Source organism: Ipomoea nil, unplaced genomic scaffold (genome assembly GCF_001879475.1).
Source record: "Ipomoea nil cultivar Tokyo-kokei standard unplaced genomic scaffold, Asagao_1.1 scaffold2928, whole genome shotgun sequence".
In the NCBI taxonomy this organism is placed as follows: domain Eukaryota; kingdom Viridiplantae; phylum Streptophyta; class Magnoliopsida; order Solanales; family Convolvulaceae; genus Ipomoea; species Ipomoea nil.
Genome location: NW_017619356.1, coordinates 2045721 through 2117809, shown reverse-complemented (window position 1 = coordinate 2117809; position 72089 = coordinate 2045721). Strand labels below are relative to the sequence as shown.

The 72089-nt window shown below is 37.4% G+C and overlaps 3 protein-coding genes and 2 long non-coding RNA genes across 12 annotated transcripts; 2 read left to right on the top strand and 3 right to left on the bottom strand.

The window, feature by feature from the left end:
- Positions 1 to 40533: 40533 nt before the first annotated feature.
- LOC109162235 lies at positions 40534 to 43336 on the bottom strand. Of its 5 annotated transcripts, none has more exons than XR_002051039.1 (8): positions 43027 to 43336; positions 42861 to 42911; positions 42509 to 42566; positions 42317 to 42408; positions 41299 to 41448; positions 41149 to 41208; positions 40735 to 41006; positions 40534 to 40621 (listed from the first exon to the last, which is right to left on the bottom strand). It is a non-coding gene; the product is annotated as an uncharacterized LOC109162235 (long non-coding RNA). The 5 variants fall into 5 exon arrangements; XR_002051042.1 differs by having other exon boundaries at positions 40809 to 41006; XR_002051043.1 differs by having other exon boundaries at positions 40815 to 41006.
- Positions 43337 to 47688: 4352 nt separating this feature from the next.
- On the top strand, positions 47689 to 49964 carry LOC109162234 (probable ubiquitin-conjugating enzyme E2 C). Of its 4 annotated transcripts, XM_019310956.1 has the most exons (7): positions 47689 to 47962; positions 48079 to 48106; positions 48497 to 48727; positions 48815 to 48878; positions 48954 to 48965; positions 49193 to 49231; positions 49596 to 49682. In XM_019310956.1, exons 1-6 carry the CDS (start codon positions 47841 to 47843, stop codon positions 49198 to 49200), a joined length of 465 nt encoding a protein of 154 aa, XP_019166501.1. In that variant the 5' UTR covers positions 47689 to 47840; the 3' UTR covers positions 49201 to 49231; positions 49596 to 49682. The 4 variants fall into 4 exon arrangements, with proteins under 4 accessions (XP_019166501.1, XP_019166500.1, XP_019166499.1 ...); XM_019310955.1 differs by having other exon boundaries at positions 49193 to 49964; XM_019310953.1 differs by lacking the exon at positions 49193 to 49231 and having other exon boundaries at positions 47694 to 47962; positions 48954 to 49013; positions 49596 to 49964.
- A 1874-nt stretch (positions 49965 to 51838) lies between these two features.
- On the bottom strand, positions 51839 to 54003 carry LOC109162232 (NAC transcription factor 29-like). The gene is made up of 3 exons (XM_019310952.1): positions 53748 to 54003; positions 53341 to 53627; positions 51839 to 52620 (listed from the first exon to the last, which is right to left on the bottom strand). The coding sequence occupies exons 1-3, from the start codon at positions 53920 to 53922 to the stop codon at positions 52108 to 52110; spliced, it is 975 nt and encodes a 324-aa protein (XP_019166497.1). The 5' UTR covers positions 53923 to 54003; the 3' UTR covers positions 51839 to 52107.
- LOC109162236 lies at positions 52525 to 58491 on the top strand. The gene is made up of 3 exons (XR_002051044.1): positions 52525 to 52966; positions 54187 to 54350; positions 58363 to 58491. It is a non-coding gene; the product is annotated as an uncharacterized LOC109162236 (long non-coding RNA).
- Positions 58492 to 59608: 1117 nt separating this feature from the next.
- On the bottom strand, positions 59609 to 61763 carry LOC109162281 (zinc finger BED domain-containing protein RICESLEEPER 2-like). The gene is made up of 3 exons (XM_019311004.1): positions 60614 to 61763; positions 59763 to 60529; positions 59609 to 59675 (listed from the first exon to the last, which is right to left on the bottom strand). Exons 1-3 carry the CDS (start codon positions 60939 to 60941, stop codon positions 59640 to 59642), a joined length of 1131 nt encoding a protein of 376 aa, XP_019166549.1. The 5' UTR covers positions 60942 to 61763; the 3' UTR covers positions 59609 to 59639.
- Between the last annotated feature and the right edge of the window lie 10326 nt (positions 61764 to 72089).

Genomic DNA, 72089 nt, shown 5'->3' with positions numbered 1-72089 from the left:
TACAACAGAAAACAATCCTAGAGAAAGGGTTAACTCAATATCAGTCAGTCTGGGAACAAAGAAAGAAGTTACCAACAAAAGGCCGGAAAAACCAGCTAAAGGCAAACAAGTTATTGAAGCCACTGACACAGAAGAAGCAAGGATGACTAGCCGACTGGTAACGCCTCGTTACCGAGCGCAAATTCCTTTTCTGCAAAGAACACTAAACATGGTGGAGTTGGAACAACGAGGTAAATTCAATGCTTTGTTAAGGAAATTACACCTCAATATGCCTTTTCTGCATACACTCAGAGAACTACCTAGATTGACATGTCACCTAAAGGAATTAGTCAAACATAAGAAAGAGATTCGTCGCGATTCTAAAGCCCACCTCAGCGTCGAGTGTTCGGAGGTTCTCGAGAAGGGATGCCCCGAAAAGAAGGGTGACCCTGGTGCATTCATCGTGCCTTACGCGATAAAGGACTTTTCTTTCAACAATGCACTAGCGGATCTAGGAGCGTTTGTGAATGTTATGCTTGCATGTTTTTTTGATAAGATGAATCTAGCTTTTTGCCTTAACTCCGACTAATATGACTATCCAGCTGGCCGATGGATCCACTCGGTATCCAAAAGGCATAGCGAAAGAAGTGTTAGTCACAATTAAGAATTTTGTTATACCTGTTGACTTTGTAATCTTAGATGTTGGAGCGGAAAGCAAAAATGTGCCTATAATCTTAGGAAGGCCATTTTTAGCCACTTGTCGAGCGATAATTGATGTAGGAACAGGGAAGCTAACCCTACGAATTGATGAAGAAGAGGTCAAGTTTGGAACCACAATCAAACAAAGTAACCAAAAGAAAGTGTCGAAATTGAAGAAAAACTCAAAGGACAGGATAAGTTACTCGGGGAAAACAGGAAAATTCGTTTGGAAGAAAAAGTGGGTGTGCATGTCATTATCTGATGGAGAAAACGATTGAAGGAACCAAAAGGGTATGTCGGGCTAAAGACGTTGAAAGTAGCGCTGCTTGGGTGGCAACCCAAGGTTTTACTTTATTTGTTATTTTATTTTAAGTCATTGCAAGTTTTAATTTTTGAATAATTTTGGCTCGAGAACTAACTTGATAGGAATCCATGAAATTATGTTGGGAAAATGAAAGCATGAATGGACGAGAAGACCAAGCCGAAGAAGACCCGTGGTCGCACGTAAGCCACACGACGTAAAAAACGAATTTATTCCCCATTTATGCACGGATTACGCCGTGACCACGATGTAAATCAGAAATAATAAGGGAGCATAGTTAAGCGAAGGAGCCTTAAGTCCCATTCACGCACCCTGTCACGCCGTGACAACTGCGTGAATAGGTTGGCGAATGCAAAACCCTACAAGTCTCAAGATCACTTTAGCTCATCTCCAAGAATTGAAGCCATGGACGGGAAGAACTTAGCAGGAGAATCCTCAAAATGGACTATGAGAGCATGTCAGGCAAACACTTTTAGTGACCCCACAAAGGATGCGCCCGGGGGAGTTATAATTGGTTGGTATAGTTTGGAGTTGGACGTAGTGGAACACTTTGACTGCAAACAGTCCGTAGGTAAACTAATGAGCCACCCGTAATGGTCGGAGGTATTCAGCTGGAGAGGCAATACCTATGGACCAATGATCTACGAGTTCTATCTCATCGCTTAAGTTCAAGGATAAGATCACAAATGATAACAGGATCTCTATAAGTTTCTCACTCTTTGGACATGACTACTACCTTTCGACAAACCAATTAGCTAGAAGCTTAGGACTATTCGACCAAGAGGGTTTGTTAGAGGATTCCCCCCGATCTAGAAGCGCAGACTTTCCTAAACATGCACAACAGATCAACTGAATTTCAGAGAGTGGACAACGCCTTTTGTCACCATCTTGCACGGAAGGACTTCAGAATTGTTCGGAGGTTGTTAGGCCACAACTTAAGAAAGTTGGATGCTGAGAGAGATAAGATCACACGAGAAGAATTGTTTTACTTGTGGAGCATGGATACGGGTATGAGAGTAAACATGGGAAGAATTTGCAAGCGTTGGCTTCAGAACAGCGGAGGCGGCAACTGGACGTCATCTTTGTAGGACCATTGCTGGCCAGGCTATGTTGGGGACTGGAGCTAGAAAAAGAACTCATTAAAGGAGAGATCCTAGGACGAATCAGCCCGATGCCTATAGCGGAGGTCGAAGCAATGGGTATACATCATGTGCCACAAACTGTTATAGTAGAGACACGAAGGGAACCTAGCCCGGTATGTCCCGGACCAGCTATATGCACTCGTCATGAGATGGAAGTTAGGAACCCTTACTTACCCATCGTGCTCTCCAGGTATCCACAAGTAACCGAATGGGTGTCCATGAGTGCGTTTCAATATCTGCTACACCTCGAGACAATGAATGTGTTACTCAACACTTTCGGGGCAAGTTCCGCACCACAAGGCAACCATCATGAGGATAATGAAGAAGATGGAAATAGCAGTCCGTTCTGACTGTTATACTTGATTCCCACTATCTTTGGACCTTTTGGATTTCTAGACTTTGGTTCTGGGGTTATGTTTTGAGAAACGTTAGGTACCCTATGCGTGGGGTGCCGACTTTATCGTTTCTTTACTTAAAACTGTTTAAACTGCTGATAAACGTTATTTTTATTGTATTTTAAATAATTTTTTTATAATTAATTTGTAATAATTGATTAATTTTTATCTAATTTTGTTTATTATTGCTATAAGTTATTTTTATTAATATTGTTAATTTTTGGGGTTGTTTTTGTTATTAAATTAAGTTTGTTATTAAAATCTATTAGTACAATAATTCTTTGAATCCTAATAAATATAATAATATTAATTTTAGTTTAGTAGTACGGTCAACATGAGTCTAATAATGTTAGATTATTAGTTATATATGGACTCTACTTTATTTGAGCTTTTAATTGTAATTATTTAATAAAAGATAAAGGGTTTAGACTGGTCTTGATCGATTTATGCGGCGTACAAAGTCCCAAATCCTCTGATCAACACCACCGCGAGAAAGGAGATCGTCCAGAGGCCATGGCGAGCATCTCAAGGCATTCAAACGGTTCTCTGATCTGAAGCTATAGAAATAGAAGATATTGCGGTGGAGGATATCATCAATTTTGACTCCGGACCAATTTCGGAGGCGACGACCAGATTCAATTTTAGTTAGCAGCTTTGTTTAGCACAGCAAGATCGTCCACGACGACGCGGAGAAGTGTTTTCGGTATCTTTGATTTCTCCACCTGACAGCAAGCAATTTCGCGGTGACAGCAGCCTTGTTCCCTGGTCACTCTAGTTTTTCCCCCTTTTTATTTTGCATTGCAATTGGTTCTGAGCATTTGTTATTAGCAATTATTAAATTCCAATTTGTAGTTTTGTGTTGCTACGTGGAGGTTGGATGGTAATTAAGTTTGGTTACAGAGCTTGCCTATTAGCATATGAAATATAGTCTTTAAATCTTTAATATTCTTTTGGAGAATGGAGTAATTTAAAGATACTATATTTCATATGCTGCTTGTTTAAAGACTATATTAAAGATTTAAAGACTATATTTCATATGCGGCTTTCATTATTGTCATCTTTCGCTACCCTTTCATTATTGTCATCTTCTTCATTTTAAATCTTGCATTTTATTTAAGTCATTTAAAAACTGCTTTATATTTGTTTTTGCTTTCGCTATTCTCTTTATTTAATTTTTCTCATTTCTTAAAACTGCTTGTTTCTTTAATGATATCTCTTTCTTATTATTTCGTTTGTTTTTCCTTTTTAAGCTTGCTCATTTATTTAATTCATTGGTCCATTCTATTTTCTGAAAATTATATTTTCATTCTCAATCACACAAAAAAACCAAAATTTGAAAAATTTTACATTTTACGGAGTAATATATACTCTTTTTTATCAAACCAAAATAATTCTTATAATGATGATTATGTACAGGCAAATTCAATTAATGTTTCTAATCAAAGGCCTGTGCATGACCCGTTTTATAATTCTTATAATTCGAGTTGGGAAAATCACTCGAATTTTTCTTGGAATAATCAAAATGATTTTCAGCCAAACTATCCTAATTTTTATTGGGGTAATAATCAAAATGATTTTCAATCAACTCCACCCCAACTTGAGAAACCATCTTTGGGGGACTCCTTGAATGATTATATACAGGCTTGCAATAGGCGTCAAGAAGCACTCGAGCAGCGTTTCCAAAAACAACAAGAAGCTTATGCATTCCAGATGCAACAAGAAGCAGATGAACAACGAGTGCAACAAAATGAGGCTTGCTTTAACAGATTGGAAGCACATTTAGAGAAAATTGCTAAATTTGTGCAAGGGCATGTGCTAGGTAAGTTACCTAGTCAACCTGACGAGGCTGAGGCTATGAGAAATGGTGAAATTTTTGAAAACAAGTTAGAAGATAATACTATTTCTAAACAAATTGAAACATTAAATAATGATGCTGGTGATATTGATGAGCCTAAATTGCATAAATCTGGAAATCCTTATGTGGCCACAATCTCTTTTGATGTACAAAATGACAAATTAACCAAAAATGTGCTTGATGAAACTGTTGAGTTTCCAATTGTTACATCTATGAATTTGTCCGGAAGATCTAACCAGTGTTTTGCAGTTAAGGGGTTGCATTTTGTAAAAGAAGGTACGTTGGAGTTCAATAAACTCCAAAGAGAAAATCTTTTGAATGACATTGATAAATCGATTTCTTCTTGTTATTCTAAAATTGCAGAGGATGACTTTCTTTGTCTTTTTTTTTTTCTTTCCTCTCACAACGTTGGGGACAATGTTGAAAATAAGTGTGGGGAAGGGGTTCTACCCACAAATCATAAAAAAATTGAAAAATTTCAAAATTTTTAATTTTCTTATGTTCATTTTCTTAAATCTTTTATTTTAAAATTCTAGCATTAGTTGAGCAAACCCTTATGAGTCTTTAAATATTCGTTGATAGAAATAATGCATGTTTTTGTCAACTCTTAGTGTTTATATTGCTTTTGACTAGTTGTTAATTTCTTTAATTTATATCTTTGTCAAAAAAAAAAAAAAAAAACCAAAAAAACCAAAAAAAAAATATCATAATTAGAATTTGTAAAATCACAATACCCTTATATGTTGTATGCATTTTCTTTAATGGTTTATATGCATCTTTCATTTTATATTACCTTTTTCAAATTCTTAAATAATTCTTGAGTGCTATAAATTGTGGTGTAGTGTGTTGGTTCAAGGATCATCTGTATGGCATAAGTGAGGTGAAAAGAAAAGATTATAAAAAGAATATTTTAAAAAAATTAAAACGAGTGTTTTATTTATTTTGTTTGCAATAAAATCAGAGATTCTACTCCGCTGAATCAGCCACCTACACATGTATCATAAATAAATAAGTGTCGTGGTCTGGTTTATGAGTACACAAAAAATTGAAAACCCAAACAAGTCTGGCGTAAAATGGCGAGGTTTTTGGGGAAGTTCTCTTTGAAAAAAAGTCAAAATAGAAAAATAATGAGTAAACTTTGGAAGAGACGAGCAATTGTATTTCAATTTTAATAAATGCCTTGATCCTGATTTCCTTCATGTTTTGCACATGCACTGTGATAGAATATTTCTGAATTTGATTTAGGTTGAATTTGGTGAAATTTTCATATTTTTATTGAGTTTTTATTATTATTTATATTTCATATAAGAAGTGTCCGCACACGAGCACACGTTTTATATTTATTTTAGTTGTTAAAGTTTTTAATTTCTAGTCAAATGTTTTATACATTCTTTGAGTTGACACTAACTTTGCATTGGTGGCAATAAATTTGAAAGTTTATTTGGGTAAAGCTCAGTTTAATGTTTGATTTTGTTTTTAATTTATTTTCTTTTCTTTTTAATAATGTTTTTGCTTTAGGACAAGCAAATAAATAAGTGTGGGAAATTTGATAAACGTTATTTTTATTGTATTTTAAATAATTTTTTTATAATTAATTTGTAATAATTGATTAATTTTTATCTAATTTTGTTTAATATTGCTATAAGTTATTTTTATTAATATTGTTAATTTTTGGGGTTGTTTTTGTTATTAAATTAAGTTTGTTATTAAAATCTATTAGTACAATAATTCTTTGATCCTAATAAATATAATAATATTAATTTTAGTTTAGTAGTACGGTCAACATGAGTCTAATAATGTTAGATTATTAGTTATATATGGACTCTACTTTATTTAAGCTTTTAATTGTATTTTATTTAATTTATTTAATAAAAGATAAAGGGTTTAGACTGGTCTTGATCGATTTATGGGGCGTACAAAGTCCCAGATCCTCCGGTCAACACCACCGCGAGAAAGGAGATCGTCCGGTGGCCATGGCGAGCGCATCTCAAGGCATTCAAACGGCACTCTGATCTGAAGCTATATAAATAGAAGATATTGTGGTGGAGGATATCATCAATTTTGACTCCGGACCAATTCTGGAGGCGACGGCCAGATTCAATTTTAGTTAGCAGCTTTGTTTAGCACAACAAGATCGTCCACGGCGACGCGGAGAAGTGTTTTCGGTATCTTTGATTTCTCCACCTGACAATAAGCAATTTCGCGGTGACAGCAGCCTTGTTCCCTGGTCACTCTAGTTTTTCCCCTTTTTATTTTGCATTGCAATTGGTTCTGAGCATTTGTTATTAGCAATTATTAAATTCCAATTTGTAGTTTTGTGTTGCTACGTGGAGGTTGGATGGTAATTAAGTTTGGTTACGGAGCTTGCCTATTAGCATATGAAATATAGTCTTTAAATCTTTAATATAGTCTTTAAACAAGCAGCATATGAAATTACTCCATTCTTAATTTTAAATTTACATTTACCCCCGTTTGTTTAAATCTACTTTCTAGACTATCTCTTAATGTTTTTGAATAAGTGTTGAAGTCTCTTCTATCTTTTAAACCTATCTATCTGCGTGCTAGTTTGCTGATGCTTAACAGGAACAGTAAGAATGCTGTGACATTCTTACTTCTCTTATTTAGTAGCTTGGAATCTTTGCCACTAATGGTTTCATTATTGCCTATCTGTTGTCCATAGAAAGGCTGGGGCAAAGAACCTTAACGTCGAGGTTGAAGAAATCTCTTGCAAAAGGGGGTTTTCTTTTCTTTGATCTAATCATTTATGTAACACCCCGTGTTACGGCCTTCAATCTCGGATTAATTATTTAATTAATCCCGTTAATAATAATTAAATATTATTTAATTATGTTAGGTTTACCTTTAATTAATTAGTAAGGTTCACCATGAACCGTGGACCCTTGCCCGAATAAGAGTCTTAAGCCTGTTAGGAATAAGGGAAGTAGGCCTTTTACTATTCAGATTACGATTAGGATCCTCTTAAATTAATATGGTCCACTATGGACCATGGACCCTTATCCCTAAAACAAGCCCTAGTCCTATAAATAGAATTAGTAAACCCATACCATTCAGGCCCTAACTAGGAGTCTTAAATATATAAATAGGGAACTTAGCAGGCACCTAGAATCCCCACCACAATAAACTCTCACCACCCAAAGAGTTCCAAGAATCCCCTTAGGAGAAATCAAGAAAGCTTAAAGAAAGATCCTTCATAGCCAAGGAATTAATTAAGGCTAAGAGGTAACCCATGTCTCAACAAAACCTATTTTCATAGCTATGACTCCCCCTTAGGTTCCCCCATATTATTGTGTATTGGCAAGATGTGATGGTTATTATTGATGTTTGATGTGATGATCCCATGAAGGATCTTGATAATCTTGATATTGGGAGATTCTTGATAATTATGGAGTTCTTGATGATTATATGGAGTTCTTGATGATTATGTGTTGTTCTTGATAATTGTGTGATGCTCTTGATGCTTATGTGTTATTCTTACCGAATCTTGCAATTAGAAGACGAATTGTATTCTTGTTGATATAAAAGTGATTAGAACCCTAGGTTGTATCGTATGATATTATTCTTGGATTATCGGGTGGGGGAAATCGCATGTTTGGGTGTTGATTATGTTTAGAAAAGCATGATAGGTTATGTGTCATTCGTTTCTCGTATTTGATCCGTTAATTGTCTACGTGTTGTCGTTAATTGCATTGTAAAGTGTCTAAGCATGGTTTCGGGTTCCACAACGGTTTCCGGGGCGTAAATTGTGTGAAAAGAGTCAGTGGGGGGTAGGTGGGGGGTAGGGGAGCTGCCACCTACCCACGGCCAAGAGAGCGCCTCCGGCAGCGGGCAGCCGGCGGGCAGCCAGCTGCCCGCCGGCGACCCGCTGCCCGGAACAGTACATTCCGGCGGGCAGCCGGCGGGTGGCTCCCCCACCCACCGGCTACCCGCTGGAAATTCTCCCACTTCGGGACCCCGGCTTCCCCGTTTGACGTTCCCTCGTTCCCCGTGGTGTCCCAACGGACTCCGTTTATCGTGCCTATGTCTAGTTTGATATTTCGGGTACCGTTCGTAGGTTTATGAGTCTATTATATTGCATGCTAGTTGAATTCGTACCCCGTTGACCTAGGTGGAAGAAGCATGAACCCCTTAGGACTATTCTTAGTATGTGATGGATCACGCATAGGTTTTGTTATACGTTTTATCCCCCCTCCCAATGTGTAATGTGGGTTGCATGTGCTTGCTATGTGTTATGTGTGTGTGTTACCCCAATTCGGTTGCGATCGGATTGGTTATCCTGAGCTGCGGTTCAGAAGCTGGCTGCGGTCAGATTGATACTCTTGGGCTGCGGTCCACCGTTTGGTTGCGATCAAACGTTTCTATATGAGCTGCGGTTCATCCTTTTTCCTGGCTGCGGTCAGATGACATTCTCTTGGGCTGCGGTCCACTGTTTGGTTGCGATCAAACACTATGATGAGCTGCGGTTCATCGGTCGGTTGCGATCGACCCCTCCGTGTTGCGATACGGGGCAGGGTGCTGCGGGGCCGTGTCAGAGCTATATGCGCTGACCCTCATGTATGGGCATGCGATTGGTCCTGTGGCGCCAACAAAGTGTGCTATGTGTTGCGATATGGATGAGTTGTGATTATGAGTGTCTTGGGGGATGTGACTATGGGATTCATGTTGAGGACTGTTTATATTGGGTTGTGATTATTGTTTATGCTCTGCCTTATCTGCCGTATCTGTTGTGAACTGCATATGCTTGTTATAACTGCTGTTTGTGCCTGGCCTTATCTGTCGAGTCATTCCCGGTTTTAAAGCTAGAGTTCGTAGGATATATCTTCATGCTCAAAATGGTTTTCGTATATGTATATATATCTCTATATGTATTGTATTTCAACGCGTTGGAGTGGGTTACCAGCATCTCTCGCTGAACAGATATATTTGGCTTTCAGGCACAGAAGATTAAGTCACTAGAGCGCGCTAGAACTTGGAGTGTAGAAGTAGATAGTTTCCCCTTCGGCCTGCGTGCCACGTTTATGTAATCACACTTTGATGATATTAGTTAGTTAGCCTGTGCACTTGGGTTCTCTAGCCCAAGTGTGGCATAGCACCCCGAACGCTTGTATTATATCTTGGGATTTAATAACATTCTACCTTGATTATAAGTTTTAAAAAGTCTTGAAAATCTGGGGTGTTATAGTTGGTATCAGAGCCTAAGTTTGACCCTAGGATAAGACTCTTAAGACCGGACTTTAGGACACTAGGCTTGAACTCTAGGTACTTAGGAACATAGGATTCAGGAATCTTAGGACGCGCAGTGAGATTGTGAAACCTACACATAACCTCCCCTCACTTCATCCCTCTCTAACTTAAAGGAACCTCCCCCTACGCTTACCACACCAGGTAAGGGTGCGAATAGATAAGTTTACTTCCACAACTGGGTAACGTACACTTACCCGATAAATCGCCTCGTCTTAACTCCCGTCAAAAGAATTGACAAGGACCATGACCAAAGAAAAGGAAGATTTGGATGACTACTAAGAAGAGGCGGTGAAAAGACGTTGCATCAAGACGTCAGGACTGCTAAAAGGGACGGACTGCAATACTCACCAACCCAGGGTTAACCACGATAACCCCCGATTCAGACAAATGGCATGCACCTTCCGACAAGTTGCTTTATCTCGGCAAACCCGGGTTGCGACTACAACAAACAGGAAGGAGAACTAGGACACCGATTAAAGTAGCGAATGAACGACACCATTAGTCGAATCCTTGGGTGCAAGGTAAGTATATCGCGACACCTTGCGACCCCACCACCCCAGTTTAAAATATCATCCGCCCTGAAACCCCAGCACCTTGATACCCCTATTTGTTGAAAACTCCCGCCCCGAATCCTTAATTACCTTAAGAGAAAATTCACAACCGTCATGACCTTGCTCACCCTTTGTTGCGCCTGACCCAAACCCTCGGAAACCCTAAATTGTTATGAGCATTGGAATCATCGCCCTTACTCTAAGTTCATATCCCCACCCCGTTTGGGAACCCTATTAAAAACCGTAGAGCAGCATAAAGCCCTTACCCTGCCCAGGGGCGTGAAGAACCGACATTCATTAAAATAAGTTGTTAGATAGGAATCGGCGAAGTAGGTGGAAGTTACGAATACGTATCATCCCACCCTTGCACGAAAACCGTGAAGGCTTTACGAGAAACCATAGCCGGTACGTACGCCACCGAAGAACGCCATGCGTTGACAAGAGCGGGCAAACAAATACGTTCAATGTGTCAGGGGCCCTCACTACAGAAAACATCGTCAAATAGGTGCAACAGGCCGAACCTCAAGGAGGACATAAAGCCTTGCTAAGAATTTCATCCACCAAGGAAGGGATGAAACGCAATAGAACAAGAAAGACTAAAGCGAAACCCCCTTGACCCTTAAGAACCCTCGGCAAGGATTAGGAGTCAAGACCTAGGGATTTGACCCACTAACCGACTGGGTCCAGACTTCTGGACATCCGAGGGGAACGTGCACGGAAACCATCACGAGAATTCCCCTGGAAGCCATAGAGGCGAAAGGGACTTCGACACAGGAAGAGAAGATCAAACGAAAATCTTAGAATCAAACGAAGCCAAGGAAAAGGGATCACCAGTTCGACTATACGCCACAACCAAGCCCTAAACAGGCATAGTCACTCGAAGCCAAAAGTCCTTAGCCCTTTCCCTCCCCTTGCCAATCAAGTACCATTTCGTTAAAGAATCCGTCCTATCACTCCAAACCTCGCTCTTGATCCCTCATTACAAACAAACCCGTACAAGGTAGCAACCTTCCTTCCTGTATTACGACCTTGGAGACATCGACCCTATCCGCCCCTCGACCTTGAAACCTAGCCCTTGCACTTCTTACACCCCTTTAACCCAGACCAAGAAAACATAGATATATATATATATATATATATATATATATATATATATATATATATATATATATGTATGTATGTATATCTACCTCTAGAACTCGTGCTTAAGGATCAATGAACATTGTACGATGGGTCATCCTATGTATCCAAGTCCCTTTATTGTGCACAAGGGCATGGGACTTGTCAGGACATGAATCTGTGCATTTTTGGGGTCTTTCCCGAAGGAATTGACTCTTCCTAGTCACTTTCCCGCGGGTCCCCAACGGGTCCTTGGCGGGACCTTGGCAGGAGCTTGGCAGGCGGACGACCGCCCACCTCGCGCCCACTAGTACAATGTGCTAAATTCTTAACCCCTCATTTTATTGATTTGTGGCGCACTTGTGTGCCTCGATTGATGAATGTGAGTCTTGGGTAAGGAACCATGGACCACCCAAACATAGTGTCCTACGTAAAAGACCTTGACGCACGAGACACCATCGGGAAATCACAATCAATTACATTGCACGAGTAATTAAAGTTGGATCCTACGATACAACCGACTAGGGATGTTTGGCGTAAAGGATTGCGCAAACTAAGGAGGCGTGTGGGGAACTCGTGCTAAGAACCCACGAAAACCTTAAAATTCAAAATGCTAAGGATAGACCAGGACTCCTCCAAACTATGGACATCATTCGAGCAAATCAGAGGACTCCTTACAAGCTGTATGGAATCAAGAACTACGTAGTCCATGGTGCTAAGCGAAAAGGGTGGAGAGCACATTCGCGCCAAGACTTCATGGGTCATTAAGGACCCACAAGGAAATGAGGTGACTCGTAAAGTCGCCGAGTCATCCCACAACGAGATTTGGTAACCGACTGCGCTTTAAAAAGAAAAAGGGCACGCAAGGACACCTTCATCATTAAAAATAACACAACAATGCCGAACCTCGGGTAAGACATGAAGTCTTACTAAGAATTTCATCCACTAAAGAGGAGATAAAATTCAATAAGAAGAGAAATTCAACCTAAAGTCCATCGACTCCCAAGAGACTTTGGGAAGAATTTGGGAAGTGCGCCCTAAGAGATTGGCTTGGTTGACCCAACTTGGTCAAGACCTTGGGCGCATTAAAGAAGTAAGTGTTGAATCACCACGGGAAATTCCCTCAAGAAAGAAGAGAAGGATGAAACCTTAGCCCGGGAAGCAAGGTCTAACAAAGGATCTTAAAGTCAAGCAAGTACCAACACTAAGGAAGGAGGATCATCGGCTCGTCAACGCATCGTGATCAAAGCATCTAACCAGATTATTCACTTGGGATCGAGAAACCTTAACCCATCCTAGCCGAATTCCTTTCCCTCCCTCGGAAAATCGGCCCCCTCCTTATTTCAAAACCCTTTCTACCCTTCAGACCCCATTCTTAATCCCATGTTTTAACGATTCCATACAAGTGGCAACCTCACAACCTAAGCTGCAACCTTGAAGACTTGATCCTAATTCCTGAATTCACCGTGTCCTCAAGTTTGAAACCCACTCTCTTAGCCCTGTAAACCTAATCGTTCCCAAAAACCCAACACGCATAGGCGTACAAGTATACAATTTCCCCGTGGAATACCTTCTCTATAGGAACACAGTTCTACTCTTGACTCGTTTAACCCTGCAATGATTTCCAAGCTTCGGGGACGAAGCTTCTCGTAAGGGGGGGAGAGTGTAACACCCCGTGTTACGGCATTCAATCCTGGATTAATTATTTAATTAATCCCGTTAATAATAATTAAATATTATTTAATTATGTTAGGTTTACCTTTAATTAATTAGTAAGGTTCACCATGAACCGTGGACCCTTGCCCGAATAAGAGTCTTAAGCCTGTTAGGAATAAGGGAAGTAGGCCTTTTACTATTCAGATTACGATTAAGATCCTCTTAAATTAATATGGTCCACTATGGACCATGGACCCTTATCCCTAAAACAAGCCCTAGCCCTATGAATAGAATTAGTAAACCCATACCATTCAGGCCCTAACTAGGAGTCTTAAATATATAAATAGGGAACTTAGCAGGCACCTAGAATCCCCACCACAATAAACTCTCACCACCCAAAGAGTTCCAAGAATCCCCTTAGGAGAAATCAAGAAATCAAGAAAGCTTAAAGAAAGATCCTTCATAGCCAAGGAATTAATTAATGCTAAGAGGTAACCCATGTCTCAACAAAACCTATTTTCATAGCAATGACTCCCCCTTAGGGTTTCCCCCATATTATTGTGCATTGGCAAGATGTGATGGTTATTATTGATGTTTGATGTGATGATCCCATGAGGGATCTTGATAATCTTGATATTGGGAGATTCTTGATAATTATGGAGTTCTTGATGATTATATGGAGTTCTTGATGATTATGTGTTGTTCTTGATAATTGTGTGATGCTCTTGATGTTTATGTGTTATTCTTACCTAATCTTGCAATTAGAAGACGAATCGTATTCTTGTGGATATAAAAGTGATTAGAACCCTAGGTTGTATCGTATGATATTATTCTTGGATTATCGGGTGGGGGAAATCGCATGTTTGGGTGTTGATTATGTTTAGAAAAGCATGATAGGTTATGTGCCGTTCGTTTCTCGTATTTGATCCGTTAATTGTCTACGTGTTGTCGTTAATTGCATTGTAAAGTGTCTAAGCATGGTTTCGGGTTCCACAACGGTTTCCGGGGCGTAAATTGTGTGAAAAGAGTCAGTGGGGGGTAGGGGAGCCGCCACCTACCCACGGCCAAGAGAGCGCCTCTGGCAGCGGGCAGCCGGCGGGCGGGCAGCTGCCCACCGGCGACCCGCTGCCCGGAACAGTAAATTCCGGCGGGCAGCCGGTGGCTGGCTCCCCCACCCACCGGCTACCCGCTGGAAATTCTCCCACTTCGGGACCCCGGCTTCCCCGTTTGATGTTTCCCCGTTCCCCGTGGTGTCCCAACGGACTCCGTTTATCGTGCCTATGTCTAGTTTGATATTTCGGGTACCGTTCGTAGGTTTATGAGTCTATTATATTGCATGCTAGTTGAATTCGTACCCCGTTGACCTAGGTGGAAGAAGCATGAACTCCTTAGGACTATTCTTAGTATGTGATGGATCACGCATAGGTTTTGTTATACGTTTTATCCCCCCTCCCAATGTGTAATGTGGGTTGCATGTGCTTGCTATGTGTTATGTGTGTGTGTTACCCCAATTCGGTTGCGATCGGATTGGTTATCCTGAGCTGCGGTTCAGAAGCTGGCTGCGGTCAGATTGATACTCTTGGGCTGCGGTCCACCGTTTGGTTGCGATCAAACGTTTCTATATGAGCTGCGGTTCATCCTTTTTCCTGGCTGCGGTCAGATGACATTCTCTTGGGCTGCGGTCCACTGTTTGGTTGCGATCAAACACTATGATGAGCTGCGGTTCATCGGTCGGTTGCGATCGACCCCTCCGTGTTGCGATACGGGGCAGGGTGCTGCGGGGCCGTGTCAGAGCTATATGCGCTAACCCTCATGTATGGGCATGCGATTGGTCCTGTGGCGCCAACAAAGTGTGCTATGTGTTGCGATATGGATGAGTTGTGATTGTGAGTGTCTTGGGGGATGTGACTATGGGATTCATGTTGAGGACTGTTTATGTTGGGTTTTGATTATTATTTATGCTCTGCCTTATCTGCCGTATCTATTGTGAACTGCATATGCTTGTTATAACTGCTGTTTGTGCCTAGCCTTATCTGTCGAGTCATTCCCGGTTTTAAAGCTAGAGTTCGTAGGATATATCTTCATGCTCAAAATGGTTTTCGTATATGTATTGTATTTCAACGCGTTGGAGTGGGTTACCAGCATCTCTCGCTGAACAGATATATTTGGCTTTCAGGCACAGAAGATTAAGTCACTGGAGCGCGCTAGAACTTGGAGTGTAGAAGTAGATAGTTTCCCCTTCGTCCTGCGTGCCACGTTTATGTAATCACACTTTGATGATATTAGTTAGTTAGCCTGTGCACTTGGGTTCTCTAGCCCAAGTGTGGCATAGCACCCCGAACGCTTGTATTATATCTTGGGATTTAATAAGATTCTACCTTTATTATAAGTTTTAAAAAGTCTTGAAAATCTGGGGTGTTACAATTTACCTTTTCCCCAGTTTGTGTTTTTAAAGTGTGGAAACGTACTTTCCTGTGCTAGTATCTAGACTTCTTCTTTTTTGCATGCTTTGTTGTCCCTTGAGTCCCATTGTCTATTCCTAAAGTGTGGAAAAGAGACAACCTCCTTAGGTAGTTTTTGGGTGTTGATTGAACAATCAGGGGCATCCCAAGCTAGACTTCTAAAGTGTGGAAAGGGAAACCTTGTTTCACTTTCTTGCTCTTGTTCACACCCATGCGTCCACAGTACGATGTTGTTCTAAAGTGTGGAAAGGGGCGCACTCTTGTGCTTTATTTTTCAAAAAATTTTGGCGTGCCAATTGTTGATCATTAGATAGTGCATATGACTAGAAAAGAGTAGAATTTGTTGCATGTTAGGAATAAAGTGTAATGGTTTTGATATGCCAAATATGTATTTGTAGATCCCCCAATTTTATTTCATAGGTCTAGTAGAGTCTTAGACCATGATCGGAAAATTATTTAAGTTGCAAAAGAGAAAAACAGAGGAAGATGCACGAAAATAGAAGAAGAGGATATCAAGCCTAAAATCTAAGAATTTGTCTGTAGAAAATGGCAAATTGAAGAAGAAGATGAATGATATAATATTCACGTCAATGCTACTCAAAAAGGAGTTCCCATGAGAATTTTCGTTTAAGAAAATTACGATTGGAAGATTGCATGTGATGGGTAAATACGTACAGAAGAATGATCCGTATAGCCGGTCCGTCAAGAAGTCATCCGACCGGTCCGTTACGGTAATAATCCCGACAGGACTAAATCACTTATGGTCAGCCATACCGTTCATACCGATAGGCCTCATGACAAGAGAAGATGCTCTCGGATCACCCTTGGAATCGCCCTGACGGAAAGCCACCCGACTGGTCTATCGTAGGGTGACCGGTCGGCCTGCAAGATGACGTAGCCTGCAGAGCCGAAAACATAACTTGCACGACAAGTCACAGGGTCCAACTTGCACTTGCAGAGCGGCGATGGACAGCTTGCAGGTGGGGCGGCACCGCCCCATCGATCAGTCAACTACCGACTGACTGAGCCAACGAGAAGATGCCACGTCGATCCACTTGCAGCGGGCGCATTAAATGCGTAGACCCCAGCTGGCAGGTGGGACGGCACCGCCCCACCGATCAGTCAACTACCGACTGACTAAGCTAACGAGAAGACGCCACGTCGATCCACTTGCAGCAGGCACATTAAATGCGTAGACCCCAGCTGGCAGGTGGGACGGCACCGCCCCATCGATTAGTCAACTACCGACTGACTGAGCCAACGAGAAGACGCCACGTCGATCCACTTGTAGCAGGCGCATTAAATGCGTAGACCAATTTAGACAGTATAAATAGGAGGATCTCCTACTCACATCTAACCTTGATCTCATTGTAACAACTACTACTCACTACTTTGTAACCCACTATTTACTACTTGCAATACTACCTAGTCTCAGACCGCTCAGTCGTCGCCCGGTAGTCCGACCGACCGACCGGCTGACCGTCGAGCGCTTCATTATACTCGTTCACAAACATACGTATTCGTAGTGTAACCGTAACCCCCAGTTCAATTCACACTATCATTGGCGCCGTCTGTGGGGACCGAACGAGTCACTCTCTGTCCCGTTACCATTTTTCCACATCTACCTCGCTTGATCGAGATGGCAAACAGCAGGAGGAGCCGGAATCAGATCCACGTGCAGATGGAAGGATCAACCCGTCAAGTTGGACATCACCCCGACAACACGGTTGGAACACTCCCTGAAGATGATCTACGAAGACAGCTGGACCGATCACGAGGACTGATGAACGAGCTCACCTCCAACCACGAAGGACAGGACACACAACCTACCCACCCGGTCGGTCAGAATCCCGACCAGCAGCCTGGACGCACGACCGTCCACCCGACCATCCCAGTACCTTGGAATGGCGCAATTAATCCCAATCTTACGATGTCGATAACATACACCATGCTACCCCCGACAGGTCAGATGTTGCCACCAACGCCAGGTGCACTTGGAGAAAACCTCATACAAGGAACACCGCAACATGGATTCACTCAAGTTTATCAACCGTGGTCTGGAACGCCGGGGTACTATGTTATGGCGCCAACCCCGCAAATGATGATGACCCCCCCAAATTCCAGTCGTGGAGAAGCATCAACCAGTGGCTCAACCACCCCAAGAGCACCAGTGCCCGCAACCCCCAGATCGTGACCCTGAAGAAATCCAGTCAGCAGATCGGTCGCGGAGATCTAACCGAGAAAAGTGCCAATGTAATCATCACCCCGACGCCCCTCACCGTGGGAGTGCTCTTGATCGTATACGGAAAAGTGTAAGGTCTCGGTTGGGACCCCAAGACGACCAATACCGCTCAAGACAAAAATCCCGAAGAATCGCGGAGACAGAAGGAAGCAGCACCGGAAGCGCGTTGCGATTCAAAGAAGGAGGCAGGACTGGCCGGCTAGCCGGTCGGGTCGGTGACCGACCGGTCAGAAGAGAAAGATACCCGAGCGGAGAAGATAGTCCTCGTCGTCAGCTAGCCAGGATGCAAGAGAGGATAGACCGTTTACAGCAAGAACTCCATGGAAAAAAACGGTGCAAGTAAAGAGCCACCCACTCGGAACATTTCTGACCTCACTCGGAACATTTCAAGTGGCTCCTTAAAAAAAAAAAAAAAAAAGGGCCGGTCGGCCAGCTTGTTTTCCCGGCCTTGTCGTTTGAGGTTTTGCCCGGTCGAGTTATCCCGGCCCTACCTGCACGACTTTGTCCGGTCGAGTTTGTGATTAAGTTCACTCGTTTTTCCCGGCCCTGTCATTTGAGGCTGTGCCCGGTCGAGTTATCCCGGCCCTGCCTGTACGATTTTGTCTGGTCGAGTTTGTGATTAAGTTCACTTGTTTTCCCGGCCTTGTCGTTTGAGGTTTTGCCCGGTCGAGTTATCCCGGCCCTACCTGCACGACTCTGTCCGGTCGAGTTTGTGATTAAGTTCACTCGTTTTTCCCGGCCCTGTCATTTGAGGTTGTGCCCGGTCGAGTTATCCCGGCCCTGCCTGCACGATTTTGTCTGGTCGAGTTTGTGATTAAGTTCACTCGTTTTCCCGGCCCTATTGTTTGAGGTTTTGCCCGGTCGAGTTATCCCGGCACTACCTGCACGATTTTGTTCGGTTGAGTTTGTGATGAAGTTCACTTGTTCTCCCGGCCCTGTCGTTTGAGGTTTTGCCCGAACACATCATCCCGGCCCTACCTGCACAACTGTGTCCGGTCGAATTTGTGATTAAGTTCACTCGTTTTTCCCGGCCCTGTCGTTTGAGGTTGTGCCCGGTTGAGAAATCCCGGCCCTACCTGCACGGTCTTGCCCGATCGAGTGTAACATCTATCCCGCTTCTTAGCGATGAGACCTCTTGTTGGTCGTTCAAAAAAAAAAAAAATCCTTATCGGTCCGTTTGAGGTTTTGTCCGGTTGAGAAATCCCGGCCCTACCTGCACGGTCTTGCCCGATCGAGTGTAGCATCTGTCCTGCTTCTAAGCGATGAGACCTCTTGTTGGTCGTCTAAAAAAAAAAAAAAAAAAAAAAAAAAAAAACTCCCTATCGGTCCGTTTGAGAAATCCCGATCCTACCTGCACGGCCTTCCCGATCGAGTGTAACATTTATCCCGCTTCTCAGCGATGAGACCTCTTGTTGGTCGTTTAAAAAGAAAAAAAAAAAAAAGAAAAAAGAAAAAAAAAGGAGCGGCGAGTTTTTTCTTGGACCATGAGCGCGACTAGTCGGCCTGCTAACATGGATAGTCAGTCGGAAGAAGACCAACAAACATGACCAATAACAAACAACAAGCAGCAACAAACAACATCAACATGCACAACTCAAATGGGAGACCGGTCGGTCAGCCCGTGTCGAAGGGCGATCGGTCGGAAAAAAATCAACAACAACGAAAGAACAAATTGCAGCAACAAAAATCAAGGCATTAATATTGTGCAAATGTTGGGGCGTCTAGCACAAATAAGATAAAGGCATGAGAGGGCGAGTGACAGTCGGCAGGTGGCTGGCTGGAGTGGAATGCAGCAATCAAGAACAACAAATGAAACAGTGGCATCAAGCATTATCAACACGCAGCAACTTCGAAAAAAAAAATTGAATGAAGGCATCTGATGGTCGGTCGGCGTGAATGGTTTGACTGGTCGGTCGGCTGGAAACAAATCAGCAACAATAATATTCTTCCATCAGCAATGTGCAAAATGCAAAAAAAAAAAAAGAAAAAAAAAGAAGAAAAAAAAAAAGAAAAAGAGGAAAACAAGTTACGAAGCAGACAAAGTAGATATAACATATATTTTAATTAACAAAAGAAAAGGAAAGAAGTGTGCATGGTGGCAGTGCTAAAAACAATACACACGCATGTACGCATATTTAAAGGAAGAAGAAAGAAGCATATGAATGGAAAAACGTACGTGAATTTTGGAGCAACCGACCGGTCAATCATCCGGGCCGTCGAACGGATGGCGAGGTAACCGGTCAATCAGTCGATCAGATGGTGATTAATTGTCAATTGACCTTCTAGGTAGCATCAACAAATGACAATAGCAAGGAAACAATTACAGCATTTGGCGCATGATCGATCGGTCTAGCAATTGATCGGTCGGTCTAACAATTGATCGGTCGGTCAGGCGATTAGACGGATGGGCTACAAAAAAAAATGCAATTGGATGATCGGTCTACAAAAAATTGCAATTGGAGGATCGGTCTACAAAAAATGCAATTGGACAATCGGACTACAAAGAATGCGATTGGACTGATGGTCTACAAAAAATTGCAATTGGACGATCGATCTACAAAAAATGCAATTGGACGATCGGACTACAAAGAATGCGATTGGACGATCGGTCTACAAAAAAATGCAATTGGATGATCGATTTACAAAAAAATGCAATTGGATGGTCGGTCTACACAAAAAATGCAATTGGACGATCGATCTACAAAAAATTGCAATTGGACGGTCGGTCTACAAAAATTACAATTGTAAAGTCGATCTACAAAAAATACGATTGGATGGTCGGTCTACACAAAAAATGCAATTGGATGGTCGGTCTACACAAAAAATGCAATTGGACGGTCGATCTACAAAAAAAAAAATGCAATTGGACGATCGATCTACAAAAAAAATGCAATTGGACGATCGATCTACAAAAAATTGCGATTGGACGGATGATCTACAAAAAAAATGCAATTGGATGATCGGTCTAAAAAAAAATTGCGATTGGACGGATGGTCTACAAAAATTGCAATTGAACGGTCGGTCTACAAAAAGTGCAATTGGACGATCGGTCTACAAAAAATGCAATTGGATGGTCGGTCTACACAAAAGTGCAATTGGACGTTCGGTCTACAAAAAGGTAGATTGCAATTGGCAACGGATCAACAACAACAAATAACGTTGGAATATGTTAGCCGGTAGGACGGTAAAAAATCAAACAACAACCAGCATTGATTTTGGAGATCCAAAAAAAAAAAAGAAAAAAAAAAGGCCGACCGACCGGCCCATGCTTTTGGCCGGCCGAAAAGTGAAACAAAGCAACAACAACAAATACTCATGCATTCATATATTTCTTCTTTGAAAATATGCTTACGCATACATGTATGGAAAAAGCAAAAGAAAGAGAAAAAGAATATGCATGGTGGCACTATGAAAGCAAGACACATAAACATATGTATAATTAAGCAAATAAAAAAAAAACAAAAAGAAGTAGCATGCCTTGTGGCATATGTAAGAATTAGACACATGTATTTTTTATGTTGACTTTAGCAAAGCAAAGGAATCATGCACGTAAAAGTTTGTAGAAGAAGGAAAGAAGAAGAAAGCATACCTGGAGGCTTGGGCGTGCGGTCGGCCGGTCGGCAAAAAGGAGCAGATGGTTGGTTGATGCAGTGCGACGGAGCAACGGGAAGAAAGAAGAAAATAATTTTTTTTTGGAAAAGTTGAGGGTTTCGGTCGGACAGCAGGGGAGAAGAAAAAATAAAAAGGAAGGAAAGGAAAAGAAGAAAGGAAAGAGAAGATTTTTACCTTGCAGGATGAAGAAAATCAGTTAGCCAGGAAAGTGAGAGTAAAAAAAAAAAAAAATAAAAAATTAAGGGGACTATTTATAGGTGGAAGATGGGCTTGGAAGTTTAAAGGTCGGCCCGATCACGCGGAAAGCTCAGATTGCGACACGTGTCAAAACATTGCGCATGCACCGTCCGATCAAGACTTGTAGGAATTTTTTTAAAAATTATCAAAAATTGTCTAATAAACCGGAAGGAGCACAGCTGGCGGTAGGACGACCGGCTGACACTTTGTTCGTGACAAGCTGACGGGGAGAGTTACGGAGGAAATATTTCTCACTTCTCGAACCCAATGATTCTCGTGGATTCAAGAAGTGGGGGACTCGTGATGGGTAAATATGTACAGAAGAATGATCCGTATAGCCGGTCCGTCAAGAAGTCATCCGACCGGTCTGTTACGGTAATAATCCCGACAGGACTAAATCACTTATGGTCAGCCGTACCGTTCGTACCGATAGGCCTCATGACAAGAGAAGATGCTCTCGGATCACCCTTGGAATCGCCCTGACGGAAAGCCACCCGACCGGTCTACCGTAGGGTGACCGGTCGGCCTGCAAGATGACGTAGCCTGCAGAGCCGAAAACATAACTTGCACGACAAGTCACAGGGTCCAACTTGCACTTGCAGAGCGGCGATGGACAGCTTGCAGGTGGGGTGGCACCGCCCCATCGATCAGGTGGGGCGGCACCGCCCCATCGATCAGTCAACTACCGACTGACTGAGCCAACGAGAAGATGCCACGTCGATCCACTTCCAGCGGGCGCATTAAATGCGTAGACCCAGCTGGCAGGTGGGATGGCACCGCCCACCGATCAGTCAACTACCGACTGACTAAGCCAACGAGAAGACGCCACGTCGATCCACTTGCTGCAGGCGCATTAAATGCATAGACCCCAGCTGGCAGGTGGGACGGCACCGCCCATCGATCAGTCAACTACCGACTGACTGAGCCAACGAGAAGACGCCACGTTGATCCACTTGCAGCAGGCGCATTAAATGCGTAGACAGATTTAGACAGTATAAATAGGAGGATCTCCTCCTCACATCTAACCTTGATCTCATTGTAACAACTACTACTCACTACTTTGTAACCCACTATTTACTACTTGCAATACTACCTAGCCTCGGACCGCTCAGTCGTCGCCTGGTAGTCCGACCGACCGACCGGCTGACTGTCGAGCGCTTCATTATACTCGTTCACAAACATACGTATTCGTAGTGTAACCGTAACCCCCGGTTCAATTCACGCTATCAACTTGAAATTAACTTGGAGATCAAGCATATATTGAAAGAAAGGAGTACACCAAAGAAGATTGGTGATTTAATCAATAGGCTGTACGAACGAAGTGGATAATGCTTGATATATTATGCGAAATGGCTCAAGTTCGAATCTCACCATTAACAATTTTACAAGGTAAAATTTGAGAAGCCAAATTAAATTAAATCTGATGGAGTTGGGAGCTGATTTCATAGAAATTGAAATTGGGAGCTAGTTCGAAGGAATTAAAAATTGGGAGCTAGTTCAAAGGAATTAAAAATTGGGAGCTAGTTCGAAGGAATTGAAATAAAAATTGGGAGCTAGTTTCAGAGAAATTGAAATTGGGAGCAAGTTTCACATGGGAATCAATTCAAGTTGGGAGCTAATGTAGAATTGAAATTGGGAGCTAGTTCGAAGGAATTAAAAATTGGGAGCTAGTTCGAAGGAATTGAAATTGGGAGCTTGAAATTGGGAGCAAGTTTCACATGGGAATCAATTCAAGTTGGGAGGTAATGTAGAATTGAAATTGGGAGCCAATTCAAGTTGTAGTATGGGATGCAATTCAAATTGGGGACCAATTAAAAGAAGACATTGAGGAGCAATTGAGGAGCAATTGAATTGAGATGAAATTCAATACCAGGAGAAGTCTGGGAGTCAAGGTCGAAGTCAAGGTCAATGCAATTCAAATTGAGAAGTAATTGAAGCACCAGGAGAAGTTGGGAGCCAATTGCAAGTCAAAGTCAATTGGGAGCCAATTACAAAGGATCAATTCAATTTGGGTGCCAATTACAAGCCAATTGAAATTGGGTGTCAATTACAAAGGAGAAATTCAAATTGGCAATTGAATTGAGATGAAATTCAATACCAGGAAAAGTCTGGGAGCCAATTTCGAAGTCAAGGTCGAAGTCAAGGTCAATGCAATTCAAATTGAGAAGTAATTGAAGCACCAGGAGAAGTTGGAAGCCAATTGCAAGTCAAAGTCAATTGGGAGCCAATTACAAAGGATCAATTCAATTTGGGTGCCAATTACAAGCTAATTGAAATTGGGTGTCAATTACAAAGGAGAAATTCAAATTGGGTGGAAGTTCAAAGCCAGTTTGAAGTCTGAGAACACCCAGACGTGAGAATGAAGAAGAACTTACAGTGAAAATATTCTCACAAGGAAAAATACTAGTCTAACTAGTATGGGATTAAATTAAAGAATATTTTTTATCCCAAAGATATAAGGACCACTTCAGAGCTGATCAGAGAAGCCATTCTACACCAAAACTGAGACCCATATATTCTCACTCAACGTTAAAACAGAGGAATATCAGATGAAGTTTGGGAGCTCATTTACATGGAGATGAAGATCCATCAACGACTAGCTTATCTCTTTCTGACATCTTTGCAGAAGATAAAATAAGATCTCTGACAAAAAGATACAGAATTCAAAAATGAGATCGTCTCTATCCAACGGGCAGATCCTCATTACCAGCTATAAAATGATGAAGATATGAAGACTTGAAGAATACAAGTAGAGCAGACAACGAACTCATCAAAGAGCAAAGAGCCAAAAAATTCAAAGAGCTAAAATCTTCAAGTGTGAGAAAAAGAACTCAGAGAGCTTCAAGAGAAAAATATTCTGAGAGTTCTTAAACAAAGCAAAACAGAGCATAAAAATCAAGTGCTTTACTTGATACATCCAAAGAGAGAAAACACTCAGAGCGTTCCAGAGAAATCTTTCAAGAGTGTTAATCTTCATCAAAGAGACCTGCGCATCATTGAAGATCAACTACAGAGTCTCAGAAGTTGGAAGTAAGACAACACTTGTTTTGGAGCAAAACAAGAGAAGGGAGGAAAGTAGCACGGAGCTGTGAAATCTTGGATTGTCACACGGAGCTGTGAGATCCGAAGCAGCAGTGTCGGAGGCACTGGGCGTGATTGGTGTGGGCTTGGTGATCAAAGCATCAGATCATGGATACGTTTCTACCGGAGTGTGGAAGACGGGGGGAAAGTAACTCGGAGTCATGAAATCCTGGGATAGTAGCGCGGCGACGTGAAACCCGAAGCAGCAGTGTGGTGTCACTGGGCGTGATTAGTGCGGGCTTTGTGATCAAAGCACTAGATCATGGAAATTCATTGTATCTTGGAACCAAGAAGTGGTTGATATAGTGAATTGCTCTTGGAGATAAGAGCAAGTGGAGTAGGAGGATTACACCACCTCGCGAACCACTATAATTGTCTTATGTTCTTTACTGCTTTCTTTACTTATCTGCTTCACACGAGATATACTGCTCACAATCTCACACACACTTTATCTTTATTTATTTCCACTGTGCACCATACTCTAACAATCTAGTTAAGAGTCTAGAGTTTTGCATTCGTTTTCATCTAAAAGTCTTGGTTTTTAGAGTAAAATATCCTAAAAGCACAGTTCGGTACGGAAATGCCTTCCTAATTGTATTCTACATGTTTTCAGGTAATTTTGGACGGAAAAGTGGTAAAAAGAGTTGAAAAGAGCAAGACCAAGAAAAGCGCACACAAGGATCACAAGTCACGCACATGAAGAAGAGAAGAAGGAGAATTATTTCCCATTTACTCATCTATTCACGGTGTGACACCAACGTAAGAGAGCTAAGGAGAAAATCTGGAATTATTCATCATTCATGGATGCCTCACGGCGTGATTACCAGCGTGAATGGGATTTAAAGAAGCAGGACGAAGCTCAGCACGGAAGGGAATTATTCCCTATTCACGCCGGCATCACGGCGTGACGCCGTTCGTGAATAGGATGCCGAATGGAAGCTGGCTATTTAAGGCTAAAATTTCTGATTTATTAGGGAGTTCCACAATTTTTTAGAAGTTACACATTTTTTTAGAGACACAATTTTTAGATTAGGGTTCTATAACTTTTTAGAGAGAGAATTTAGATCTAGTATAGATATATCTTCCCTTCACTAGATCTTAGCCAATTTTGCTTGAATTGTACAAGGTTTGGAGATTTAGAGTGGTTTGCAACTTGGAACTTCATTTTCTACTCACCATTAAAGGGATCTAGCTTGGATTTTGGGTGAAATCTATTCCCTTCTCTTTTATTGCTTATATCTTGTGTTTCACCTATTTTGCAATTGCTTGATCTTTCCTTTAATGATGCTTGGCTAAATTTCTGGGGACTAGGATTGTGGTGTAAATTGCTATTGTGATGTTTGGGTTGATTTGATTGTATAATTGTGGTGAATGTTTGATGATTGTTTCTTTGATCTTGTTGTTGGATGATGGTTTTTTGTGGCTTCTTTGGAGTTGGGCCCTACTCCTTGGAGGGTTTGGATATCTCGGTTTGGGCAAGAGATTGCTAGACCGAGGTAGGCCCCTTAATCCTCTACATTCCCCGCCCTAAATTCGATAGGATGGTGGTCCGGGAAGGAATGTAGGCAAGGTGTTTATAAGTTTTCCCCATTGGAACTACTGGCACCTGGGTGTCGTAATTCGCTACGGGAGGCGTTTGGACCGAAATTGGTGACACATTAGCAACATCCATCTTGATTCGTAACAAGTCACTCAACTCACCAAAACGTCTCAATTGTGGGAAAGACCCCTCTCACAATGCAATTGTAACACAATCCTAATCTGCTTTTCTCTCTCTTATTCTTCCTACTTTTCCATGCTTGTTATTGTTTCTTTTTCCTACTCAATCAATCAATTACACACTTCCTCTTGAATCGAGCTTTTCAAAGTTGAAACAACCTCACACAATCCATTACTCAACTTCCAAGTTGTCATTCCTTGAGTACGACACTCGGGGTGGTTCTCACTCCCCGTTTTATCATATCATCCATCTTTCCATACACGACCCATGCACATCTTAATCTTTTGACACCGCTTCTAAAGAGAGAATCGTAAGCTAAAAGCAAGAAGAGTTAGGGGTGGGGGGGTCCTTGGCTTCCTAACAATTCCTCTCGTTTTGTCCGAACCCCCTTGACAAGAAACACAAATTTCATCAAAGTGGCTGACTTGATCAATGAAACTAAGACTGACTGGAACATAATCCTACTGTTGGATAATTTAGTGCCTAAAGATGTGGACCTAACAAAAAGCATTCCCATACCCGAGTGTAAACTTGAAGATAAAATTGTGTGGATGGAAGATGAAAAATGGGACTACAATGTGAGAAGTTGCTATAAGAAGTTAACTGAAAATCTGCTGGCCCATTATGTTCCTTTCTGGACTAGATGCTGGAAGTTGAGGCTGCCTCCAAAAATTAAATCTTTCTTTTGGCAGGTATGTTCTGGATCTTTACCTACTGATGGGGAATATACCCCGAGTTCAGGGACGGAGCCAGGATTTGTTGGTGCGGGGAGCCAATATTAATTTGAAAGAGAATGACGATGAACTGAGAATAATTAACTCCATAACTTGATGGTAAAACTTATTAACCAACTTGCAAAAGTCATCAATTCTAAATGATATACGCATTTTAAAAAAAAAAATTACTTGTTAACCTGTTGATTACCTGTAAATAGGTCTAATTGTACAACTTTAAAGAGTTCGAGGGTGTAATTGAACATTTTTAATGTTTGAGGGCCTAATTGCTTTTTCATCAAAAGTTAAAGGGTCTATTTGACTCTTTCCCTTAAAAATATCAAATTTGTAATGATGCCCAATTGTTAATTCATCTTGTTGATGCCTAGACCTACTCTTCTTGCAATATATTGAGTATCAAAATTCGGCACAATTATGTTGACTGTTTCACAAAAAGACTTCACACTTGCAACTAATTCATCTCATCCACTATCTCTTAAATTTTGAATAAGCAACTTAGTAAATGACACAAGATGCATTGCAATCAATAGTAAAATTGTTCATTATTATAAATATATAGTTCAAAAATTATGAACATATAGTTGTGAACATAATTATGAACATATAATTTTGTAATTATGAATATATAGATTCAATAATTGTGAATATGAAGTTCAAAAATTATGAAATATAGCTTTATAATTATGAACATATAATTAAGTAATTATGAACATAGAGTTCTATAATTATAAATATAGAGTTCAATAATTATGAATATAAAGTTCTAAAATTATGAATATATAGCTTTATAATTATGAACATATAATTCAGTAATTATGAACATAGAACCGTGTTTACCTTGCAAGATGGACACAGTTCCAAAAAAAATACTTTGGTGAAGGATTAATACTTTAGTAAAGGGGGCCAAAAAAATAATAATATACTATTAATATTTTTTTGGGGAAGGGGGGCCAAGGGGCCAAGACGCCCAGTTAATAAATCCTCTAATCCTCCAAAGGCTTCACTCATATTTGTATTATTATTATTTTTTTTTTTTTGGGGGGGGGGGGGGGAAGGTCCCCTGTACTAACAATGTGCATCCGTCCCTGCCCGGGTTCAGGCTCCCCGTACGCTTTATACTCCTGTTTGGGTCAGAGTTAAATGGTTCGGGTCAAAGTCAAACCCGCCCACGCTTGGGCCTATAAAAGGGCATTGACCCTCCATTTTAAGGGGCTTTTTCTCTTCCCCTCTCCACTCTCCCTAAGTTGTAGAGCTCTCCTCTCTCTCTAGAATATGTGATATAGAACACAAGAACATCAATGAAGAAGAGGGTCCTTTGAGCTATTTTCTCTTGCCTACTCTATTGTTCATACACATTTTACATACATACCGTCTACATACAAGGGAATTTTCTACATCACCTACCTATGGCCAGCTAAGAGTTAGGGTGCAGGTTCCAAGCTTTTGTCAATTGCGTTGCATTGAGGGTGAGTATGTATTTCATGTCTTTCTGAGATGTTATTTAGCTAAGAGTTGCTGGGAATTGTTTAATCGAATTGTTCATCAAAACTATGGCTCCTTCTTAGAATGGCTTGAAGTTAATTTCAATTCCTTAGCTAACAGTGAATTATGCTTGATGATCTCTATTTGTTGGAAGATATGGGAAGCTAGAAATGATAAGGTCTGGAATAATTTGGTGTTATCTACTCATGATGTTGTTTCAGAAGCTCAAACCTTCCTCCTTGAGTGGCAGTCAGCAAATCAATGTGCAAATCAGTAGTCTCAAGTTGCTACACATGAAGATAATTGGATCAAACCGCTAGAGGGTTACTATAAACCTAATGTTGATGCAGCTTTGGACTTTAACAGTAGGAGGGCAGGGCTGGTGTTTGTTCTGCGCGATGCTAATGGTTCCTTTATAGCAGCCAAGGAAGTCCCCTGGAAGGGTTTATTCAAACCAATGGAGGCAGAGGCAATTGCAGTGAGAGAGGCTTTGAAGTGGTTAAAGGTGATTAATTTGGACAATATCCAAACTGAGACGAACTGCATCCAAGTCGTTTATGGAATCAACAGTCAAGACTTGTGTTCTTCTTTTGATCTGTTAATTAATGATGTTAGAAAATAGCTAGATACTTTACTAATTTCACCTTTTCGTTTGTTAAACATCTGCGAACAAGGTCGCTCATGAGCTTGCTCGGGATGCCTTGTCCAAGTCTGACTGTGTGGACTATTTTTCGGTCCCTTTTCCTTGTATTGCTCAGGTTCTTGAGCTTGACTCTTATTAATTTATGCTCTTACTTTTCTTTCCAAAAAACAGTAGATATGGATTGGATGGAGTGAATTTTACAAATTTAGCAAATTAGACTAAATTTTACAAAACCCTCAAAACCCTAATTCTCTCGAAACCTCTCTTTCGTTCTCACAAAATCTTACTTCTTTTTTGGGCGTTTCTTCATCTGGTGGCCGCCGGCCTCTAGCCGAAGCTTTGAGCCTTTGACGGAGCTTCGTTTCTTGGCCAGCGGTCTCCTATTTTCTTTTGTTTTTTTGTTTTTTTTAGTTTCATAATAAAGTCCAGTGCCTATTCAGCCACCAACCCTTCAAGGAAGTTGCAGTAGTTCCAAAGGTCTAAAGCTTAAGGATTCCGCCAGATCTGGATAAAGAAGTGGTTTGATTCCCATGGATCCGTAAAATAAAGTTCTAGAGGTGTACTACTGCTTCTCTGTTCTTTTGTGTTCTGCTTTTTTTATGTATTTTTCTCTCGTTTGTGTAACGAATTTGTTTTCCCCTCGTTTCTTTTGGCGAGTTTGTTTTCCTCTCATTTCTTTTTGCGAGTTCTTTTCTTCATAAGTGTGAAACATATAAGTTGATCATGATGTATGTAAACTTCATCCTGGGTGACAAAGATGATAATGTAAAAGAGCATCTGCATCTCAGCTCGATGGATATATTGTCAATGAACGACAGATGGAAAACATATACTCAGGTGGTGTACAAGACTTTTCAACCAAAGTTAGTCTTGACTACGTTTGATCAATTCTTCAATGATATTAAAGAAGCGTTAAATTCATCTAACGAATTCAGCTTCAAATTTGCGAAACAGTCTGTGATTCAAGTTCTTTGTAGCATTGCTAGGGATGTTATTTCTATATCTGACTGTAAGGAATGGTATACTTTTCCTCGTTCCTATTTGTAATCACTTCACCTTATGATTAAATAAATGAGCTTATTTTAAAAAAAAAAAAAAAAAAAGAGAGAGAGTAAATTTCAAAAATCTTTGCTCACCGTATTAAAACTTAGTAGTTTATTTGTTGACACTTGAATATGTAACTTAATGATTGAGTTATTTTGGGCGAGTGGTTTTGCTTTGTTCTGTGTCGTCCTTTTGGTTTTGTTCCTTTCTTTCTTTCTGTTTTTAATGATTGCGTTATTTTGGAATTGCAGGGCACTGGGGGGGAGAAACTTCCAGCGCGTTTTTAAACTCCTCATAAAGAATCACAAACCGGAGTTAGTTGGGTTGATTGAGCCCAAGATCTCAGGAGACCAAGCCACTGCAATTTGCAAGAAGATAAGCTACGAGGATTGGGTCCGCGTAGAGACAGTGGGCTTCAGTGGGGGAATATGGGTATTTTGGAACAAACATGCTGAGATAACGGTAATCTACACTCACCCTCAGTTTATTCTTTTGCAGGTTAAGGAAAGCGGGGAACCCCCGTGGAACCTGGCCGTTGTTTATGCTAGCCAGTGCAGCACCTGAGGCGGCACCTATGGGACACCCTGCAGGTGGCTAAACGCAATATCCCGGGGCCTTGGGTGGCGGCGGGAGACTTTAATGCCGTCACGTGCCAAGACGAAACTGTTAACTACGCTGCTTACTCGCCCCATCGCAGTGCTGAATTCGTGGACTGGATACATGGGGAGGGGCATATTGACATGGGATTCACTGGGCCTCAGTGACGTGGGTAAGGGGTGTGGGGGATGTGCATTACAAATGGGCAAGGCTAGACAGAGCAATGCGTAATCTGGACTGGCGGCAAAGGTTCCCTGAGGCCTCGGTCACTCATCTGCCAAGCATAGCGTCTGACCATGCACCGATCTTAACGAAGACACGGGAGCAAAGTACGAGACCACACAACACACCGTTTAAGTTCCAGGCAACATGGTTAACCAATGACTCTTTTGCCAAGGTGGTTAAACCGGCATGGGGCGCGGACCTGGGTTTGGCCCACAATATTGAACAGGTCCAAAAGTTTTAACCAAATGGAACAAAGACGTGTTTGGTAGCGTAGAAGCTAGGAAGAGGATCTTGCTTGCTAGGATTGGGTGGATTCAGAAAGTTACTTCGAGCCGTTACCATAGCGACCTTTTAAAACTAGAACGGAATTTGAAGAAGGAGTTGGATGAGGTTTTGCATCAGGAAGAGTTGTTGTTGTTCCAGCGTTCTCGGGAGGACTGGATTGTGTCAGGTGACAGAAATACTAAGTACTATCACTGTAACAACCCAAAATTTAATTTCATAAATCCAAATTTTAAGAAATTCTGAAATAACCGTTTTCCACTCCGTAAAAATTTTTGCTATGAAATTGGTGTTGAATAAATTATTTTGAGTTACTTTTAAGTAAATTCAACATCAGGATTTATTTTAAATTTAAAATCCTAAGTTTTCGGGTACTTCGCATACCAAGATTTAAACTGAGAAACCAATCTGAGTGAGACTGGGAGAAATCTGAACGAAGTGTTTGTTTGGAAATCTTTTTGAAAAAATACATTTTGACCCCAAGTTATTCGAAAATCATCTTTCTAGACTATGGTTTATGAAGCAATGTGAACCCTACAATTTTATTTTACATTTCTACCCCCAAAACCCTAACTATAAGAGCTAGCATTTTCCCCTTGTTGCACTATTCACTCGAGAAGAAATCAGCAGCTTTTCTCTCATTTCTCTCGTGACCCTCTCCCTCTCCCTATCATCTTCATCTTCTTCATTTTAGAGCTCCTTCGAGCAAAGGCTAAGTTCAAGACTTGAGATTCAAGTTTGGGTAAGCTCCTCTCTTCTTCCTCCCTTTTCTATTCTTCTTAGCTTGTCTTTAAGATGAGATTTCTAAGCTTAGATGAGTGTTTGGATTGTTGTGGTTGCTTGAGAGTTGGAGATGGTGGAAGAAGATGAAGGGTGAAGAAGAAGAGCTTAGTAATAGCGTTGGCTAGATCAAGAGTGTTCAAGGTATACCCCATGGATTCCCAAACTTATTATTTTGCCCTAAATATATGATTTAGTGGTTCAAGTGAGTATATTTGCATTTTGGGTGTTTAGAATGATGAAATGTAAGCTTGTTGTTACAAATATGTTGTGAAATTTTGTGGAGTTTGAGTATTTGATCTGTGTTGCGAAACAGAGGGTAACAAAACTCGTAGTTGTTATATTATAGACCGCGGTGCATAATCGATTATGCACCGCGGCCCATATACGGCGCCGTTTCTTTAAGTAAAGAAACGGCCCGCCGTTAGAGTTAACGGAGTCCGTTTGTTTGGTGTATTAAACACCAACTGACACTACAGTATATCCAAACCGACACTGCAGTTATATCAAAATGATACTGTAGTTATAGTGAAATGAAACTGCAGTGTATATAAACTGAAACTGAATAACATTTCACATATTTGAGTGTATATTGTACAATGAAGCTGTAATTAAATCAAAATGATCATGTAGTTGTGTTTTAATAAAACTATAGTGTATATAAAATAAAATTAAATGACATTTTCACATATTTGAGTCTATAAATATCGAATGAAACTATAGTTATATCGAAATGAAACTGTAGTTGTGTTCAACTGAAACTGCAGTGTATACAAAATGACACTGAATAACAGAGTTACTTTTTGCAAAAGGGTGCGAAACGGCGGAAATAAACACTGTTAATTTTCATTTAAAAAAAAAAAGACGCGCGGTGCATAATCCATTATGCACCGCGGTGCATAATATAATTTGCCCAAAACTCGCCAACGGACTTAGTAGCGGACCTACAAGAGATTCGCTACGAAAGGCCCGCCGGTTACAGGGCTTAGTAATGGATATCTACGAGACCTACAAGAGATTCGCTACGAAAGGCCCGCCGGTTACAGGGCTTAGTAATGGATATCTACGAGATCCGTTACTAAGAGACGGCAAATTATATTATGCACCGCGGTGCATAATGGATTATGCACCGCGCGTCTTTTTTTTTTTAAATGAAAATAAACAGTGTTTGTTTCCGCCGTTTTGCACCCTTTTGCAAAAAGTAATTCTGTTATTCAATGTCAGTTTGTATACACTGCAGTTTCAGTTCAACACAACTACAGTTTCATTTCGATATAACTATAGTTTCATTCGATATTTATAGACTCAAATATGTGAAAATGTTATTTAATTTTATTTTATATACACTATAGTTTCATTAAAACACAACTACATGACCATTTTGATATAATTACAGCTTCATTGTACAATATACACTCAAATATGTGAAATGTTATTCAATTTCATTTTATATACACTGCAGTTTCATTTCACTATAACTACAATATCATTTTGATATAACTGCAGTGTCGGTTTAGATATACTGTAGTGTCAGTTGGTGTTTAATACACCAAACAAGCGAACTCCGTTAACTCTAACGGCGGGCCGTTTCTTTACTTAAATAAAACGACGTCGTTTTGACAGTGTCAATTTAAACACACTGTAGTGTCTGCCGCGCGGTGCATAATATAACGACCCCTAAGAGACGGTGTAGCACACTGGTTAGAGAAACAGTGTGCTACTCATCCGGTCAGGGATCGAATCCTGGGTGTTAATTTTTGTGTGATTTATTTCATGCCGTTATACTCTAGAAAATTGTTTAAAAAGGGATTTGAACCACTAACCTCTTAATCTTTAATTTGAATTCCCTCCACTTGAGCTACTTCAACCTTTGAGTAAATATCTTGGAGTATTTATTATATTACCTAGGCTTGAAGGATTATTCATATACAAAAGTATTTTCCTAAGAAAGATCATAAATATGTTGAGAAGGATTTTGATCTACCAAAAGCTATGATTTGCCAAGAAAGCTCTATTTCAAGAATTATATATATGAGTATATATGTTTTTAGGGAATGCTATACTTGAATTTGAGAATTTATACATATATAACTATGTATGAGATATATATTTGATCACAAAGATATTTGGAGCTTATTCTATTATTTTCCTAAAAGTACTTAGTTAGTAACATTGTATATTGTGGGAAATACTATGTATCCCTAGAAAAGATTTTACCAAGAACTTTTGATCTACAAAGTGTATGACCCCATGATTTCCCAATCTCTTTTTTACTCTGTGAAGTCATTGTTATAAAGATAAAAATGTGTAGAAATGCTAAAGTTTTGTGTTGAGTGCTCCGTTGGTGTTTGGTAGCGGAGTGGCCGGGCCCTTGTGGCTCAACGTGTCGTTTCGGGCCGAGTGTTACGGGCCCTTGTGGCTCGGCTCTTCGGAATCGTTTCGACGCACGTTTTGGCTTTGATTTCGTTGAATTTGGATTAAAAACGAGTATGTTATGAAGGGATTTGTGAAGAATTACTACACATAGTATATATTTGTTAAGTTACTGTGTATGACAAATTATTTTTGACTATGTGATCTGATGATGTTTTTTTATTGAGTAAAGAAGCATGATTATTTGAGAATATGATTTATTATGAAAGCATGACTAGATTGAGATATTTGATCAATGAGAAGTGAAGCATATTTTGTGGATAGAATGTATAGAATTTGATATGTTGCAAACCGAGCATGACATTTTATTCTTAAGTATTTCATGATATTTTTATACATGATTTAGAAGCATGTTATAGAGCATTTTGACATTTCACATGAGTCATATTTCAAAAATGCATAAGGGGCCAACGTGAGCCCAAGAATACTTTCAAAAACCATAAGCATGTGGTATAACATTCTTTGATGCATTGAGAAGTAGTAGAATTGTTGCATGCATGAGATTGATGCATGAGAGATATATTTATGTATTATCTATATCGGTGAGGTTTTGGAGGATACCGTTTGGATTATGTTCCTCTCGGGAGATATTTATGGACATTGCGGTCCCAGTATATGTAACGCGGCGTCTTCCCGCGTTACGAGGTTGGAAACTTCCCGCCAGGCTTGGAATCCTGGTTAGGGGGTGTGCACACTAATAGTTCGATACCTGATTCCACAGAGTTTGAACCACGAGATTGGTTCCGTAGACGGTAGGAGATATTGGGTCGGAATTATGCCGTTCCCGATGGGGTCACTTGGTATGCCTTGTGGATTAAGTCACGTATCATGTTATGACCTTATCAACTCCAAAAAGAAATTTGAGATAAATTGGAGGGTCAGTTCATGGGCAAATCTCTAATGAACAAACTATATCTAAAGTAGAGGTCTTACGAGCTTAAGACACATGAGGGTTCTGACTTTGTGCAACATATTAATATCTTCAGTCATATTGTAACACCCCCCAAACACGACCTATATAAAAGGGCCTTAACACCGCAGATCAAGCACAAAACTAGCACAGCGGAAGATAAAAGGAAAAAATGGATAAAAGAAATCCGAATGGGGTGTTATGCCACGTCTACCAAACCCGGTAAACGCTAAGGCGAACAATCTGCAAGTGTATACAACTATCCCAAAGAGACATCAGTCTATCACTACTACGGCACACAGGCCACAACAGAAAGAAAAAGGTGCTAGACTACCGGCTTCTAAACATCGCGCTCGTCTAGACATCACCTGAAAGATACAAAGATAAACATTGGGACGACGACCGGTCAGCGATAATGCTGGTAACCCACCAATACCTGTTAAGTATCATACATAGGTAGGATATATACAAAAATCATTTTGAAACGGAATACGTATATATAAGTGTAAAACCAAGAGTAAACACCAAACTCAAGACTCAACACTCATCAATCAAACACCACGGGAACACATCCCAAGACCACAACGCTAACGACACCATAAGAACAAAGACACAACAACCGGCAACACATGCCTAGGCAGCACATGCCTTTGTGACTACACACGTCACAAGAGAGAACACACAACCACGGCTACACAAGCCCTCGTGACATCACCCGCCACGAATTGATATGCCTTCCTTATGCCCTGTTCCAACCTTATGGCTACCCCCAACCTTATATCTAGTTCCAACCTTTACCTCCAGAACCCCTGTACATATAGTCCAACCTTATTCCGCTGGGAATCGCCATTCCCCCACCAACAAACCACTAACGAACGACCACCAATTCATAGTACCCGCGGCACTATCACGGACATGGCACACAGCCTGGATAACACCTGTTATCCCCCAAAAACGTGAACCTTACACAAAGGCCACAGCTCCATAATCACGCCACGGCCCCCACGAGGACCGCTGCAATACCTTGGTGACTAGTGTCCCATACCACTAATCGTGCAATCCAGGTAAAGCCACACACGCACCACAACTCAACACGAGTCAAACAACGGATCGGAACGAAGGTATGAAACATACTCAATCAAGGAACGGGTCACAGCCCAACAACAACAACGATGAATAACGCAAGTTAACATCAACCCAATGAAAGGTACAAACCACACACACACTAGCATTAAGACAACAAACTAGCATGCTTATCAACGGGGAAACTCAAGATAGTTCCGAAGAACACACAAGACACCTCTCGGTTCAACGAAACACAATGTTGAACACTTAGCACGATTCAAGACACCAAAGTCCTACATGGATACCTACCATATAGCTCTAGACATACGAAAAATCAAGAAGACACTCAAAAAGTTCCATAAAAGAATATCGGGAAGTCAAAGGATCAAATACCGAGACAAATGAATCACGGGGAACAAATCCCATTCCAACTCCACTGTGTTCCCCGCGGGTGGACCCATGGGTAAGCCCCTACCCGTGGTTCGGCCCGCGGGTACACCAACCACAATCCTATGTACCTGCGGGTGGGCGGCGGGTAGGGCTCTCCCCGTCGTTCCGCCCGCGGGTACATACTCCTGTGCAAAATAATCCCTTCGGGGATTTTCTTCTCCAAACACAACTTCAAGTCCAAAACATGCCAAATCTCACCCAACACAACAAAATGACTTGAACCATGGAAAATGCCAAGCAATGGCACAAAGGAACCCTAAACACAAGCTCTAGATATGGAATATCACAAGACAAATGCATAAACCCTCACATTTCATAGTAAAGAACAAGTAGAATCCAAGAAATCACATATAGGTAAGCAAATTAGGTTTTAGTAGAGCATGGGTTACCTCTTGTAGACCAAAAGACTTCACTTTACCCCCAACAAGCTTCTTACAAGGCTTACTTCTCAAACCCACTTCAAGATCAAACCAAAAGATCATAAAGATCCTACCTTTAAGAAAAAGACAACTAAGATGGAACCAAAAAGACAAGATAACCTTAGATCTTACCCTCCTAGATGCCCAAATAGGTGAAAGGTTGAATCTTGGAAGCAAACTTGAAATCTTGACAAGGGTCTCAACTTAGCTTGGAGAATAAGCTACACCTCTTTTCTAGAGAGAAGATAGAGAAATTTTCTAGGAATTGTAAGGAATGAAATGAAGAAGTCTTCTAGGTTAGGTTACAATACTAACTCTTGGTGCAAAGTCAAGAATACCCTTACTAAGCTCTAGAAAGTGTAAGGAACAAGGGAACTCCCCTCAAAGCTCAAGGTACAACACAACTTAAAGATTGACTAGTCAAATACTAGTCCTTGAGTATTAAAAATCAGGATTTTAAGAATTAATTTCTCAAGTAAAAATAGGATTAATTACTCAATTAATCCATGAATGGAATGTGGATTTTTGGGGTGTCAAACATATAATCTCAGATTTGGCCAAACTTGATGTTGAGATTGAAGATGAATACATGGTGATGATCTTGTTATGTTCACTGCCACTTTTCTTTGAACACCTGGTGACTACTGTTACATAAGGAAAAGTCACGATCAAAGTTAATGAAACCTTTGTAGCTCTACTTGCTTAAAATCAACTTAGATAGAATGTTAGGGAAGACATTGTTGGTGATAGTTTGTATGCTAAGTGAAATCAAGATCGTGGAAGGAAGCAAGGAAATGATAATTATGGGATGATAGAATCCAGGTCTGAGTCCATAAATAATAAGAAGATTCGGTGTTACAAGTGCAAGGAGTTTGGGCACATGAAAAGAAACTATCTAAGGTTGAAGAAACAATAAGATGTCGTGAATGTGGTGCAGGGTGATGAATCAAATTATAGTGAAGGTGATGTCCTAGTAGTTTCGTCATCTCAGTTGTCAAATGCTTGGATTCTGGATGTTCCTATCATATTACGCCTAAAGAAAGTGGTTCACATCCTACATGTAAGGTAATTTTGGTTCTATTTTTCTGGGTGAAAATAAATATCATAATATTGTGGGTATTGGTGATGTTGACATTCATATGTATGATGGTATATCAGAATTTTGCATTATGTAGACATATACTGAGGTTAACTAAGAAGCTAATTTCTCTTATTAATCTGCATGCTAATAGTTTTATTCATAAATTTGAAAATGATATGGAAATCATTAAAGTCAGTAAGGGTGCTCTAACTGTGATGAAAGGGAAAAGGACTACAGGAAACATTTATAGGTTGTTGGGCAATTTTGTTGAGTTTAGTGGTGATACAACTAGGTTGTGGCATTTACATTTGGGTCATCTTGGTGAACACGGTTTGTTTGAATTACATAAAAGGAACATGTTAAAATGTGTTAAATGTTGTAAGCTAGATTTCTGTGAGTTATGTGTCTTTGGGAAACAGTCCAGAGTCGATTTTTCTACTAGAAACATAAAATTGGATGAGTTTTTTATTGTGTGCATTCTGATGTTTGGGGACCCACTATTGTAATTTATGCTCCTGCATAATATGTCAATTATCAATGACACTCCTGAATTATTAGTGGTGTAAATGTTTCCTTTCAATTTTCAAAACGGTATATATATTGCCCCTCCCGTAGTGTAAATTTTGCCCCTCAATTTTATTCTCGTATCATACGGGAGGGGCAATATATGTACTATTTTGAAAATTGAAGGGCAACATTTACACCACTAATAATTCAGGAGTGACATTGATAATTGACATAATATGAAGGGGAATAAATTATAATTTTCCCTTCTTGAAACAGAAATATGAAGTGTTTACGAAATTCAAGTTGTGGAAGGCTGAGACTGGCAGAAAAATCAAGTACTTGAGATATGACAATGTGATAGAATATAAAAAAACAAAATCATAAATTCTGTGCAGAGCATGAAATTAATAGGCACTATATAGTGCATAAGACACCATAACATAATGGTGATGTTGGTTGTTGAGCAGCTTAATAAAACCATTACTAAGAGAGCAAGGTGTCTCAGATTGAATGTTGGGCTCTCTAAGTGTTTTTGGGTAGAAGCAGTGAGCATAACTTGTTATTTGATCAATATATCACACATACATCACTTGGTGGTAAGATTTCTGAGGAAGTTTGGTCAAGTAATCCAGTGAGTTTTGATCACTTATGAGTTAATGATTGTTCTGGCTATGTTTTTGTTCCACATAAAATTATTGGCATGGAAATTCGTAGAGATAATGGTGTGAGGAAGTTGTGGCTATCTTAACAGAGTTATATTGAGAAGATCCTTGACATGTTTGGGATGAGTCAGTATAAACTGGTTAGCATTCCTTTGGCTAATCATTTTAAGCTCTCATCTAGTTAGCGTCCCTAGACAGTTAGTGAGATTGGAGATATGACAAAGGTTTCCTACGCAATGCGGTTTCCTACGCAATGCAATTGACTGCTTAATGTATGCAATTGTTTGTACTCGACCTTATTTGGCTCATGTTGTTATCCAAGTTAGTAAATACATGTCTAAACCTAGGAAGCATCATTGGGAGATAGTTAAGTGGATTCTTCGGTACTTAAGGAGCACTATGGAGTATGGTATTGTGTTTAGGAGTCAATGAGTGAGCTTGCACTCATGGGATATGTGGATTCTGATTATGCTAGTGATATGGATAACAAGCATTCTACAACATAGTATGTTTGTATTTGGAGATATATGCAATTTTTTAAATAATTGATGATAATTTACATATATTTGTATATAAAAAGATTTACAGAACAATTTCATGTGATTGAAAATAAAATATTTTAGCATCAATTAAATGTTCAAAATAGAAGAAGTATTTTTCATAGTATAATATTGAATTACAAGGATGTAATATGATACAAATATTTGAAATAAAGAAATAGACAATGCCAGCTATAATCTTTCAAGAATGTTGAATTAAAAAGAAAATCAAGCGAAAGCATCTACAAAAGTTAAATAAGTAGCTTATTTTGTAAATCACAAAACTAACTAAAAACACCAAAAATGTATATGCGGAGACTGGCAGTTTAATTTCGTCTGTCACGTAACCTGATGATGGATCAAAATTTGAAGCTTCAATCAGTTGTCCACTTGATCTATCCACACTCAAAGATTGTATGATTGTTGGGGCATTCCTTCACAATTCAAAACAATACAAAATTAACATTATTAGTTCACATTTCAGGCCACACAACTACTTATCCAATTCTGAAAATTTTCTAACAAATTCATTCTAACTCATCAGTACCGATGCCGCATATGTATCTCAATTTCAGCTAGTCTAAGAAATTATTTTCCCAATAATCTTTACTGGATTATTACTGTTACTTGTAAGCAGATTTGCCATGGCCTAGCTGTCCATTTATTCCTCTCCCCCATGAATAGACATTTTGCCTTTCAGTAAAAGCAACTGTATGCCTCCAACCACACGAGACTTGAGCTATTTTCAATTTACTTGTTGCTACTGACCAGTCTCACCCCAAGGGAAGCTTGCAGAGGAGTCATACTGTCATATGGAACCTGCAACTCAGCAAAGACATTAAAAATGAAGAAGGCATTAGGAAAGATACTAAAACATTTAAGAAACTTTCCAGGATAGTCACTCAATCTAAATATCTTTAGGCAGGAATTATATTTCTAGAACTGTGAGATAAAAACTCACTATCAGGAGGCTCAATAGCCAACAAGCTTGCCACATATGCCGCTGAAGCATCCATGCCATCTATATCATTGGAAAAAAATGTATGTAAGTCAAATGCATAATTAGATAGATGAGGTATATATGCTTATCATGTATGGAGGGAAGACTAACCAAAGAACCTAAAGGTTATGTTTTAAGAAAGCAGCTCTTCTTAGAAATTTTGCATTTCCACCAGCTAATGGCAAAAAATTTGATCCAGGTATTAGCTTGTAGCCTGTGAATTGCCCAGTGTGCGCGGTTGGCTGTTCTTGTGTTCCTTATCTAAATTATTGACATCACATGTTACTCTAATAATGCTATAAAATTCTGTGCTTGACATACCCAAACAATCACCAAAGCAGAGTAACAAAGGTATATACATATAACAATTAATATGATTTTTTTTAAAAGCATCAATAACTGATAAATAACAAAAATCAATCTAAGACAAGTCTTTGCCTAGCTTCGCAAAAGAAATATACATTAAAATTCCAATAGCAATGACAATTAACTGGTCTCATAAACTAATAATCAGCATCTGTTTATTATTTGTGCATACACTTCCTCTATGCCCTTAAAGTAATACTTAATATATGCTAGAATACCATAGTCTGGTTATCACAATCAGTTCAGTTTTTATTTGATATATGTTAATAGCGCATCTGATATTATGTTCTTAGTAACACTAAAACATGTATAAGTTTTTATTTGTTATGATCAAATTGACTTTGCAGGTTGAAACATCTGAAAATATTTGGTTAGCAACTTTCCAAGGAGAAAAAAAAAAAAAAACACTTCTCATAACTCAATTATAGATGAAAATCCAAATTAACCGCAAGTTATACATAATTTATCTACTCCTTATTTTCAACCCCAATTATAGGGGAATATTTTTTTCCCAATTATCAAACACTCTAAGCAACTACAACAGAAAGCACTGAAGGCACCTAGAGAGTCCACCACCACAATGGCTATCATCATTAGTTTATTACCAGTATTGTTTGATATTTTAACTACCTAAATCCTTAAATAATTAAATTAAAACTCAATGTTCCTCTTTCAATGCAACACCAGCTATAAACAATAAAAAACAACTTTTGTAAATTGGATAATCTAGCAAACCAAGAACAAGACTGGGTAAAGTATTGACCTTTGCCTAGAATACCATCTCAATGTAGTACAAATGTTCTATGATTCGAACTGATAATCACAACAGAATGAGGCAGAATGCATCACTGACTCCTGCAAAACCCAATAATTTGGAAACCTGAGTGAGAAATTAATAGATATAACTCCAACACACATTATAAATTACAAAAATTATAACATTGTTCACCACTACCTGTATCAGGTCATAAGCTACTGAAGGTGATATGTCAACTGCCTAAACCCCACTTTATCTTTTCTTGATTCATGAACAAATAAAGCAGAACAATCAGGAATTCATAGCTAAATACTGCTCAAGTACTTGACAACCAGTACCATTAGCAAATGTAAGAAAAAAATAATAAAAATCATAGCTTATTTATTCTTACCTTACATTGACAGGATACATATAGCTCGTGGGCACAAAACACATATTTAGTGAGATATTTTCACAAACACATGAGGAACAAAAACATTCTTTTATTTCAACAAAAGCTATTCCAATAGTTATTAACTCATCAAAGTGAACAAGAATACAAAAACTAAACCTGCAAACTAAAAATTCTTCCAATGTCAACATTTAAGCCACTAGAGAAACACTGCAAATTTTTAAAAATAAACATCTGTGTGATTTTCTTAATATAAATTAAACAATCAAAGTGAACAAATAATCAAATGAAAATTATAAAATTAGTATGCAAGTTAATAACTTACCTTGATAGTTGGAACTTCGAAGAAGTGAAGAACCAAGAGTCTGCAACGGGTGAGGGCAATGAGGCGGTGAGGCAACGAGCGCTTGAGCGGCGACCGGCGAGGCAGCGAGCGCTTGAGTGGCGACAGGCGAGAGGGCTGGCGGGCTATGACAGTCTTTTGAGAGATTAAGAGACGGAGCGAGGGAGAGAAGCAGAGAGGGTTGCAATTTGCAATTTGCGATTAGGATTTTAGGGTTTGCGAGAGACGGAGATTGAGAGACAAAGAGAGTAATACTGGTTGACTGGGAGACAAAGAGGGTTCACTGGAGTAAATGAGGAAGATTTGTGAAAATTTTGTGTATAAAATAGTGCCAAAGGATAAATAGTTTTCCCGCAAAAATATTCATTTTTCCTGACGTTTTGTGTTAAAATTAATTTTTTAAATACAACATTTAGGGACGTTTATTATAAAACGTCATTGATTCTATATCTTTACTGACAAAAAAATTATATTTCGTCAGCAAATATTACCAAAGAAAATTATTGTCTCTACCAAAATATATAGTGACGTTATTTAATATATCGTCACAAATTGTTATATTTAGCGACGTTTTCTAGAGCGTCATTAAAATTTTCGTCGGGAATGAAAGATTTCTTGTAGTGACTCTTAGTGGTGGTCATGTTTGTTGGAGATCATCAATTTAGTCCATTGTAGCTTTATCTACAAGTGAGGTAGAATACAAAGTTGTGACTGAGGTATCTAAAGAGGCTTTGTGGCTCTCAAGTTTATTTAGGAAATGGGTATTGAGCAAGGTAGAGTTGAGTTACATTGTGACAGTCAGAGTGCCATCTTTTATGCTAAAAATCAAGTATATTATGCCAAAACCAAGCATATTGATGTAATGTTCTATATTGTTAGAGAGTTTGTTACCTTTGATGAGATATTGTTATAGAAAGTTCATATATTGAGAATGCATCAAACATGGACAAGTAGAGATGTCAATGGGGCGGGGTGGGGGCGGGGGACATACACCCATTCCTGCCCCCGACTTTCTTCCCATTCCCCGTCCCCGTCCCTATAGAGTTTATGAACTTGATGTTTATTAATGTAATTTGTTATACTACGTCATTTAATAGACGACGGTTTTTCAAATAACCGCCGTATATACCTTAATTAATTTTTTTATGTCACTTAATAGACGACAATTTTTAAATAATCGACGTCTAATATATTATGTTATATTACATCACTTAATAGACGACGGTATTTTACATAATCGTCGTATATAGTTGACATACACGGCAGTTGTTTAACCGTCGTATATAGTTAACATATACGACGGTTTCCAAAACTGTCGTAGAAAGTGTATAGAGTTAATTCCAGCAATGGTCCTCCGACTATTGTGATTTTCCAAAATTGATCCTTGTCTTTTAATTTGGACAAAAAAGACCTTTGACTATCAGATTTGTTCCAGTATTGGTCCTTCCGTTAATTATTTGTTTGTTAGGGGTTAGTGAAAGGTTAAAAGGGTCATTTCTTGTGATTGCTTTCTTCTTCACTTGTGCAGGGCACTCGGCTTCACCCAGTACTCATCCACGCAGTATCTCACCAAATCTTGAACCTCCTGGTTGGTGAAGATGTGATGAAAGGACACGTATATTATCGCTATGCAGAAGCCAGTGTTTGCAACAGCTACAGAGCGCCGCGTCTTCTCAAATAGTCAAATCCCATCTGTTTGTTACGCATCCAAATCCGCACTCACCTATAGCTCATCAGTAGGCTAGCTGTTTTTCAAAATATTCAATTCCCTCACAATATATCCATTCATTTTTTTTGAAAGCATATATCCATTCAGTTTTACTCATTACTATTTTAAAATATTCAATTCCCAATATTTATGCAAAACAACCACGGAGCAATAGCGATGAATCAGCTTCTTTAATTAGATGCTGCAGTTCATTGTGTTTGACCTGTTTCTGAATGTTCTTTTTTGTTTTCTTTTACTACATCAAAGAGCGGATGGTAGTTTTCCATATCGCTTTAGTTTTCCTCACGTGTTGACTTAGCATCAAGCAATGGGCACAACGGACTTGCTGGCTATCTTGCAGAAGCAAGTACCCAGGCCACCTTTCATCCCTTGAGTTGAAAGAAAATAAAGAGGATATAAATGGAGATTCTTATTGGGCAAACGCTATCCGTGTGGTTTCTGAACGGGCTGCTACTCCTCTTAATGATGGTGATTGGCCTTATGGACTGTCATTAAAGGACTCACTAGCTGCTATCGGAAATGCAACCCAAGCAGCTGCTCGCATTCATCAAGTTTTCAGAGTCCAATCATTTAGAAGAATGCCTTATCAGATGAGCGTGCCCTTTCACTTCAGCTTGTTGTGAGGAATAACAGAGCATGACAAAATAATGAACCTTTACATGTTGCTGCAATGCGCATACAAAACAAATTTCGCAGCTTGAAGGGACGAAAAGATTTACTTACACACGCGACACTTCGAAAAAAACCATGTATGTGTATAAAAAACTGCGGTAGTAACTATGTTCTGTAGTAGTGAATGTTTTATTATTAAAGAGACGAAAAATGCAACGCCAATGATAACTTAGGGACGAAAAGTGAATATGACCAACACTTACAATTACAATATAACTCAGAGACGAAAAGTGCAACGCCAATGTAACTTAGGGACGAAAAGTGAGGACCAACACTCAGAAACGAATTCGACAATTACCCTATAACTTAGGGACGAAAAGTGTACTTTTTCATAATAATAATAATAATAATAATAATAATAATAATAATAATAATAATGATGACGATGACGATGACGATGACGATGACGATAACGATAACAATCTTAACCTTAACCTTAACCTTAACCTTAACTTTAACCTTAATCTTAATCTTAATCTTAATCTTAATCTTTATCATCATAATCACCATAATAATAATAATAATAATAATAATAATAATAATAATAATAATAATAATAATAATAATAATAATAATAATAATAATAATAATAATAATAATAATAAATACCCAAAATGGTCCCTCAACTATAGCTAAATTCACAAATTGATCATTGACTTTCAATTTCAACCAATTAAGTCCTTAACTTTGCAATTTTAACACGATTTGGTCGTCCGTCTATTTGACTGTTTGTTGACTGTTATTTTTTAGGATATATATATATATATATATATATATATATATATATATATATATGTATATATATGTAATTTCATGGTCCATCGTCGGTTTTTTAAGGTTCCGGTTGCATTTCTAGACCGCACTGTTACATTTGAATCCACTGTCGAAAGCAATCTACCAAATCCGGTCGCCTTTCTTCATCCTCCTTTTGGATTCAATGTAGTTGAGTTCGTACCAGAGCGAAGAAGACGACGTGTTTCCGAAACGGTGTAACGTGATCCTGGAGGCCTCTACGTGTTCCAACGAGAGCTGTAGGTTCTTCTAGAGATCGTCAATGACAGTGCGGCCGCCGATGTTGATACAGAAGTGTTCGAAGGCCTGTTTGGAGTCGAGAATGTAGGGTTTCCATTTGGGATCGAAGATTTTCCGGTCGATTAAGGTGAAGAGGAAGAGGAGCTGCTTCGACGCTAGGAGAATGAGCGGGCCGATTATGGTTATGTTGGATTTGAGGGCTTCGCCAGCGGTCTTTTGAGAGGTTGAATTGATTTCGAATTTCCCTTGCGGATCTTCTTGCTCGTAAACTAGCAGTAGGTTTTGTCGTAGGTGCCCCTGTGCGTGCGAACCACGTGCATAAGCCAGTACTTAGCCCGAACCGAATCGCGCTTCTTGTTGGACATGAGAATCGCGTCGCCGGCCATTCTAAAGTGACAGTTAGGGAGGAGCATAGCTCTCTCCGATCCTTTGTAATAGTTGCGCGTAATAATCTCTATGCTAACCACTAGGGCGTTAGAGTTGGGGTGCACGTACAGGAGGTCACGTGTGAGATTGATCGAGATCTGACTAGCGCTGCACCCCATGCCGGAGATATTATAGCTTTTGATTGATAGATCGACGAAGTCCCTAGAGCAGCTCTTCGAGAAAGCCGTGACTCCAAGCGACGTAGGCAAGCTGAACCGGCTCGTGATCCCCAAGCAGCAAGCGGAGAAACACTTCGCCTCCGAAATGGCGTTGTCACCTCCAAGAGAGTTCTCTAAGCTAAACCGGCTCGTGATCCCCAAGCAGCAAGCGGAGAAGCACTTCTCCCTCCGAAACAGCGTTGTCAGCTCTTTTCTTGAGCTTTGCATGTGAAATTACATTTATATCCTCAAAGATCACGGTCAACAATCGGTCAAATAGACGAAGGACCAAATCGTGTTAAAATTAAAAAGTTAAGGACTTAATTGGTTGAAATTGAAAGTCGATGATCAATTTGTGAATTTAGCTATAGTCGAGGGACCATTTTGGGTATTTACTATAATAATAATAATAATAATAATAATAATAATAATAACAACAATAACAATAACAATAACAAAAACAATAACAATAATAACAATAATAATAATATAATAATAACAATAATAACAATAACAATAACAATAACAATAACAATAATAATAATAATAATAATAATAATAATAATAATAATAATAATAATAATAATAATAATAATAATAATAATTTCCTAACATCCCCTCATCACCCACTACGCATTTTAGTTAACGACTGCGACTCCCGCTGCCCCTTCTCTTCCCTCTCTCCGACTAACTAATTTTTCCTCCCTCCCTCCCTCCCATCCATTTTGCGATCTCATTTCGCCTGCGCTTTTCACTTTTCTCCTCGAAACTCGTCGGCGATGGAGCCTCGAGGCGATCGGCGAACGGACAATCTGTCGGATGATCATCGCGCTCGGGAACGATCGTCCAAGCAACTCAAGGCGTCTCCTACCCCCGTCGATACTGTTTCCGTAACGCAGAGGTCGAATTCACCATCCTATACTTGGCTTATTTTCTACTCCGTGATTTTCTGAAGTTAATTCGTGTGAGTTTGGAGTCGAATTTCATGAATTTATATGAATTTTTGCTGTTATACAGGTTGCAGAAGGAGCTCATGGCTTTAATGGTACATCTTCTCTACTTCTATCTCTGTTGTATACTCCGTATTTGTCTGTATTGTATATGCTGGTATGTTCGATTGTTCGTTATTATTGCCTTATTGGTAATTAAACATTACAGTTGTAGTTAAAGAAAGATGCTCCTGAATTAATTGCTGTGCTTTCTTGTGATTGATTACTTGCCAAGAAAAAAGGAAACAGTGAAAACCGTTGAATCTTTTTCTTAGATTGATTTTATTTTTATTTATTTAAAAATGCTCTTTGTCACCTGTTTAGTTTAGATTTGATCATATTGTGTGAATACTCCATAAATTTTAAGTGTTGTGTTTTCAATTTTTGTTGTTTACATATTTCAAGCTGTTTAGTAAGTAACTGAAGAGTGGCTTTTTCTTGCGTAGATGACAGGAGGAGACCTTGATGTATCTGCTTTCCCTGAAGGGGAGAGCATCTTTACTTGGATTGGCACTATTGAAGGTGGAAAAGGAACAATGTATGAGGGTCTATTGTACAAACTCTCTTTGCACTTTCCCCTTGATTATCCTTTCAAGCCACCTCAAGTAAAGTTTGAGACAATGTGCTTCCACCCAAATGTTGACCAGTACGGAAATATTTGTTTAGATATCCTTCAGGTATGAATCATCTTGGTATCTTTCTATAAATTTATCATCCAAGTTTAATTTCTTCAGATTTCAGAATGGTATTGATAAATCATGCAGGACAAATGGTCTTCAGCTTATGATTGCAGAACCATTCTTCTCTCCATCCAGAGTTTATTAGGAGGTTTGGAGCATTGCTGTACCTTCATCGTTTTGTTGGACTATGCTCCTTTGCCTGATTCTAACTTTCTATATGCAGAACCAAACACTGAAAGCCCTCTTAACAGCTCTGCTGCTGCACTTTGGAAGAACCAAGAAGGTCAGTGTTCCATTTTCTGTTATCATAATTGACCTTGGAAGGTCATGTTTTAGGTCAGGGTTGTTAACAACCTAAATATTTTATGTGCCACCAGTGCATGACAATAAGCGTTATCCAGTTACTCTTCAATTTAAAAATTTACAGCTTGACCCTCTCTCAACTTTGATCCCCTACATACAAAAGTTGAGATATGCACATTTCTTTAGAGTTTAGACAAGGTATGGGTTGTACAGTTGAAGGAGATGATTAATAATTATGATGGATGTAATATTTTAAGGAATATATAACTTCAGATTGGAATGCTGCAAAAAGTTGGTGGCAGATTGCTTGTAACTTACTCATCTAGTATGCAAATTATGGTTTTTGTTGCATGGGACATTATTAATTAATTGTTTGTTCTTAGCTTAAAATTGAGTGAAATATGTATTTACATTACACAAAGCATGCATGTGCTTATTTCAGTTCCATCAAGTCTCTAGAGCTAGATAATTGCTGCTGTTTCGAGAATTGCATGCCAATGGTGTCAAGAGCTTAGTCTACATATCTTTGCAGTGTAATGCCTTCTTAAACCTTTTGTTGCAGAGTACAGAAAGATGGTGCGGAAGCATTACATGGCCGGAGAAGCATTTGATAGCTAAGAAAAGTCATTTCAGCACAATGTTGTTGGAAACAAGAAATTCCTAATGATTGTAGCAACAAAAGAAAAGAAGACAAAGTTCCGATGATGCAGGAGAAGCAAAAGCAGAAGTTTGGTCGATCCTGGAGACCCATCAGAGAACACAACTGACTTTCATCGTGTAATCGTTCTGTCTTTCCTGCTCTCACTATTCGTTTGTGTACCATGATTTTTTCCATAGATAAATCCTGTCAATAATTTCATTGTTGAGCATCTAGTTAAACCTAAAACTATTGCTTTATGTAGATTGGGGATTTGGATCACTTTCCACTGTTTTTTTCTCTTCTTTCTTGTGAATAAGGTAGATGGAACGTGGAAGGATAAATTGTTGCATCGCAGTAAAATGTACAGTATACCACTATACCAATTACCAGGTCCGATCGAATAACATGTATTATTCAATTATTATGCATACAGGAAAAAAAAAAAAAAAAGGGTTAGAAGAGGACCAATTATTAGGGAGGGTTAAACAGTGAAAGTAAAAAACTCACATTTTATCACATCCAATCTTTACTACTTAATACGCTCTGTTTTTTTTTTTTTTTTTTTTTTTTTTTTTTTTTTTTTTTTTTAATATTATTGAGTCAATAGAGTATCTATCCATATATACTTTTTGAAACACACAAAGAGTTAATGCTCTTACTGGCGTTTGAACTTGTGACTCTTCCAAATGGGAGAGCCACAGTTATGTGTCTCTTCCAAATGGGAGAATCACAGTTATGCCACTTGGTCACAAGGTTTTTCACCCTTTTTCTTCCAACTTAAAAAAGTAATAATTTTTTTAATTGAGGTCAAACAGTAAAAAGGTGTCTTTTGTCATTCGTAGAAGCAAATTATGTTGTGCAATCGTGTGCACCATGCATGGTACACTGTTGCAAAATGATGTCGTTCCAAATTTTAAAAAAAAAAATCCAAAAAAAATCCTTTTTCATTGACGTTAACGGCGTTAGGCGGTTTCCTTTCGCATTCAAACATTCCATTCTTTCTTTGCAATCGCACAGTTTAGAAATTATGAATCTACTGTATTTAAATTATAAATCTATAGTATAGAAATTATGAATCTATAGTATTAAATTTGTGAACATGTGATAGAGCTATATGTTCATAATTTTATAAATATATGTTCATAATTATAGAGTTATATGTTCATAATTTTCGATGTTCATATTCACAATTGTTGAACTTTGTATTCACAAATCACATAACTATATGTTCATAATTTGATAACTATAAAATTTAAAAATTATGAATTTACAATACATAAATTACAAATTTGCAGTATAGAAATTATGAATCTACTGTATTTAAATTATGAATCTACGGTTTAGAAATTATGAATCTATAATATAAATTTTATGAATTTACAATATAGAAATTATGAATTTATAATATAAAAATTATGAATTGAAATCGTGAATGGTTCACGCGGTTGCACAATATAACGCTCCATTTGTAGATAGTGAGTGCTAGGCTTTTCTTAAATAAAAGTAGTTTGAAATAGTGTAATAGGTGAGTAGCGAATGGTGAATAAAATGCAACTAAAACAAAAATCTCCCGCCACTGGAGAAGTGCTTTCTACGGTGTCGGTGAACAAGGTTGCGATTTCCTGCGGATTCTATCTTTCCTCTCGGCTCTTTCTCTCTTCTCTTCTGCGGTTTCAATTTTCCGTTACTACTACGAGCGCCGCCCACATTCTTCAGAGTCGACGCTATCCCCTAAGAAGAAGGTTATACTGTGTTCTATTCGCTCTTGTCAATTATCTGTAATCAATTCAGCATTTTGAATGTTCGTTTCCGATTGTTAAATTTATTTGTACCAGCATGCTATAGTTGGAAACAACGTTTCTAATAAAGTCAGATGCTATAGAATCGGTAATTCCAGTCTATTCAAGCTTGAAATTTGAACTGAACTTATAGAAAAACGCAGGTGTAGCTTGCTGAATCTTGCATTTGATTATTTATAATTGATTGATGTTGAGCCACAAGGTTTGCCCTAACTGTTCCCTCAAATGTTTGATAACTTGCATGAATGTTCATATTGCGATAGATGCAGCATAAATATATGATCCCATTGAGGCTCTCAACTTTGCAATTGGAGTAAAGTAATTAAATGAAAGAGCAGATAATGTGGCAAAGTAATAGTAGAAAAGATAAATTGCATTATGACTTTATGAGGTTGTTATGCACACATGAGGCTTTTTTACTTTATTGATTGATGCTAGCAAGCTATGACATTATTTATGTGACAATGTGATGTGCTCAGATGATTTGATTTGTGTACCTTATGAATATCTTACACCATATTATTTAGTACGTGTGTTATTTGTGATCATTATTAGAACATGATAGCTTTGCAGTAAATTGAAGGTAGGTATAGACCAATCTGATGATGCAGAGATGTTAACCTTCTTTAGGCTCATCATGGCATTTGGTATTGGATTTCACTGAAGGTGTCAACTGGAGGCTGATTTTCATTATAGAAGTTTCTGTGGTTGGTGGCCAGCATGTTGCTTAACAGAAAATCCTCATTCTTGTTCCCATCAGAGATTGTCTTGATCAAATCATCATGTTTTCTCTTTGAAGATCCGAAGAAACTCTGCAAGCTAGAGTTTGTTACTTGAGTGTTCACTTTGCCTGACTCATGTTCGTAGCCTGTATAATACTTTCCATCACTGCTGAACTGAGAGGCTGCTCTAAGAATGTTCTCCAAGGGGATGAGACCTTGCATAAACATGGAGTATATTAAGGAATTTTCTTTAGTTAACAAATAGTGTGTGTGTACGTCCCTTAGTGGATCATCATTTACTGAAGGGGGCTTTTCGTTATTTGGAAGGTAACTCAGCAGCAATTCTTGGGGACTTGGCTGAGCCTCCCATGCATTCTTTGACATGTTGCCTTTTTGTCGAACCCGACAAAGTACCCAATCATCCAACTGCAACGAATTATAATAGGTTCTTGTAAGATGGTCAAATTCTCAGACAATTCATACTAATATTTATTTATTTTGAGAGAAGTTGTGGTTCATACTATAACAACACAGTTCGTATCATTGTTGTGTTTCATATTTGTCTCTCTTGTGCTTTATTTGTTGGTTTTCTTGATTGTACATGCAGTCTCTGGCCTAAGTTTCTGTTGGAAGAGCAGATGGAGGAGGAGGATCAAGTAACTCTATGCTCTTAGACCAGCAGTGTTATTTGGTTAACATATTCAGGATGACATGTTGATCATGCTTTTGTGATATATCCTACAATGGCTTCTCCTGGGTAAAAAGTTTCTTGGTAAGTTATATTATGAATTACTTAATCCCTGTTTGGTAAATGGCTGTTAGCTGATTGAGTTAATTAGAGGGTATAACTAGTTGATAACATTAGCTGATACAATGGTGTTTGGTAAATTAGCTGTTTGCTATAATTTCTTTTCTCAAAAAGCTAATTGAAAAAGTTGCTTTGAGCAGCTTTTTGAATTTTAGCATTTTGAAGTTACAAAAAGCTGATTAACCAAACACTTATATTGATTTTTTTAACCAAGTCAAACAATTAATAATGGTCAAATAAGCCAAAATTGGCTGATAATCTAGCTTGTTATTGGCAAAATTGTTCTTCTTGCAATTCGATGATTGCTTACTAATTAGTATAATAGAGCAATTGCTTACTCTCATAGACGACCCTTTTGGTCTTGATGGCTTAATTGAGGTGTCTGGGAGTCTGTACTCCATCAAGTTCCAGTCAGTTTTCAGGCCACTGGGGGCCTTTCCAATATAGAACACCAAAGCTTTCTTCACACCAATTTGTGATCCATCAGGGCTAAGAATTGGCCTGTCAGTTCCAGTAGCCTTCCAGTACCCTGAAGCCGTTGTCCTGTTAGGTCTGACTCCATTTGGATACTTGCGATCCCTTGGACTGAAAAAGAACCATTCATTCTCTCCAAAGATGGCCAACTCTTTAACAATTTTTATGCAAAAAAATTATAACCCATATATGATTAATAATGCAATTTGAGAGAGAATACCATAAAACTTAAGAACATGAATCCGTATGAGTGAAATGAAAGATTACTTACTAGGTAGGTCCCAAGGGTTATAGTTATAAAACTCAACATCTGTGATGATGCAGGCAGGAAGGGGATGAGAGTTCACCTTGTTGAATAGGTAATAAACAATTAGCTCTTGGTCTGAGGGATGAAATCGGACTCCTGGAGGGAAATGGAAACTGGAAATGGCTGGTCCGCTGGCCATAGAGCGAGCGGAAGGGGTCTTCGGATTAGTCTTTCGGTGATACAATCATAGTAAACAGAAAATGGAACATATGTATATAGGGAGAGCTTTCACACATCACACTCTTCTTCTTGTAGTAATAACCAGGAAGAGACAAGCCAATAGGATGACTTGTGTCAAGACCTTAAGCAATAAGTTTATGAAAGCAACCTGTCTTGCTTTATCCGTTTTTTTGAATCTTCAAATTATTTCTCTTAAAAAGTTTCTTCATTGACTTGAATTCAGGATATCCACTTATGATTGATGCAAACTGTAGTTAGAATCTGTTGATGCTGCAAGAGTCAAGGGACTACTGGCTCAGTGATGCATTAGAATAGTTATTTTCACAGCTGGATAAAGAGAGCTTTCTTCTTCTACAACGTTTTAAAACGATGATTTCCATGCTCCAGGTTTGTCTGCATTGGAAGACTGCTATTTCATACACTCATGCATGAGAGCAAAAGCAAAATATCCCAATCATTCACTACACTCTACAAGTGACATTTCACTTTTAATATGAAAGTGTGTTTGTTTTTATGCACAAATGTGTGTTTTCTTGAACCTTGCTTCCTCAGACCTTGGATGATGTGGGTGGCGTAGTTACTACGACATATTTATTTACTTATATTTATTTTATGCACAACCTATCTTTAATGTTATTAATTTTATTTAGTACTAGTTTTTTGGACATAAACTAGCCTTTAATTTGGATTGTCTAAACGACCTTGTTTATGTCAATGTTGTCATGTGATTTTTGTTGCTGTTGAAGGTAATGTTTTGGATGGTTTAGAATGCTTATAGCTTCAGATGAGAATTTAATGAAGCTCAAAAGGAAAATTGGAACAGGCTAACTTAGACTATGTTCTGGCTGGACTATATTCTGAACTTCATGAACCTCGCAAACTATGCCGTAGACTTGTGTCCACAATGCATTGTGGGTACGAGTCCAAAACGACGTTGTTTCAAGGAAAACACGGCATTTCAGTTAAAAGAATGATTTTGTCTCACCGTTAACGGCGTTATTTGTTTGTGGAATTATGAATGTACGTTATGGAATTATGAACTCTGACATTATGAACTTACAATTATTAACATAGAGTGATAAAATTTGAACATAGTGCTCTAAAATTGTGAACATAGAGCTTCGAAAATTATGAATTTACAGTTATTGAATTATGAATGTACAGTTAGAAAATTATGAATGTACAGTTATGGAAGTGTGAATGTACAGTTATGGAATTATGAACACAGAGCTCTGACATTATGAACATATAGTAATAAAATAACATATGATCATATAACAAAGCAGTCTGAATTTTTTTTAAAAAATGGTGGAAGATAACGGTGTTATTAACGGCACCGTTACTGTGTCCACAATGCATACTGGACACGGGTCCATAGCATAACGATTGCATGAACCTACTCCTAGGCCCATGAGGAGGTAAATCGAACCTACCTAGCTTTTTGAGCCCACACTAAACTGTACTCTTTTGCGCACAAAGAGTCCAACCCCAATCCTAGACCAAATTTGTGGAGCTCATCTCCAGATTGTCTATGGTGGGTTCGAACCCGGTTGTTATATAGTAGACCATGGTCCAAACGGCGCAATTTCTTTAAGTAAAGAAACAACAGCCGTTAAATTTTAACAAATCTCGTATTTTTTGTGTTCATAATAAAATGAAACTACAATGTACCTAAAATGAAACTGAATAACTTGTCTAGCATATTGTGTTTATTTTTTTCTTTTTGAGTACTACTGATTCTATTAAAGTAAAATTTGCCCAGATTGTTTGTGGTGGATTCGAACCCCCACCCTACTATTTGAGGCAAATTATACCATGGACCAGGGTCTACATTGTATTGTAGATCTGGTCAAAAAATAACCTTCAAATTTTATATTTATATTTGACATATTTTGTATATGTAGTTGATAGTTTATGTACATGTAGTTATCATATTATGTGTCAGCAATTATCAAGTCAGATTCTGTATTTATAGTTAATACATTATGTATTTGCAGTTGATAGTTTCTGTACCTGTAGTTATCATATTATGTGTTAGCAATTATCAAGTTATTTGTTTACATATACAAAAACTATTAACTATAGGTACATAATGTGTTAATAATATAACAATGGACTATTGGAAGATATTTTCAAGCGTGGGGGCTGCAAATTTTTTCTTTGGCCCACTGATGGAGCCTAGGAGATTAGGGAAAATTGTCATAGTTCAAGAAAGGTTGTTATAGGCACGTTTGATAAACGATCGTTAGTTGATTGAGTTAATTAGAGGATATAATTAGTTGATAATATTAACTGATTGTAGTAAAGTGTTTGGTAAATTAGTTGATAGCTGTTTGGTAGGGGTGGAAGTGGGCCGAGCCGAGCCGAGCTTTGAAAAATTAGGCATGGGCCTGTTATGAAAATCTAAGGCCTAGACCCGGGCCTCAGCCTGTATGTAGGCTTTTTGTTAGGCTCAAGCCTGAGCCTGCAATTAGCCTGGCCTGGCCTGAAGCCTCTTTAAAAGCCTGTTTAATATTTAGGTCATTAAAAATGCTTCAAAGCAAGTCCTACCTTGAGTCTATTAAAGCCTACATGTTAAGACTTTTTAAAAACTTTAGTATATCTAAATAATATAAGAAATGTACCTAATACAAAACTAATACATAATTACATAAGTATATCACCACAATGCAAACATAATAGCAAATAAATATAAAATAAAACAAAATAAGTCACGATTTCAACATGCTCGTTAACTTGTTTAGAAATAAATTCAATTGTATTATTGTTTGTTATCCTATATAATATCGTAAATAATTAACAATCAACTCACATAATTAAGTTGTGACATTTCATTAAATATTATGATAGTAAGAACAGTTAATAAAAAAATTACACAATAAGAACACTTATAACAGGATTAACAGCAATGTTTATAGACGAGTCATAATTTATAATGAAATTTTGGAGGTGCAGGGTCAGGGTTTGGTAATTATATATACTTGGGGTTATATTCTAAATAATGTGTATATATATATATATATATATATATATATATATATATATATATATATATATATATATATATATATATATATAGGCCAGGCCTGTAGGCCTGAAGGCCGAGCCTGGTATATATAGGCCTGACCTGTTTAGTTTAATAGGCTTTGAAATTGACTCAAGTCTGGCCTTTTTACTAAACGAGCTAGGCCTAACTAGGCTTTAATTAGGCCTGGACATAGGCCCCTACAAGGGGTCTGGCCTATTCCCACTCCTACCGCAAATTATGCTGTGCAACCGAATGCACCTTGCAAGGTGCATACGGTTGCAAAACGGCGCCGTTTTGGTTAAAAAAGCGCGCGTCCCACTTAAAAAAGAAATCAGGTTCGATTCCCGGCAATAGCATTTTTATATATCCAGAAATTTATAACTATATAATCACAATTTCATAACTATATATCCACAGTGAATGAATGAAGTAAAAATCCACAATGAATGAAGTAAAAATCCACAATGAATGAACTAAATATTCACAATATATGATTGAACTAAATATCCACAATGAATGAACTATATAACCACAATTTCATAACTATATATCCACAATTTCATAACTATATATCCACAATAATGTTATTGCTGAGAATCGCACCTGATTTTTTTTTTTAAGTGGGACGCGCGTTTTTAGTCAAAACGACGTCGTTTTGAACCGTATGCACCATGCGCATGGTACATTCGGTTGCACAGCATAACTATTGCACTCCTACTGTTTGGTATAATTTCTTTTCTCAAAAAACTAATTGCTTTTTGAATTTTAACATTTTGAAGTTACAAAAAATTAAATCAAACATTTATATTAATTTTTTTAACCAAGTCAAATAATTAATAATGGTCAAATAAATCAAAATTGACCTATAAACTAATTATTTTACCGGCTGCGCTTTTAATACAACTACTAATTTAAACATACTTTTTAATTTGGAGTCCGGCATGATACTCTATGATACCATATTAACTCCGTTAAATTTTGTATGTACTCATTTTGGAGGTCATTTTTGGGATAAAAATGGAATCAGGATAAAATCACCAAAGGTATGTTAATATAGATACACCTATTACAGCCTGCCAGCATAAATTAGATTTGGATAATCACCATTCTTTAAAATTTTTTTTTAAAAAAAAAATCGTTCATATATATTTTGTTTGGAGGTGATGACAAAATATGGGCATAGATTACCAATATTTTGTTGTATAGCTATGAGCTTGCATTCCTCTTGGTTTTTCTAATTGTTGTTTTCCAGTTGAACTGTGAGATGTTTCTTGGAAACCCAGCATGAAACGTGACTTCTTAGTTCCTATAATTACACATACAAATGTTACTGTTAAAGTAGTTATTAAGTGCTTTCATCTGTTATTGCAGCTTGTCTATATGCCTTTATTATCTGGCCTGCCTACTGGTCAGTAATGATCCCTCTTGAATTTTATCTTGTTTATATGTTTATTATCACCCAATAAGGGTAGAAATCTTGGGTCCTTACTGCAACCATTTGAACCTTCTCTCCAATCCCAAAGATCTCCATATTTCGACCCGACAGATTAAGCATTTAGAAGGATGTATATCATGGTGACTTAATAATGACTTAACAGACATGGTCAAATGTCGTTGTGTACAAGGAAAAGTATCGCTGCCGAGGTTCAAATCTTAATCTCTTTTTCTAAATACTGCATACTGAACCAGTGAGTTAAACCCATGCGGACAGTGACCGATTGAACCTGTCCAGGGTGCTGAGTGTGTTTATAGCAAGGCTTAAGCTTTCTTAATATGAGGTCGGACTTTCACATGGAAGATAATGCTTATCATATCGAGAAAGAAAAAGGTAAATTACATTGAACTTTGACAAGTGATATGTAGTCTATACTCCTATCTCCATTAGATGAATGCTTGCGTATGTGGAGTAGGAGGGAAGCAAAGACAACCCTCGTTAAATATTATTTGAAGTTCGAATACACGTGCTTTGTTTTCCTGCTAACATAGATAGTTTATCAATTGTTTAACCAAGTTATACTAGTAATTGTTAGGGCTGTTAACGAACCGAACATAAACGAACGGAGCTTGTTCGTGTTCGTTTGTTAAGGAATTTGGAGTGTTCGTGTTCGTGTTCGTTTGTTAAGGTTTTTGAAAATCCTGTTCGTGTTCGTTTGTTAAGAGTTCGTTAGTGTTCGTTAACGTTCGCGAACACGTTCACGAACGTGTTCATTAACGTTAACGAACATGTTCGCGAACGTGTTTGTTAACGTTCGTGAACACGTTCGCGAACATGTTCATTAACGTTAACAAACACGTTCGCGAACATGTTCATTAACAAGCACGTTCACGAACATATTCACTTACGTTCATTAACATGTTCGCGAACACTTAATAAACAAACACATGCACATGTTCATGAACACAATTCGTTCGTGAACAATAAATAATCTATGTTCATGAATAGTAATCAAACAAACAACAAAACTAATACAAATAACTTAATAAGTCCATCCGTACGTAGCATCTAATATCAAAATAAAAATCCAAGTCCACATAATTTGTCTGCTCACATTACAAGCCAAAACAGGGCCAAAACATAAAAACATAAAGCATGATATATTTATATTCTGCATCCATCATCCCAAAAGCTTAATACCTTAACTCCAAGTTCATTCCAGTGATATAGTCTTCACATCTTCAGTAAACTACATTAAATGATATATAATATATTGTTATATGACATAAAAAGTATTGAAAATAAATGATATAATAAAAGAATTGACAGTACTTACTTTTGGTTTTCTTTTCATATCATATAAGTTACGCAACCAGTCACTTCCACAAAGTAGCATTTGGACAGTATCGGTCCCCAAAGATGCCCGATATGTATCAATAACCCTACCACCAGCACTAAATGTTGACTCTGAAGCAACCGTTGTGATTGGAATTGATAAGATTTCACATGCCATTTTGGATAATACTCTAAACTTCAAGTTCATTGACTTCCACCAATCCAATGCATTAAATTCAACCGAATCCCCTTCACAAATATATACACCCTCCTGTAAATAAGTATCCAATTCAGACTTCACATGTTGGACAGTATCAACATTTCTCACAAATTTCTCAAATTTTGATCTCCCAGTTTCAACAGCCGGTCCCTTCCCTTTCCAAACAGTAGTAACACCTTGCACAGAAGTATTCCTTGCTTGAGAATCATTTTCCATTAATTGGTTTGAAGCTGTTGTATGTTTATCCAAATAGATCCTGTATAACTCATACAAAGCATCACGAACAATACCAATTTGTGTAGTAGCTTCCTTTTCAGAATAAATGACTGGAAAAGCAAATTGGATAAATGTCATCTTATTTCTAGGATCTAAAACGGCAGCAATAGAAAGTAATAGATTGCTACTACCCCAATATTTGTCAAACTTATGATGCATCCTTTGGGCCATGTTTTTCATCCAAGGTTCTACACTTTCAGACTTTTGACCGAGAATTTCTTTGATGTTATATAGTTCAGGAAGAAACAAATTTGCTGTTGGATATTCAGAACCTATATTCAAAAAACAAATACTATAATTATATAACAATCATATATATTGAAATGTATAAAGTTTAGAACTGTATAATAAATTACCTGAGATAATTTTAGTAACTTCATTGAAATGCACCAGTAAAGAGCAAATCTCTTCAACCCTTTGCCAATCATCCTCAGAAGGCAAGCATTTGTAATTTGGATCTCGAAGTTGATACCGAGGAAATACTTGCTTGAAATCCAAAGCACAAGATAACATAGCAAATGTTGCATTCCACCTAGTGCAACAATCTAAAATCAACTTCTTGTTAGGCACTTGGAGCTGTTTGCAAATCTCATTAAAACTATGCAACCGTTGAGGTGAAGCACTAATATACTTGACACTATCTCTGACATTTTCAATGATAAGACTTAATCTCAGAAAGGCCATCTTGCACAAGAATGTTCAATATGTGTGCACAACAACGAACATGAAACAACTTACCTTCTAGTGGCAAAGTTGTATGAAAAGAAAGAGAGTCATGCAACAACCTCACAGCTGAATCATTATAAGAAGCATTATCCACTGTGATTGTCCACACTTTCTCTTCAATACCCCATCCTTGCAAACATTTGTATATTGCATCACAAACACATGTACCGGTATGCGGGGGAAGCACTTCAACAAAGTTTAGAACTCTTTTCTGCAACTTACTGTCCATGTCCACAAAATGAGAAGTTATCACCATGTATTGAATGTTCTGATTTGATGTCCATATGTCAGTTGTGATACTAATTTTGTCAACTGAATTCAACAATCCTTGTACTCGTTTCTTTTCTAGCTCATAAGTTGACCAACAATCTTTTGTGGTTGCTGTTCGACCAATCCGCTCATAATATGGACTTGCAGATTGCATGACTATGTTGAAGAGTTCATACTCAACAAACGAAAATGGCAATTCATGAACCATAATCATGTGAGATATAACCTCCCTCATCCTTGCTTGATCATACTTCCAACTCTGAACACCACTGACACTCTCTGATTTTTGTGTCGATGGAACCACACAAATGTTCCTTTGCCCTGAAAGATTGATTCTGCGTTTTATGCAACTGTCTAAATGTCTTTTATATTGTGTGGTCGTGCCATCCTTTTGCTTTTTCAATTTAAAGTTGCAATGATTGCATTGCACTTTTTCTTCCCCATTCTCAAGTTTCACCACTGTCATTTCTTGCCAAATAACTGATGATTTTTTCCTTTGCTTCTTCTTATAAGGTTCGCTTTCTCCTTCCACTTCTTCAACTTCTCGGCCAATGTCCTTCTCAACATCACCTTCAAATCCAATGATTTCCACATTTGGATGATTTGGTGTTGGGTTTAGTTCTTCCATTTCAATAGGTATTGTTGAAGAACCAACACTTGGACTTGAAGGTTCATCAATTGTGTTGTAATCTTCGTAAGACATAGCTATTATACAAACAAGTAATTAAAAAAAATGTATACAATATGTTATATTCTTTCTATAATAATGCAAACAAAAAAAAAAAAGTAGAGAATAAAGAATACTACCACATTGACATAGTACAATATGTTATATTGTTCTTCTTCATCTTGTCCAGTTATCCAACCAGCTAAACAAGAAAATTCAAAGAACAAATAAACACACAAATACAATGTCAAAGTGGCATACTAGCTCTAAAGTGAATATAAACTCAATAATATTAATCTATAAAAAAAACAAAAATTAAAAATACCGTATGTATTTTTAAAGCTTCGAGGACGATTGAAACAACAGTCAGCAGGCAAGCAAGGAGATCTGAGGATTAAACAGTAGGATTAAACAATAGAGTAGCAGACCGTATGTTTTCAATGATTAAAAGAAACAAGAAATTTCTCTTAGGCAAGCAAGAAAAGAAACAGTATGATTAAAACAATAAACACTAATCAAGAAATGAAAAAAAAATTCTCTATGTTTTCAATGAATTTCTCTCTGCTTTCAATTAAACAATAAACAGTAATCAAGTATACTATTTCTGCCATTTGCTCATAGGGAGGGTGAGTACTGAGTATACAAGCCGATAATTACAGAATGAAGTTAAACAATAAACAATAAACACTAATGAAGCTAAACAATAAACAATAAACACTAATGAAGTTAAACAATAACCACTAATGAAGTATATGTTTACAGAGGTACGGTATTTACCGTCAATAGAGGCCGGAGGTGTTGGGCTGGGAAGTGGTGGCTACGGTGGTCAGCGTTGGCTAGGGTGGTAGCTACGGCAGTCGGTGTTGGCTGGGGTGGTGGTTACGGCTGACGGCGATGGCTGGGCAGCAGGGCAGGTGGCTACGAGAGACAGCGTTGGTGGAGTTGCGATGGACGTGTGAGCGATGAAGGCAGAGTCACGGACTCACGGTGGAGGTGTGACTGTGTGAGCGGTGAAGGTGGAGTCGCGGTGGAGGTGTGAACGATGATGGCGGAGAAGAACGATTGAGCGGTGAAGTGTGAAGACTGAAAGTGCGAAGGATGATCTGAAGTTTGAAACGTGGAAAACCCTAGTCCCTAAATGGCTAAATAAAAGTGACTTATTTATTGTTTATTAAACAATGTTTAAGTTACCTAGCTAATTAAGTAATTAGTAATTACCCATGTCTATGTATTTGTACGTATTAAATTAATACTATTATGTGTTTGTATTAAATTAATACTACTAATATATATATATATATATATATATATATATATATATATATACTTACTTATATGTTTGTGAACATGTTCGCGAACATTATTAACGAACACAAACGAGCTTGTTCACGAACATTATTAAACGAACATAAACGAGCTTGTTCACGAACATTATTAAATGAACACAAACGAGCTTGTTCACGATCTTTTAGCAAACGAGCTTACAACTGTTCAAGCTCTGTTCGTTTATTAACCGAGCTCTAAATTTTGTTTGTTAATGTTCGTTTACCTTAACAAACGAACATAAACGAACGCTTACCGAACACGAACACGAGTAGTTTGCCGAAAGCTCTGTTCGCTAACACCCCTAGTAATTGTTAAATAAATCAAAATTAACAGACTTGTTTGATCACTATTAGCTATTTAACTTGGTTAAACAGACAATATAAATGCTTGGGTAATGGGTTTTTTTGTAATAACTAGCTTATTGTTTCAAAATGTAAAAATTTAAAAGTTGCTCAAATTAACTTTTTCTATAAATTTTGTGATAAAATAAATTATACCTTTAAAGGTCATTTTTACATGTGATCAGCTATCAGCTAACAAGTAACACTAATTTACCAAACATCTCTCGACAACTAGCTAATAGCTTTAGCTTCTTAAATCCACTAACACAATTCACTAATAGTTATTGGAATAAGGTTCAAATTGGCCACTGAACGTAACGTGAAAATGCAATTAGGCCACTGAACGAAAAAAAAATGCAATTAGGCCACTGAACACTCCAAATGTGTGCAATTTCACCTGATAGCAGGTTACCATCAATTTTAGCAGGTTAGTGGCAGCTGAGTTGGCATTTTTAATAATTTTTAAATAATTTATAATAACTTTTAATAATTTTTTTTTAAAAATTATTTAAAACAAATTTAATTTTTTTAAATTTATTTATTTATTTATTTTTAATTTTTTTTAAAAAAAATTTATTATTAAAAATTATTATAAATATTTAAAAATTATTAAAAATGCCAACTCAGCCGCCACGTAAGCAGGTAACCTGCTAAAATTGATGGTAACCTGCTATCCGGTGAAATTGCATACATTTAGAGTGTTCAGTGGCCTAATTGCACGTTTTTGTGTGTTCAGTGGTCAAATTGCATCTTTTTTTCGTTCAGTGACCTAATTGTATTTTCAGGTTACGTTCAGTGGCCAATTTAAACCTTATTCCATAGTTATTTATCAAACACTCCCATTATCTTTTGTGATGTGATGACTGAACATTAGTGTTACAGTGATTTTTTTTTTTTTTTCAACCTCTTCTACTTGTTCAGCGAGAGGTGCATAGTGAGAACATATGTTTACAAATAAAAAAAGGTCAACATTTTACTATTATTTCATGATTTGCTTTGTTTTTTATATAAGAGAAATTTCTCATATTGCTGGATGAGCTCTATAGTATTTTTCTTTATATTAGTGCTATCATGGACCGAGTTTATTGTAGATCTTGGTCTAAAAATAACATTCAAATTGTATATTTATAGTTGACACATTTTGTATCTGCAGTTTATATTTTCTATACTTGTAACTATCATATCATGTATCAGCAATTATCAAGTTATTTGTTTATATGAACAAAAATTGTTAACTGTAAATACAAAATGTGTTAACTAAAGATACATAATTTTTGTATTAAAATTTACAATGTAATATGAACTTTGGTCCATGGTATACATCAACATGTGTAGTTTTACCAGGGCTTGACAAAAATCAAGATTTTTATCAGGCCCAATAGATTTCAAAAACATCTAAACAAAAAACAATCATTATACCATAGAGTAACATATACTATAGTCATTGTACTATTACAATGTATATTCATTTTTAATATATTGAGGTTGTGTTTGATTCGCACATGAGAATGAGAATTAAATGCTTAGTAATGTTAATGAGCTTTTTGGTAAAAGTATTTTACATGTTTGATAGTAAGGTGAAATTGGAATACCGACTACCAATATTGATGTTTGGTTGTGTGTATGACACTATAATGAAAATAAATGTTTTATAAATATAAAAACTAAAAATCAAGACAATTGATCCTAATATAATGACATCTAAAGCATCATATGCACAAAAAAAAATCAAAATAAAAATTTAAAAGTAGTAATCCAAACTTGAAAATTAAATTATCAATGAGATGGAATGATACTTATTTTTAAGAGGTAATACCACCAGAGGTCCTTTGTCTTTGGTGGAAATTCTAAATTTAATCATAGACTATCATTTTTGTCATTTCACATCCCAAACTATTATATTTTGGACACTTTTAGTTCTTCTCATGACTTTTTTTTTTTTTTTTTTTTTTTTTTTTTTTAATTTATAGTAAGGAAATTTTTGTGTTTTCATTTTTTTTGTTATTTTTCTGGTTTCAACCGGTTTAATTAGTTTAGGACTTTAGGTAACCTCTGATTTTTAGTAATCATATTTTTCAACCGGTTTTTAGTAAAGTCATAAACCAATTAAACAGGTTGAAACCAGAAAAATAACAAAAGAAAAATATGAAGAGACAAAAATATCCTTGATAAAAAGGAAAAGTCATGAGAATGACTAAAAGTGTCTAAAAATGATAGTCTAAGATGTTAAATGGCAAAAATGATAATCTAGGACTAAATTTGGAATTGTCACCAAAGACAAGGGACCTCTGGTTAATTAGCTCTCCATTTTTAATTGACGGGGTAATCAAAACTCATAGTTGTGATTTAAAAAGTTGTCAACTAAACACTAATTATGATTTTGATTCTCATTTCTAATGTGCAAACACATTAACCAAACACATCTTGAATGTTATTTTTGATATATTATATGTTATTTTTTGAAAGTTTATTTTAGTATACTACCTACAAATGAACTTACAATATATTAAAAATGAATTGTAAGTATGTTAAATATAAACATTTATTAGTGTGAATAATGGTCTACAGTATAATTTGCCAAGAATATTACTTTCAATTTTTTTTTGAAAGCTACTGACTCTATTACATTGTAGTATTTGTTCATTTATACTTTTTCAACTTGTTAAAGTTACTTTTGTATTTAATATTGAGAGAAATGAAAAATTAGAAGAAAAAAAAAAAACAAACAAAATAATATTTATTGGTACATTTCTCAATTTGGAAACGATGTAAATTTTTGTTCTAAATGAGTAAATGGTGTAAACATATAGTTTGCTATAAATATTTCAGGATTATTAATCAGTTGTAAATTGATTAATTTTATTACCAATTAGATGGATTTGTAATATTGTGGGACTTTTACATGTCAGAGATATCACTCCTTATTAGTTAATATTTGACGTGTTTTTTTATTAGATACATATAGAATGGGGTCAGCTAATTTACCAGTAATCAATACTGGAAATTATGAAATTTCCGACCACCTAAAAGTGATTTTAAATCAAATTGATACCAAAAAGTGGTCGGAAATAGCAACAAAAGTTTTTCGGATATCAAAAGTGGTCGAAACAAGACTTTCGACTTGATTTAAGATCATTTTCGGGTGGTCAGAAATTTCATAATTTCTAGTAGTGAATTCAGTAATATGGGTGATTTTTCTTCTTAAATTCGGAGGTAAATAATAAATAATGGTAATTGTATGTTTGTAAGGTGAGAGACATTTTTCAATTTTATAATGAGTGAATGAATTGTTTTGGTGGGAAAGAATGTGAAGAGTAGGAGGGGAATAAAACATATTGAAATGGGTTAGAGTGTAATACTGATTTTTGGGTTCCCAAGAGAGGGAGAGAATTTGGTGTGAAGGAATATAAGGTTAGGTGAATTTGTTGGGTTTCTTCTTCAGAATCTGAAAAATGTTTATAAAACTCGATTTATGTCTTTCAAAATAGTACCTTCCGAGAGCTTGAAGCCAAGAGTGGTTGAGTATAATATTCCCTTCCATTATAATATTTCTTTTTTCTTTTCTTAATGAAGAGAAAAGATAGAGATACCCATAGGTCACAAAGCGGCAACCCACTTGCCTTATCCGTTAATTTAAAATCGATCCGCAACTGTTATGTAGTCGTCGATCAATTTGTTGTCGGAAATATTATTGGAGTTAGCTGAAATATTGACTGGAATCTTAGTGACCTATAATAGCATGTTATTAATTAATTTTGGATTTTATTGTACTAAAATGAGATGTTAATGGATTTAATTACGATTTTAAAAAGTTTAAGGACCTAATTAACTTTTTAGGTAAGGTTCAATGGCTTATTTAACTATTTTCCAATCGTTATACCGTGCACCAGGGAGCACATAGCACTGTACACCCCGCGGCTCCCAAAATGACGTCGTTTTGTTAAGTTGTTATAGAAAAATCTCCTGTTTCGAATGCATATAAACTCATAACGGAATACACATAAACGCATAATAGAATACACATAATCTAACATAATACATAATACACATAAACTCATAACACAATACATATAAACTTTTAACTGAATACACATAATGAGTTTGGTTAACATAATACATATAAACTCTTAACTGAATACACATAAACTCATAGCACAATACACATAAAATTTTAACTGAATACACATAATAAGGATTAATCTATTTGGATGAATGGAGTGATGTCAGTATGACGTCAACATGAAACGCACGCGTTTTGTGCTTTGGCGCACATTGCTATGTGTGCCGTGGTGCACAATTGCCACTATTTTCCCTCATAATTAATTCCAATTTTGTTTCTGCAAATCACTATCATAGCAATTTTACTTTTAATTCTCGATCTTTGACTTTTTCGAATTAACAAAACTTTATTAAAAATATTTTTAAATGGTTTCACGTGAAAAAATGGCTGAATTTGGTAAAAGTAAACCACATTTTGGACTGAACTTTATTATGTGAAAAAATTTAGGGATCATCGAGGTATTTGTTTAAAAAAAAAACTAAAATCGAGCAATAGTTGATCAAAGTTGGTACCATCTTGAAAATACTAACGTGGCGTTTGATTCAAAGAATAAAAATAAAGAAAATAGAATAGAATTCAAATAGAAATGTAATAACAAAGTAATAGAATATGAATACAATTCTACTGTTTAATTCAAAATGGGAATAAATATGAAGCTATATATAGAAAAATCATATTCTTGTGTTTGGTTGGACCAAACTAATATATCCTATTCAAAATAAAACACATAAATTATACACAAACACACGAACGTATGGAACTAGAAAAAAAAATAGAAACTATATATACATACACACACATATATGAAACTTTAAAAAAAAAAAAAAAAACAAAAACAAAGAAGAAACATAGAAATTATATTATCCTGTCTTAATGATGATGGGAAGTCAACAAATTAATTATAAGAGCTTGAAGAATGCTTGAATTGAAAACATATGTATTTATATAAAGGGTTTATAAGCATTCAAAAAAATATAAAGGGTTTATAAGGGTGTTTTTGAAATAATAAAAAAATAGTTATTTATTTTTACTAAAAAAGAATTATTTGCAATAGACTAGGAGCTAATACCAAGGGAATTTTAGAAACGACTATTCCTATTGCAAAGGGAATAGCTAATTTCGTGGATTCTATTACTTGTCGTAAAAACTGAACCAAACAGAGGAATAGATCTACTTCATAAAATGACATTCAATTTTCAATGTATTCCACGAACCATACGTCACATAATAAATTATAGTTTAGATTGTAATTTAATGATATGTTTTATCTTTTGAGTAATGATACATATTCTTTTCAATTTCATCCCTTATTTTTCACCTCCTTACATATCAATATTTGAATGATTATATTCTTTTTATCTTTGATTAATAAGTAAATTCATTTTTAACACTGGGTAAGGTCGACCAATCACTGTAGCTAATTAATAAAAATTATCTTATTGATGTGTTATAGGTGAACTATATTCCTATGTAATAACTCGCAAATCACATAATTATTGAGTGATAAATTGCATTAAAAAATATCATAATTATGTGTGATAGACTTGACTAAAAGGATGTTGGCAAGACGTACTAAAACTCATGACCTCAAATATGAAAATCATACTCCACGCATTCGATTACCATTTAATGGCAAAATAACATTGTTCTTATGTTGTGGAGATAGCATTTTTGAGTTTGAATTTCATTACTTCATCTCCATTAATCTTTTTTTTTAAACCACTCATATGTTATTATTATTGTGATATATCCACGTGATCTTTGCACTTTGACACATTTTGACCTATTAAATCTACTTGGTATTTTCTTGATTTGTTAAAATATAGAGAAAATAATTATAAACAATAAAGCATGAAAGACAAAGCCACACCCCAGGCCCCATGGTGACAAAGCAGCGATTATCGACTAATATATTACTATTATCATAGTAGATTAGTAGTAAACATTTGGAATTATGTTACTTGCTAAATATGTAGTATGTAATTAATTAAAGTAATTATTTATTTCCCAAATTCTTTTAATAATTTTTTAAAAAAGATTGAATTCCATTTTTGGTCCTACTGTTATAGGAGCGTTTTCAATTTTAGTCCACCTTAATTTTTTTGCCACTTTATAACCACTATTATTGAATGTGTTCCATTTTTAGTCTCACCGTTAGTGTTTCTATTAAGAGGCCGTGTAATCTAAGAGTATTTTGACATTTCTTCTCATTCAAGACTAAATTGACTAAAGAAATGAGAACATTAAACCTAAAACCTAAGAAACCTCACCGACCCATGTTGGAACGAGCGAAACGATGTAGCTTTGGCTTCCCATTCTCGTTGTTCGAAGAACCATCTTTGAATATCGGAGGAGGATGACGAAGCGCCTGGATTAAAAGAGAAGAGACAAATATAAAAAGACCAAAATACCCTTTGATTATACGGCCTATTGACGAAAATATTAACAGTGGACTAAAAGTGAAACACATTCAATAATAGTGATTGTAAAGTAGCAAAAAAAAATTAAAGTGGACTGAAATTGAAAACGCACCTATAACAGTAGGACCAAAAATGGAATTCACTCTAAAAATATCAAGAAAGACAACAAATTTGATTCTTATTACCATCACTATTTCGATTTAGTCCATCACATAGAACTTTTTAGTGTAATTAATGTCTCCTATGTAATTTGAAGACTATTTCATAAGAACAGAATTTAATTTTACACACTTTTTGATAGTATCTGATTGCAAGTTTTCCTAATCATCGGCACAAACAAAAAAGGGTTTTAAAGATTTTAGCTTAATTTCAATTTGGTCTTTAAATTATTAATAATTTCAATCTGGTCACTAAGAATAAGTTTTAATTTCAATGTAGTCGTCAACCTAACGTAAAATTAGTCAAATTGTACAAGATTCCGATAACATACGACTCTCACATGCATAAATTAAAGGTGATCGACATTATAAATTTAGAGTGTGTTTGGTTCATGGTTTCTACACCAAGAATGAGAATCCAAATCATAATTAGTGTTTAGTTGTCAATTTTTCAAAACACAATTATGAGATTTAATTTCCCATTCAATAAAAACCTAATTCCTTAATTAATTAAAAATGGGTATCATTTTATTTTATTGGTAATTAATTTTTAAGTTTGGAACTTTGGATTAGTGATTTTAGATATTTTTTTTGATTTTTTTTAAAAAAATTCATATTGGTGCTTTGGATATTATTATATTAGGACTAATTGTCTTGATTTTTGTTTTTTTGTATTTTTAAAACCTTTATTCCCATTATTATAGGGCCATACATAACCAAACATCACCATGAGTAATCATTCCAATTCTACCCTACTACCAAACATGCAAACTACTTTCACCAAAACCTATTACCCTAACAAGTATTTGATTCTCATTCTGATTTTGATTCCATGTGTGAACCAAACACACCCTTAGTATTATTGTGGGCATTAGTATACAACCATTTGGGGACCTATCGACCAGTTGAAGTACATCCTGTAATTTATCTCATCCACCAATCTACACAATAAGAACAACAATGAGGCCCGCATGGGTAGCTCAACTGGTCATATAGAGGTGAAAGTTTGGAAGAATGACCAGGATCGAGTCTCACCAGCGGCAGTGTGGGAGCAACCTCTCAAAGTGAGGGGACTCCTTGTGCGCAGTAAGCAAAAGTCTAGTCTCAGTGGTTCATTTTCAGTTGAGTTATCATAATTTACATCCTCCCAGATGCCCTATCGGACCGGGGTGTGAGTGGCCTTTAGAGTTGGGGTTCAACCTTTAAAAGAATAAGAACAACAATAAGCTCTACCTTAAGTTTAGGGTTTAAACTTATTATGGAGTATAAATTAAAGGTACGTAACTTATCTTGGACTAAAATTTACACCATCATACGTGGCTTTGAGCAATCAATTTATTTATAATGGACCTAATTAACTAATTGATAGATATGATAGCCAACGAATACAAAAAATCGTAACTTGTAACATGTATTACAAATCACATCAAATTATACAAGTTTTAGTGTAAAGAATATTCCGAAATGAATCATTGGAAGAAGAAAATAGGTAAAATAATAATAATAATAATAAATAAAAAAATCACACAACAGAATGGGTAAAAGGATACATATAGATATCCTTGTGGTCATAATTGAACTTCTATCTACTATTCTACCAACCATAGTCAATTAGTTGGTGTAAATTAAAATTGCAGAATATATAGTAAAGGAGTAATATTCTTGCAACACAAATAGACAAATAAAGCATACCAAAAAGAAGAAAAAACTTGGGATATCTAATCTCATTTCCCTTTGGGTAATCAATTCATTGAGCACACAAGTTCAGTGAAGAAATCCAAGATAAAATAAGCCATTATATTGCCTCTTTCAAGGTAGAAACAAGAAGGGGGAGGCAAACAAAGATGAATAAAAGATTTCTATT

Coding starts and splice junctions, on each gene's coding strand:
- LOC109162234 (XM_019310953.1), top strand. CDS start 47,841: ATGGAGCCTCGAGGCGATCGGCGAACGGACAATCTGTCGGATGATCAT. Junction 47,963..48,078: donor ACTGTTTCCGTAACGCAGAG/GTCGAATTCACC, acceptor GCTGTTATACAG/GTTGCAGAAGGAGCTCATGG. Junction 48,879..48,953: donor CATCCAGAGTTTATTAGGAG/GTTTGGAGCATT, acceptor TTCTATATGCAG/AACCAAACACTGAAAGCCCT.
- LOC109162232 (XM_019310952.1), bottom strand. CDS start 53,922: ATGGCCAGCGGACCAGCCATTTCCAGTTTCCATTTCCCTCCAGGAGTC. Junction 53,628..53,747: donor TAACCCTTGGGACCTACCTA/GTAAGTAATCTT, acceptor AAATTGTTAAAG/AGTTGGCCATCTTTGGAGAG. Junction 52,621..53,340: donor CAAAAGGGTCGTCTATGAGA/GTAAGCAATTGC, acceptor AATTCGTTGCAG/TTGGATGATTGGGTACTTTG.
- LOC109162281 (XM_019311004.1), bottom strand. CDS start 60,941: ATGGCCTTTCTGAGATTAAGTCTTATCATTGAAAATGTCAGAGATAGT. Junction 60,530..60,613: donor AGTTACTAAAATTATCTCAG/GTAATTTATTAT, acceptor TTTTGAATATAG/GTTCTGAATATCCAACAGCA. Junction 59,676..59,762: donor ATATGAAAAGAAAACCAAAA/GTAAGTACTGTC, acceptor CATTTAATGTAG/TTTACTGAAGATGTGAAGAC.